This window comes from Erpetoichthys calabaricus, chromosome 5 (assembly GCF_900747795.2).
Source record: "Erpetoichthys calabaricus chromosome 5, fErpCal1.3, whole genome shotgun sequence".
In the NCBI taxonomy this organism is placed as follows: domain Eukaryota; kingdom Metazoa; phylum Chordata; class Cladistia; order Polypteriformes; family Polypteridae; genus Erpetoichthys; species Erpetoichthys calabaricus.
Genome location: NC_041398.2, coordinates 33933657 through 34005745, shown reverse-complemented (window position 1 = coordinate 34005745; position 72089 = coordinate 33933657). Strand labels below are relative to the sequence as shown.

The 72089-nt window shown below is 39.4% G+C and overlaps 1 protein-coding gene and 5 gene segments (V, D, J or C); all 6 read left to right on the top strand.

Annotated features, from left to right (window-relative positions):
* Positions 1-577: 577 nt before the first annotated feature.
* On the top strand, positions 578-1118 carry LOC114651614 (immunoglobulin kappa variable 4-1-like). The segment is given in 2 exon segments: positions 578-652; positions 773-1118. Coding segments are annotated over 2 exon segments (372 nt in total).
* A 2935-nt stretch (positions 1119-4053) lies between these two features.
* On the top strand, positions 4054-4594 carry LOC114652491 (immunoglobulin kappa variable 4-1-like). The segment is given in 2 exon segments: positions 4054-4138; positions 4249-4594. Coding segments are annotated over 2 exon segments (315 nt in total).
* Positions 4595-27777: 23183 nt separating this feature from the next.
* Positions 27778-28551, top strand: LOC127527770 (immunoglobulin kappa variable 6D-21-like). The segment is given in 2 exon segments: positions 27778-27894; positions 28002-28551. Coding segments are annotated over 2 exon segments (357 nt in total).
* A 21252-nt stretch (positions 28552-49803) lies between these two features.
* Positions 49804-50350, top strand: LOC127527774 (Ig kappa chain V-VI region XRPC 24-like). The segment is given in 2 exon segments: positions 49804-49927; positions 50034-50350. Coding segments are annotated over 2 exon segments (351 nt in total).
* A 13679-nt stretch (positions 50351-64029) lies between these two features.
* On the top strand, positions 64030-64524 carry LOC127527990 (immunoglobulin kappa variable 3-11-like). The segment is given in 2 exon segments: positions 64030-64106; positions 64217-64524. Coding segments are annotated over 2 exon segments (357 nt in total).
* Positions 64525-70056: 5532 nt separating this feature from the next.
* The window catches only part of LOC127527742 (uncharacterized), a 13476-nt gene continuing 11443 nt past the window's right edge, over positions 70057-72089 (top strand). The window contains exons 1-2 of one of the 2 annotated variants that reach the window (XR_007934892.1): positions 70057-70289; positions 71171-71484. The gene's annotated coding sequence lies outside the window, so the exon portion shown is untranslated. Of the gene's footprint in view, positions 70290-71170; positions 71485-72089 lie in introns of those variants that run through there. The other variant, XM_051927476.1, reaches the window with a different exon arrangement.

Below are 72089 nucleotides of genomic sequence, written 5' to 3'. Positions count from 1 at the left end.
ATAATGCATTATTTAGACCTTAATTGAGCCTCTCTCCTCTTACAAAAATAAACATTTTTAGGTTGACACAAGTTATTTAATTTTTGTAATTTAATATACTTGAATACATTTTTGGCTGAATAATTCAAAAAAAAAAAAAAAGCCAGACAAGTGCATGGTTGTTGAGAACATACCAGTCCGAGGTGCCCTCTATGTTTTGACCAGCAGATATTATATTGGCACTTTTATTCCCATACATATCTCATTTGTTTTATTGAATCAAATGAATTTTTGAAATAAATGCATTCATAAATTGCATCTTAATGAAACATCGATTCCAGCTTTTAATGTAGCACTGATAGAATAGTTTTCAATATCCAAAACTGAACAAGCAGCAGAAAATGAATGGATGAATGATCTGAGATTCTAGAAGTGTGCACTAGTTGTGTTGCTTCTGCTTTTAAATTTGTTTTATTTTTTTTAAATAATAACCAGATGTTCATGTCTTCTGTGTCTCTTCCCCTTTCTGATTTGCATTCTTTTGACTGCTAGAGATTTAAAGAGCCAAGACCTTGATTGGCTCTCATTTGAGCCTCTCTGTGTCTCTAATACGTACTAGCAATGGCTTTTTGGCTTTTTTTCTTTGAGGCAGTCCTACTGCTATTTCTTAAAGGTAAAACAATAAAAATAAATAAGTACAGTGTGTTGATAGATATGACTCTACATAGCCTGTACAGTAGATATAGTCTTACAGAAGTGACAGATTCATTTTTACTTTGTCTTTCCTATGTAGCATCCTGGGGACAAATTGTGGTGACTCAGACAACCTCAGTTATGACTGCAAAGCCAGGAGAAACGGTCAGGCTGAGCTGTAAAACCAGCAGTGCAATTTTGTATAACAGTAAAAACTACCTGGCCTGGTATCAACAGAAATCAGGGGAAGCTCCAAAACTCCTGATTTACTTAGCAAGCACTCTGCAGTCTGGGATCTCAAGTCGCTTCAGTGGCAGTGGCTCAGGACTTGATTATACGCTGACCATCAGTAACGTGCAGCCTGAAGATGCAGGACATTACTACTGTCAGCAGCATTATGATACTCCTCTCACACAGTGACACAGAGCTGTACAAAAACTTCCTTGACTTGTCTGTGCAGCTGCTATTCATCATTTTGCTGGTGCTCTGCCCCCTGCTCGCTTCACTTGCCAAAACCCAGTGGGCACAATAGAGACAAGCTGCAGAAGAGACAGGTTGAAGCCTTAGACAGAATCAGCGACCAGAGACATTCTGAGGCCCATAAGCTGCCCCCCCGCTGTCAGCGGCATCTCTTTTGACTCCGCTCACCTTCCAGGAGTCTCTCCCCTGTATCGCCGGGACACTGATGCCTGTATTACACACACATCTTAGTTCCTGCTCTCAAACCAGTGGACTTAGTAGTTTTGAGGTCTGTTTATCTCCACATTTATTAAACTTCTAAACTCTTGAGGTCTCTCAATTCTGCATCCAATGCAAAACCACAGAATGTATTTCTTTTGTTATTGGTTTTATGTAAATATAGTAGTTTAATATGGAAGTAGTAGTTTAATATGGGGTGGCACAGTGGGTAGCGCTGCTGCCTCGCAGTTGGGAGACCTGGGGACCTGGGTTCGCTTCCCGGGTCCTCCCTGTGTGGAGTTTGCATGTTGTCTGCGTGGGTTTCCTCCGGGCGCTCCAGTTTCCTCCCACAGTCCAAAGACATGCAGGTTAGGTGGATTGGCGATTCTAAATTGGCCCTAGTGTGTGCTTGGTGTGTGGGTGTGTTTGTGTGTGTCCTGCGGTGGGTTGGCACCCTGCCCGGGATTGGTTCCTGCCTAGTGCCCTGTGTTGGCTGGGATTGGCTCCAGCAGACCCCCATGACCCTGTGTTCGGATTCAGCGGGTTGGAAAATGGATGGATGGATGGATAGTTTAATATGGAAGATTATTAGTCACAAAATTAAACACAACACTGCAAAAATGTATATACAAAAAAATGAGATAAAAAACTTGGGAGTCGTATCGTTTTTATTTCGCAAAAATATCTGCCAATGGAGTAAGCAAAATTTACTTGGCAAAATTTCTTAAAGTAAGTTAAAAAATCATAAATACAAATGTTTTGATAAGTTAATAATTCTTACAATAAGAAAAATGAGATTTAATGTCATGATATAAATACTTTTCACTTACTTAGATTTCATTTTTTGCAGTGAATACAATGTGTTAACTACACTGAAATGCAATACATAACCAAATGGGTCATTTAATTTTGGCATGCTTTTATTGCTTCACATTTTGACACTTATTGGTCATTTGATCACAATTAGTTTTTCAATTTTTACCACCATCAATTTTTACCACCTCATTGTATTCATTAATTCTTTTAATTGGTTCATATTTTCTTTCCTTGTTGCCACTCTTAAGTGGATTAAACTGGTTTGAGAATAGTATGTCATATTATATTTTGCATTATAAATAATTCCTTGTTCATAATTTTGTGTTTATTTGTTATTACTTCTCCTTTTACCATTTTATCTTGTAGCAGCACTAAAAAATGCCTACAACTCCCAGAAGCCTCAGCAGTCTTGCAGTACTGTGACACTGAGTACATTTGGAAGGCGCATGGGTTACTTTCCAGAAGGATAATTATGCAGGCTCTTTAAAATGGAGACAAAAAGATGCCAAGTGCATCACAGTGAATTGTCTGTATTTGTTTGTATCCATCACACACACTATTGGATTACAACCACCGTGAATAACACTTTTTATCTGGATGTATGTTCTGTCCTGTGTCTGCTGTGATTTTGTCTAGGTTTGATGCATCTTCGTCTGGGGAGCTCTCCCAATGATCTCAAACCTCCATATTGCTTTTATCAGGTATTTAACACATCTTTTTTCCGGGGAGTGCTCCCAATCATGCCACATCTTCATGCTACAACTGGAACCTGAAAGGACAAAACTTTGCATTTCATTCAGACGGCTGTTCACAGGGTTTTTTTTAAAAATACATTCCTGTCCACTTATCATTTTGCCTGTTCCAAATACAGGTTCACTAAAAGTACAAAAATGAAGGCTAAAGGTTCATTATTGTAGACTACAGCTCTCATTTTTAGACAAAATCGTTGTAATCGATAAATCTTCAGGATTTGTTTTTCCAACTTTCACACTTACAAATATGCCTATAGCTTCAGAATGTAACAGCCAATTCTTTAACCAGATGGCCAGAAATCCATGTACACTTTTGGAACATTTTCCCCATAGGTTCTTAGGGGAGACACATAGACACCATCCCTCTGTTTTAACACCCATATCATTTGATAATTGAAACGTGGACACTAACATCAACAACAGCAATTTATTTCTTGTATAGCCAAAAATCACACAATGAATGCCTCAGTGGCCTTTAACAGACCCATTTTTGACAGCCCCCCAGCCTTGACTCCCCAAGATGTCAAGAAAAAAACTCACAGAAAAAAAAGAAGAAAAAACTCTTGTAGGGAAAAAATGAAAGAAATCTTGGGAAACACAGAGAGGGACCTCCTTCAAAGTTGGTTGAGCATGCAATGGGCATCAAAAAATGGGGTACATATACTGTAACACACAAAACAGAACACAAGTGATCCTCTTCAAAGAACTATGTGGACAATCTATCATTGCCACCTGAGAAATACCATACAACAGTACAAACTACTACTAAGTGGTGTCACGTTATATACAGTAAAGCGATAAGCAATTAGAAGAAGAATGTTCTTACTTGCTGGCATGTGTAATGAAATGTCACCTTTGGGTATCTCCATGATCTGTGTTTCCATTTTAATATCACTTTGTGTCATCAAAAAGGAGTAAGGCAGGATTCAAACCAGGAATGCAATCTGTTTATTTCAGGCCTGTTTATAGTAGATGATCAAGCTAACATGCACATTTTAGAGAAAACCACACAGAACATGCAAACTGTGCAGCGACAATAATTTGACTATCTTGTCATTTCCTTTGTTTTCTCCCCTTCTCCATTTGCATACATACTTCATTTCTCAAGAGATTTAAAGAGTGAAGTCACTAAGATGGGGTCAGTTAAACCTGCCTGTAAGATTTAGTAGAGATGGATTTCTCACTTCTTTTCTTGGTGATCCTCTTGTTTTTAATTGAAGGTTAGATATATAAAAATAACTTTCCTGTTAAGTGAATTTTACTAAGTAAAACTGCAACTGTGTTTCTGTCTAAGCATTAAATTAATTCTACTTTATTCTCTCTTATCCAGGGTCCACTGGAGACATCATCATGACTCAGTCTCCCTCAAGTCTGTCTGCACGACCAGGAGAAACGGTCAGCATGAATTGTAAAGCCAGCAGCACCCTTACTAGTGGTGGTAGTAACTACCTGGCATGGTATCAGCAGAAAGCAGGAGAAGCTCCAAAACTTCTGATCTACTGGTCAAGCACTCTGCAGTCTGGGGTCTCAAGTCGTTTCAGTGGCAGTGGCTCAGGACTTGATTACACACTGACCATCAGTAATGTGCAGGCATAAGACATCGGACATTACTACTGTCAACAGTATTACAGCTATCCTCTCACACAGTGACACAGAGCCATACAAAAACTTCCTTTATATTTGTGTGCAGCTGTAGGTTTTACTTGTGCTGGGGCTGAGAAGTCAACGTGTTTAGAGTCAACTGAGAAAGAGAGACCAAGTAAAAAAAAGAGATATCCGCATGCAGAAGAGATGAGAGAGACATGTAAAAAAGATGCATTCCAGAAAAGTTTAGAAATACTAAAATGATATGTTGAAATATTTGAATTGTCCAACAGTAGATTATGCAAATGATAATGTTTACAAGTAAGAAATTGACTTGATAGATAGATAGATAGATAGATAGATAGATAGATAGATAGATAGATAGATAGATAGATAGATAGATAGATAGATAGATAGATAGATAGATAGATCTTTATTTGTCCACAGGGGGAAATACATTTTTTTACAGAAGCTCTTTAAATAAATAAATATGAACCCACTCTTTGGTCTCAACACACACCAGAATGACAATAAAGCAAGAAAATTGAAAAGTAAGGAAAATTCTGACTTGGTGTCACAGTCACAGTGAGGTTTTATGCTGATGTATTGCTGTTGGTATAAAGGAGCCACTGTAGTGTTTCTTGAGACATTTCTGTTGATTGATTAGTTGGTGGGAAGTGTGTGTCAGAAAGAGGATGTGCAGCATTATTCAAAATGGCATTTAGTTTTCTTTAATTCTCTCCTTTATTATAGCCTTCAGGGGTCCAGAGTGTATTCTATGAGCCTGCACTTTTAATTAGCTTGTTAATTCGGTGGGCTTCTGTTGAAGAAATTTTACCAGCCCAGCACACCACAGCATAGAAAATTGCACTGGCCATCACAGAGTTATAGAAGATCTGAAGGATGTCATTTGCCACTTTAAAGAAACACAGTCTCTTAAGGACAAAGAGCCTGCTCTGCCCTTTCTCATATAGTTTCTCTGTGTTCCAAGACCAGTCCAACCTATCATTAATGTGGTCCCCCAAGTATCTGTACGAGAGGACCACCACTACATCCACTCCCTTAATAGTGACTTAACATAGAGGCTCTTTGGTGCTGTGAAAATCGACAACCAGTCCTTTGGTTTTGGTGATGTTAAGATGCAGGCAGTTCTGTTTGCACCAAGAAACAAAGTTCTTCACCTGACTCCTATACTCTATCTCATCCCACTTATCAATGCACCCATAATGATCTGAGAATTTCTGCAAGTGACATGACTTGGTGTTATATTTATAGAGCAGATGTGTACAGAGTGAAGAGAAAAAGAGACAGAAGTGTTCCTTGTGGTGTTCCAGTGTTGCTCACTTCTATATCCGAAACACAGTAATTAAGACTCACAAACTGCCTGACAGATAGTTCGTTATCCAGGACACCATAGGCTCGTCCACCAGCATATCTCTGAGTTTACCCCTTAACAGGGATGGCATGTCCATGAGCTCCATTTGGCCTTTCTCAGAAGCTCCACACATTTAGTGTTTTTTTGACTGAGACAACCACCATATTGTATGCTTTGGGTCCTTCCATGTTTTGTGTATTTTTGGAAGACACCCTAATATTGTAATACATTTTAACCTTTCTGTGAGGGATGCTCACAGAGGTTTCAGTATTAAAAAAGTAAAAATATAATAAACAGATATATTTTCTGTTACTGTGTTAAGTAATAATATCTGTCAACATCAGAATTATAAGTGATGTGAAAGGTAAGAGGCACTCTTAAGTCATTCCTGAACTTAAAATAACACCATGGTTCATTAAAACAAGTGTGTTTAATGCAGTAAACTTAACCCTTTGCGGTCGTTAGGCCAGAAAACTGGCCTTAGTAAAAAGTGCGCTATAGGTCGTCAGGCCACCGCTGGTGGCCCTGCAAGTTTCTGACCGATTTGCACAGTCGCCTGGTCGAGAAAAGTGGCCTGTGTTATTCCTACGTGCTTGAAAAAAATAACTGCTGTAATTATTGCCGTTTTTTCAATAATTAATTACGACTAATGTAGCGTGACGTTGAAAATTAAATACGACTGCAAAGGGTTAAACATGTGAAGGAATAATTATTTGGACAAAGCAAACAGAAAACAATGAAAAGCACAACAAATATGTTATTGCATCTCTAGCCTTTGCTGTACTGGTCTTCAACCATTTCAACCAGCTTATGTGGCTATCTCACTTGCCCACCTCTTACATACTTCAGTTCATTGCTAAATGTTCACCTCCATTCTATCTCTTTTTTTTTGTTACTCTTTCCAAAGTCTGGCTCATCATTTTCCCACTAGTCAACTCTGCATTCTCAAGTCTCTGGAAGCAATAAACTTTTGATCTCCTGTCTAAGCCGGGCAATCTTCTTGTTGTGGATGTCTTTAAATTTCTTAAGTGACACTAAGCTAGAGTCCATTCAGTGGCTCCTGGTACCTGCACTTGTAACTGACTTTGTTTGGTAGTGATCAAAATTCAAAGGAATGAAGAGCCATGGACATCCAGGATGAACAGTAACCCATTTATTCCAATACATAAAAGTAGAATGGGGCAGTATTAATGCACAATGCATTCACTGGTCGCTCTCCGTTCCATCTCAAGCATCCACTATGATTTTTTTTATACTATACACTAAATTATTGCAATAATTATATTATTCATCAACCTGGAGTGGGTTGGCACCCTGCCCGGGATTGGTTCCTGCCTTGTGCCCTGTGTTGGCTGGGATTGGCTCCGGCAGACCCCCGTGACCCTGTGTTCGGATTCAGCTGGTTGGAAAATGGATGGATGGATATTATTCATCAATATAAAAAATTATTAATGATTATAATTATTATTCATTTTTTACAATTTTATTATACAGTTATATTATTACACAATAATTCAGTTTATTATTCATTACTTATTCCTTATTTCTACTCCCTTTCTACAATAGTTACTGTCACCTCTATTTTATGTAACAAGAACGGTGAAACCAAACAAACAGAACAAAAGTTTTGTTTTTTTTTTAAATATAAATAACAGAAATATTGTGAACTATTTTCATTCATAAAATACAACATAATATATAAGATATACTATAAAGCTTCCTGTGTTTGATCACAAGAATGCAGTCAGACTTCTTCTTTTTGGGCACATACACCGTCAGCATGGCACTGCCAGATCTAAACACTAGAGATGTAGGTGGAAGCTGCCGTCACACTAACTGATCTTTTCCTGAATAAGGAGTGGCATTGCACATGTACTTTGCCAGCATGCCTATGTCGATCAAACACAGGAAGCTCTGCAGCCTACTTTGACTCTATTCTGTAGGAAGATAAGAAAATAAATATAAGCAAACAATATTTGATGTAGCTTTCATATAAGTAACATATAAATGTTTTTCATATAAAGACCATCAAAAGACATAATCGCAAACGGAACTTTACACAATACCTTGGCGAGCTCTGCAAGCCCTGCTGTTTGGTTGAAGGACATATGTGGAGCAGATTCACTGGCAGGATGAGGCCCGAACTCTTGCTGCATCCAAACGGTGCCATCTTTTGCCTTTACGGCTGGTGCATTTGTGTTGTTCTTGTGTGACTGGACGTTTCTTATGGGGAGGGCTTCTGTTCTCTTTCTCCGATGTAGAACTCTAATCCTCAGACCGGGGGGAGTTTGAACGTGACTGAGAGAATAAAACTGAATAAAAAAAACACTAACCTTTACAAGTACCATAAATTTATACCGGCTGTTACAGACTCAAATCAAATGTATGTTTTTATTCTATAATACTAACAATAAGAGTAGCTCACTACTCAAAACGGTAAATCTAGGAAGAAACCAGAATCGAACCCACAACCTCTTGATTATGGATCATCAGTTCTTACCTCTGCACCAGCCAAGCAGTCGTGTCAGTGTTGTACCCTAACCCGATTTCTTTTTCTTTGGTTATATTCTTGAATAAAAGCACACTTGTTTTGTTATACGTGTACCTTTTGTGAAAGTGTTTATTTGATATTTGGACTTCAGTCTTTGCATATTATACACTTCATGCCATATAATTTTGTTATTAGTACTATAACATGAAAAAAGTTTCTGTTTTAGCTATGTGTTCAACATTTCTTGCCTTGCATTTCCTGTAATCCTACAGTACATTTACCCAGATTGTTGTAGACATGGAACACATATGAAATGCATTTGTTCCAAATAACGATATATTATTTACCCTATACAACTCCAGGCACCTCACACCCAGATAAACAGACTTGAGCTGGGAGAACTTTTTGCCGACTGATCGACACATTTGCAAAACAAAAGACGCTAATGGAGAGCTGCAAAGGAATTTAAGGTGTCCCGGGATTTCAAGTTTTTTGTAGGCTTCAGGGATTCTAGTGTTAATGCACAATGCATACGCTGGCTACTTTCCATTCTGTCTCAAGCACTATGCTTTTTTTTTTTACACTATAGACCAAATTATTACAATAATTGTATTATTCATCAATATAACAAATAATTAATTAATTATTATTCATAGTATTTAATTTAATTATGCAGTTGAATTATCACACAAGAAATCAGTTAATTATCCATTACGTATTCCTTATTTCTACTATCTTTCTGCAACAGTTAATGTCACTGCTGTCCGTTCCTATGAGGGGTGTAACAATGATGACAGGAATGAAAGTTAGTCTCTCTCTAAAAACTTTTAAAACAACAATATATTGACATGATCTCTGGATAAATATTATAGTGTTACAACGGATATCCTCTTTTTACAAAAAAAAATAAACAAATAAATATACTCATATTGCAGAGTTTATAAAATATTAACAAACATAAGTGAGAGCACAAGACACGTCTTACCATCTCAAGCATCCACTATGCTTTGAGAGAAAGCGCGGAACAGCTCAGGAGGTATGCAAGATTCGTCACATTAATGACGGCCCAACTAGGAACTGATTAGGAGGAAATTTGTACACCAAACTTCCATTCACTTAATTACTATTTTGAATTTACAAAATTTTAGTGAAGTTCACGCTCTACAACAAAATAAAATTATAAGACTAATTATATAATTATATAACAGAATTATATAACTGTATATATTATATAACTATATTTTATTTTTCATTGCATTATGACATGCACACTCTCATGTCCTCCACTAATTTTAAGCAGGTATGACTCCCAGAACTCTTTGAACTGAACTGCTCTGTTTGAGGTTCCACACAGCTCCATTCATTGTTTGCTACAACTGAGTGCCCTCTACATGATAGCATGTGTGACCTACTTCTGACGCTTTGTCATTGGTTTCATTACCTCTTTAAACAGAAGGCCAGAAATCCCTGGATCAGCTGTTCTCTAAGTTCTTAGAAGAGCATTGCATGTCTCCACTCAGGTGTCACACTTCCTTCCTCTTCATAATTCCCCTTGTTCTAGTCCTTGACAAGTATCAAGTACACATACAGAAAGTACTACTGTCTGGCTGTGACCACTTTCTGATGTGGTATGATGACATCAGTTGTCCTGGTTTTCAATTCCTGTAATTGTGAGGTTTGTACAGTGGCTTATGAACTGTACCTAGGCAAAAAATTGCAAACATCATATTTTTGACCTGTTGCCTTTAATAATATTAGCTCAGGATATGAAAATGCATTTCAGTGGAAGACTGTTTCATAGTGGAAGGTTTTTGGGTGATCCTAGTCTCACTATGAGACTTTTTATTATGTAAAATGTTTATACACACAAGCTTGGCACATAGATGCAACTGCATTCTTTAACTCCACTTATAGTCTCTGTTGGGGTTGATTACTAATCTGGATAAATACTTCCCCTTGTCTTTGGTATGTATGACCCTAGGCAACAAGACACAGTACCAACACAAGCAGGAGAGAAGGTATGCACTTTTATTCATGTATTGCAGAGTAACTATTTCTAACTTAAGATTCCTAAATGTACCCAAAACAGAAAGAAAGTTAAATCCATCCATCCATCCATTTTCCAACCAGCTGAATCCAAACACAGGAGCCAATCCCAGCCAACCCGCTATATCCTAACTACAGGGTCACGGGGGTCTGCAGGAGCCAATCCCAGCCAACACAGGGCGCAAGGCAGGAAACAAATCTCAGGCAGGGCGCCAGTCCACCACAGGAAAGTTAAATCAAAATAACAAATATAATTCCAATAAAATCAAGATGAAAAGCAGCTCATCTTGAAATATGACTAGATAACCAGATGGCTCCTCGTTTTAGCAAGCTGATCTGTGTCCTGAATTTTCATGGTCCCTGGATGGAAGGAGACCAGTAGTAAGCGGGTCTGTCTCTTAAATTTATCCCAGTCTTGAGCTTTCTCAATGCACTTCTCAGACCATTGTGATGTTGTGGTGTAGGGGCCAACTCAGATGTTTACATTTTCAGGTCTTGTGGCCTTTGAGCAACCCAGGCTAGACATGACTTATGTTCTTGGGCCTTCTACTAACTCAGCATTTCACTCCAGCCCTTGGACTGGGTCTGACGTGTATTTTTTGTCCATGTAGACTTATGGGAGGCCTCTAGTTTAAAGTTCATGCTGTCTTTGATCTGGTGTCTCTGGGTAAAAAATATATAACAAATCTTTTCTATTTCTGGTTCTGATCTGGTATGTGATGAACAGAGCAGGATGTTATGAATAAAAAAGTTATTTTTTTGCCGTCTCTGTTTGTCTGGGTCAAATTTTGCAATCAATTTTTTATCCACTTTTACCGAACTGATTTTCTTTAATTTTTTTAGTAAAAATTTCACTTCAATGAAACTATGCATTTTCAACCCTAATTTCAATTCAGTTAAATTAATTCTTTTATGGGTGCCCAACAATTTTATTTTTAGTCACATAAGAACAACAAAATCTTATTTAAAAAATTCATTTTTTCTTTTTAGTGAATTTTTGAATAAAATCATGTTACCTAAAAATCTTTTTTTATATATATATATTTTTTTCTGACAAATAAAGTTTGTTCTAAATGCATGCTTTATCGTTACAAAGTGTCATAAAAATGAATCATAGACATCAAAGGTTTGGGGCAGCCACCCATATATTATGCCCTGGCTGCAAATGGGTAAATAAGTTGTGTTGTTCACAGGTCAGAGTCCAAAATAGAACTGATTTAGGTATGTCAAAATGACAGCTTTAAAGGCCGAGACCAGAAGTGACGTAATCGGGACCGGAAGTGACGTCATCATGGACGCTGGAACCAGATGAGATTTCCCATGAATGGTCTGCAGATAGATCAAGAGAGAAAGCCAGTGTACCCCCTGGTCTGGCGTGGAACTATCATAATTCAGGCCCTTTAGCTGCCTTCCATGCGCATGTGTGTGACAAAAGATACATGTCTTAATATTATGTGAAAATACCAATGCAAACTATAACAAACAATTGTTTAAAAGACCATACATTTAAGAGAGATAACGATTAAAACTACACATGAAAGAAATTCAAATTCTGACTGGACTAACAATGGTGTCATTCAGTTGACCTTATGTTTTACTTTGGAAAATAATGTTGTAAAACAGCACATAATAGTAATTTCTGATCACATAACATAAGCCATCAAACATAATTATCTGAAAAAGATTCATCCTTGCAGACATCGCTATCAAAGTCTGTTCTGGTGAGAAGTAAATTTAACGCCTGCAGCTTAACAGGATTTAATGACTTGAAAGAAATCAATAAAGAGCTGACTGACCCTTCTACTTTGGCTATTTATATTGATCTCTTATACTCTGCGTTAAGTGATATTTATTACAACATATTTTATGAGCTGGCACCTGTAAGAGTTTTAAATTATCTGCATTACATACATTTTCTTCCTCTCCTTCTAATTTCTTTTTTTTCTCTTACTTCATACATTATGGTAACCATCCAAAATTCTCAGTATATTTTAATGTAAAACCCTTGCATGTTTTCTACTACCCACAACTCACTTCATTAATAATAATCAAGTTCCCATTTTTAGAACAACTTAGTACTTTAATAAACACATGATTATCGTGGTATCAGAGAGTGATGACATGTTGCATGTACAGTCATAATTTTAAAAACTTCAATCATGTCCCTTTTTAACTTCTGTTTTCTCAAAATGAAAGGGGTCAGCTCCTTCACTGTCTCCTCATTTGTCGTACTTCTTAGTCATGGAATCAGCCTAGTCGCTTTCTTCTGGACTTTCTCCAGTGCTGCTATTGTGTCATTTAACTTAAGCATAACCTCCATTGACTTGTACTCAACACATAATGATATACTGTACATTATAACCTAATATTCTGTTAGCATTCTTGATTGCTTTGGAACATTGTCTTTGCAGACAGTGATGAGTCAGCTCTATGTCCACAGATGAAAAAATGAAACTTTCAAAGGAAAGAACACCATATCAGCTGTAAAACATGGTGGAGGCTTGGTTATGTTTAGGGCAGGGGTAGGCAACGTCGGTCCTGGTGAGCTGCAGTATGTGCAGGTTTTTGTTCCAACCCAGTTCCTTAACGAGAACTCAATTATTGCTGATGAAGCACATATTGCTTAAGTGACATTTTAATGCTTCATTTTAGTGGTCTCGCTTGTTAAGGTTCTCCAACATTAATTGCTTATTTCAATCTTAAACTGCTGCATTCAGTGTTTTAATTGCTCCTTATTAGCAATAAGATGTAAAAGACAAAGCAGCCAGCAGTTCTCCAGCTAGCTTTTTTCCAATTACATCTGTGTGTGTTCATCGTGCCACGGTTTGATTTAATAAAACACTTAATAGAAAAATGTGACAGACTGAAAATGATCTGTTTTAGGCTTCATATCATTTGGATGATATCCTTGGAAAGGAAAAAAACCTACGATATAAGAGCCTTACATTGCACAGACTAACAAGCCATAAAATTAAATAAGGTCTGAGATTGGCAATGATTGGTTTCTAATTAAGCAATTGGGTTGAATGAAAACCTGTAGCCACTGCGGCTCACCAGGACCGACATTGCCTACCCCTGGTTTAGGGGATGCTTTGCTGCATCTGGTAGAGGGTGACTTGAGTCTGTGCAGAGAACAACGAAATCTGAAGATTATCCAGATGTTCTGGTGTGAAACAAACTACCCAGTGTCAGAAAGCTCTGTCTCAATTGCAGGTCAGGGATCCTCCAACAGGATAATAACCCAAAACTAACAGCTAATATCACCAAAGAATGGCAAAGAACAAAACATTGGACTGTTGTGAAGTGGTCTTCTATGAGCCCTAACTTGAATTCTGTCAAACATCTATGGAAAGATCTGAAACATGCAGTCTGGAGGAGGCCCCATTTAAACCTAACACAGCTGGAACAGTTTCTTCAGGAAAAGTGGGCCAAACAACCCGTTGACAGGTGCAGAAGTCTCATTGAGAGCTCCAGGAACCACTTATGTTTTAGTGACTGCTTCTAAAGGTTAAGGGACCCATTATTTATGTCCATGACATTTTCATTTGTGTTATTATTTGAAATATTCTGTTGAATCAAAACTCTAAAGCAAAGTCTCATTTTTTGTTAAATTCAGAATAAACAATGATGGGTGCCAATAACCTTTTGTCAGTTTTAAGTTATTTCAGAAACAATTATGGGTTCTTCTTTTTTGTGTGAGGGTTTCAAACAAATTTATCCATGTCTGTCAACCACTTCTCTTTGTGTGTAGTTATGAACCCATATTAGAAGAAATTAAGAAAAGAAAAAAAAAGATTGGATATATGGACAGTTGTAATGTACTGTACAGAAAGCAACATGAAACTGGTGAAAACAATTGCAGTGCCTCAAGATGCACACTTATTGAAAATAAGTCATTGTGTGTACTTTGAGGGCAATGGAAAGAAGTCAAAGACTCAGGACAGTGCAGAAAGTGCAAAAAAAGAAAGCATTAAAATCCTTGTTATAACATTTGGAGGAAAACATAACAGTTGCAGTGTGGTAGAAGATGAGAGGCATAATTACACAACTTAACTTTGATAAGAAAAGGTTTTCTTAGTCAGTGCATTTTTTTTGCTAAAATAAACATTTTTAGCAATGTTTTATCCTCCAAAAATGTTTTAAATTCAATGGACAGGCTTTGTTACTATTTGGTGTAAAAGAGTGGGAAATGTGCCAAAATTTGATGAAGAAAAGTGGCTAAACCTCCAGGAACACAAAGTAAAAACTATGTGATATATAAAAAATAATAAAAAGAAAATATATTAGAGCAGTTATTTCAATTGAATTGAACACAAAACCCCATATATTTCCAACCTAGTAAGGCACAACATGGCTGTAGCCTGATGATCTACAGATGATGTAAGACTACAAGTAAAAAAGTGTATGCTTTCCATTAAACCAAGTAATATAAAAAAGAACAACATTTTATAGAATAATACAGTTCAGAAGAACAGGTTTGGGGTACTTGGAAATCTTAGATGCACATACTATTGCAAGTACTCAACCTGAATAGATGAGAGGTTTAACAAACAAAAAAAGAAAAAAAACTCAGATAAATGTAGAAGATGGCAAAAGGAAAACACTTAAGTGATGAACACAAAGATCTAAATTGGAAAGCAATACAAGATATTTTGGGTGAAAATAATCAAAATCTCTCACTGCCCAAGAGAGAAAGAAACTGAGAATGCTCATCGTGTTATGTGGGATCACCAATGTTCAAGGTGTGCACAGGGAAAAAAGCTAAAAACCTGTTAATAAAGAAAATTAGACTTGAAAAATATGAGTGTGTAGAGGATTCTTGTTTCCCCACAACAACTGAATAAAACCAAAGGTGACAAATAATGATGATTGAAATGATTTGCATGAAATTGTCTTGCTTAGCAACAAAACAATTATGAAACACATGATGTTTCACTTCCTGCAAAATTTGTGCTGTTGACATAAGAAGATGGATGTTTATTTCCAGTTTGGAAGTGTTTTATGCATTCATTTTATAAGCCTCTGTCTGTAGTTTAATGTTTAAATAAAGACTTCTAATGAAACAATATGCTGAACTTATTTCCTGTTTTCAGTAGACATGTTTTGTATTTGTACTGGTTAAAGCCAATTACAAGGACAGTCTTGGTTACTGCAATCCTAAAAATGCATTAGGGACTCAAAGCTTCATGATGTATGCAGCAGGAATCTGACAGTATTATAGCACCCCAGAGTCTGGAACATGCTCCTTGTGTGGCTGAAGCATGACTGAGGATTTGGGACCACCTGCAGAAGTCGGAATAAAAAAAACACATCTTGGTGAGTGGCATTAACAGACACAGCACTTAGAGAGCAATTGGGCCTGTATGGTTACAGACTAGTTTGATATATAACCAGCATCGGATGTGGTCCTAGACCATGGGTCAATGGAGCAGGGAGAAAGTGTAGCATACAGGTTGCCTCTGACCCCAGATGAGTAGAATGAGGTGGAGCTGAGCTGCATGTAGGAAGTGGGCAACAGAGACTAAGACCTTTCATATCTTGTTCCCCATGAATCATTACAATATGTTTTCTGAAAGTCTTAAAGAAAATTTGTATGAAACAAGAAATGAAGGAAAAAACCAGATAAAGCAACAAAACATGATGATAAGAAGTAACCAACTGTTTGATTCTCTGTTTTAGTTAAAATTGGGAAACCCTAACAAAATGTTCTTCTATAAAGTGATAAGAGGAAGAATACCTTTAGCATTTTAGTGTGCCACTAATGGGGTGCATGTCTCCAAAACTATATTTTCATCAGGTGTTGTAAAACTGTTTTATTGGTATGGTTTGCAAGATACATTTTAAGGAGACGTTTATTCATTATTAATCTGAAGAAAAAAACTATGCTGGAAGTTGACCCTAACCCTAATTTCTGCTGGCTATTGAAGCACAATGAATATGGCAATGCAAGTTAGAACTTCACTGTATTCTGTATACGTGACAATAAATGTGAACATATTTTGACTAATGCGGTACTCTGGATGTTGAATGATTTGGGACACTAGGTGGCAGCATTGTAATAGAATCAATTAACTTTGTAAAAAACTGTCAAATTATGAGACCTTCTAACTGAAGAGGAACTTTTAAGCAATGGAAGACAAAATAAAGTTGAAAATGAACTGAGTACTCAAAGTCTAGAATAGGATAGGAAATAGGAGTAGGAAAACAGCACAGTAGAGTAAAAATGAATAACGTTTAATCAAAGGAAAGCAGGCTGGCAGCTTGGGTACATGACACTTCAAAGATTACCTGCAATAAACTGCTACATGACTATGAATTTATCTTGTTGGGTTGTGCAATCTGTTCTCTGTGTGAAAATACATAATCTTCCAATACATCTAAGGAAATCTGCTCATCCATCCATTTTCTAACTGAATTATTCACTTTTTGGGATTATGGGAAGCCAGCAGTGCTAGCAGTAAATTAAGTCAAATTAAGTCAAGTGACTTTATTGTCATACCATCCTTACACAGTATGGCAGCATACAGTGCCGTGACATAATGTTTCCCAGGGCTGCGGGGCAGCATATACATAAAAACAGGACAAGTGTAAGATGGGTAAAGAACTATACTATACTATAATATATAAATAAATCATTAAAAATAAGTAATAGCTAAATTAGTAGATAGTATTAATTTGAAATAGAAAGTAATAAATAATAACAGTAAAACTAATAATAAAAAACAATAGTAGTGACAAGTGAAACATATGTACTAAATTTAAATTTGCTACCAGGAACAAATCTGAGGACAGAGGGGCAGCACAGAGTTCAGAGTCTGGACAGCCAAGGGGTAGAAGTGGTTTAGTACCTGGTAGAACTGGTTTGAATGCTACAGTACCTTCTGCCAGATAGAAGCGGGTCTAAGAGACAGTGCGAGGGGTTGTAGTGGTCCTTCACAATGCTATAAATGTTGTGGATACAATGCTTTACAAAGCTGTAGTCAATGGAGGGTAGAGAGGACCCAATGATCTGTTCTGTATTGTGCACTGTCCGTTGTAGGACCTTACAGTAACAGACACTTTAGTTTACAAACCTGGCAAGTTGGTTAGAAGACTCTTGATGCAGCCTCTGTAGAATGTCTCTTTCATTTTGTCCAAATTAAGACACAAATTGTTGCAATTGCCCCAATCCACCAATAGTTGCATTTCCATTCTGTAAGCTGATTCATTACCATTGTTGATGACACCCACCACCATTGAGACATTTGAAAACTTAATGATGTTGTTAGAGCTGTATGCAGCTGCGCAATCAGGAGTCAGCAAACTGAATGGAAGTAGGCTGAATACCCAGCCCTGGGGGGCACCAGTGCTCAGAGTAATGGTACTGGAGATGAAATTTGTGATACAAACTGTCTGGGGTCTCTCTGTCAGGAGGTTCATGACCCAGTTGCATAGATAAGTGTATCCTAGCAGACTCAGCTTGAGCCTCAGAGGGATGATGGTATTGAAAGGTGAAATGAAGTCAATTAAATGTATCCTAGCATAAGTGTTTCCTTGGTCCAAATAACGCGGGGTCAGATGAAGTGTAGACAATGAAGCATCTTTAGTGGAATGGTTCGGGCATTAGGCAAACTGGAGAGAATCATGTGATATCGGAAGTCTAGCTTTCAAATCGCCCAAAACTAGCCTCCCAAGGCACTCCATGATGACAGGTGTGAGTGCTATAGGGCGATAGACATTGGGGAAAGAGATGTCTTCGGCACAGGCATGATGGTCGTGGTTTTGAAGCTCTTGGGGAGGACTGTTAATCAGCAACAGGCACAAGATGGAAACCAAAGTTGGGCATGGAACCACTTAACACCTAATAAAGAAAAACTCATTACAGACAGATTAATGAAAATTCCAACCATCCAATGTGATTTTTTTTAATAAGAAAATGAGATTAAGTTAGATGGAGAGTGTTCTGAAGCCAGGGGTGATAGCTGTTTTAGGACCAGCCTCTCAAAAGTCTTCATGATGTACAAAGTAAGAGCAACAGGTATGAAGTCCTTGGGATCCCTGGAATGCCCTTTCTTTGGCACTGGGACCACACATCATGTTTTGAACAGAGGGAACCTTCTGCAAATTCAGGGAAAGGGAGAACAGGGGCTGAAGGACCCCATAGAGCTGGATGATACATGTTTTCAGAACCCTGGGGTTGATTCCACCAATCCATCCATCCATCCATCCATCCATCCATCCATCCATCCATCCATCCATCCATCCATCCAAATGTTAACTATGCATACATTTTTCAAGTTCTTAAAATAAGAAAGTGCTTATTTCACCACAATTAAAATACATACACAAACAAATAAAAAAAAACTTGTCATTTAATATTGTTAACAGCATTTATGTCCATTTTCGTGTTGATGTTTGACTCATAAGCCCATTCATAAATCCTAAAGCCCGCCTCTTGAACTAACATGCTGAATTTAAGCCAACATTACAGAGACCACGCAGCTGTTCCATTACAGATTTAGAACAACCAAGCTTAGAAAATAGAGGGATTAATGGACATCAAAATGTGAGTAAAATGCTGAATGAAACAAAATTTTTTGTTCACCTCACTGTCATGCAATGGAGTTGCTAAAATGCCAACACCAAAAAAAGTCTGGTTGAAACTTAACTATAAGCAAATTTCCACTCTACATTTGAATTTTATAAATTACAACTTTTGCACAAGAAATGGCTTACGCGCATTTCTGAGCATAAGCAAGTTTTATACATGAGGCCCCTGGATGGAGTGAATAGTCCTCCCAGGTTTTATTACGACCGACTGTGTTTTCATAAATGTGCCTGGTCTTCTGTTGGCATGTGAAATGTGGATTTCAGCAACAGTTTCATGATCCTGATCTGTCCTTAAATGCTTCTATACTGTTTGAAGAGTTTGAATGTACAGATGTTATGTTTTAGCCAAGGCTTATTAGACAGGTGATGTATATTTTATGTTTAAATGTTGTTTTTATTGACTTTGAATTGTAATTTTTCATGCTTTTATTTAAATGCTGCTAATTTTAGTTATTATTGAGTATTTAAGTATGATGTCTTTAAGTTTACACATTGCTTGTGTTATGTGGATGCAGCCCAAGGAGTCTGGGCCACCCTGATATCACCACTGATGGGTACTCCATCTGCCGTTATAGTGAGAGCAGAGAGAGGAATCCAGCAGTGAATTATTGAGAGCTGTTTTGAATATATTATTGTAAGTACTGTTCTCTTGATTTGTTGGTTTTTATGCTTTTCCTCTTGGATTAAGCATTTTGATTTGTTAATCTTTTGCCTTCTTTTTTTGTCTGTTACCATTTTTTATCTTTTTTTTAACTTGCCATTAAATACTTTCAGTTATTAAGAGTCACAGGTTTTAATGGTTCCTCTGTCTCATAAGGCATTTTGTGCATTTCGAACTTTTAAAGCCAGCTCTCTCATATAGGCCTGTGTAAGCCAAAGCCTGTCTGTGGTAGTTTGGGGCCAGCTGGTCTGGGTCTGCTTATGGAGCATTTTGGAGGCCTCACAACCCTTTTGTCAATTTTGGTTGAATAAATACACACACATTAAGTTTACTCATCCAACATCTTTTCTAGGTTTATGTCTTTAGTGAAATGCTTCAATAAGCATGGTAGGAAATATGTCAGTTGGCATCCCATTCAGGAGTAAACTACACAACAGTTATGACCATTGCCATAATTTTCTTTGAAGTCTTTTTATGTTGTCCTCCCAGTCGGTTCTGCTGCCTTGCTTTTGACTATACATCATTTGTAATTGTATAAAATGCTTTAGATATTGTAAGAGCAAGATAAGTCAATGATAAAGAGTTGGGGTACTAGCCTGTTGACTCCACAGAATTGAAGGTTTGCACCAAAACAAAAACACACAGTAAGTTTTGGAAACATCTTTTCAGAAGTGAGTTTAAAACAGAACTAACAAAGATGGCGGAGCTTCCGGTTTTGAGTAATTTCAGAAGGAAGAGTAGGGTTCAGGCGGACAGACACCAGAAGTGGCATCAGAGGTGTTATAGCCTTCAGTCATCCAGTCTGCAGAGATAGGAAATAGTGACAACCCCTGGAGCTGCAGTAGAATTATAGCCACTGGAGCCCTTCAGCTGTCACCCTATGTGCATGCATGTGACAATGTACAGAAGGAGTGCTATGTTTGAATAAATTAAAATGAATTAAATTGAAATTAACCTCATAGAAATTAAATCAGTGTGCCGATGATGACAAGACATAGGCAGTAGGTGAACTCTAATATGTTAAAGGAAGTTGGCAGCCACTTTGCATAGACAAAGCCTCACAGACTCCACCAGGGGTTGCGTCAGTGTTGAGGCAAGGTTTATACATTTTCAACTAAGCAACACAAAAAATACAAAGTGACAGTGACTGCTCCACTACACCTCTTCAGCACTCTCTTCTGCTATAATCAGAGAATGAGACTCATTTCACATCAAATCCTGTACTATTCTGCATATAAGGTAGTACAAAAATTAATCTGAAGATGAATTTCGACTTTCGAACAGTTGATGGTTGACTGACTGTTATCTGAATATTTTGTATTTATCTCATTAAGATGCATTGCTGAGAAGTGTCCCAAAATTTTGGTCGGGTTTTAATGTGAATATCCCTTTCAGAGAATGTATTTATATGGATTTTGTAATGTCTTAATGAGATGTGAAATTTATTTTTCTTTAGTTTCCAGTTCGTCTGGCACTGATGAAAGGGAAGAGTCGAGAAATGTGTCAACCTGATGGACAACAGTGTGAATATTCCTTGATAGAAGTTTACATCCTGGATACTTTGCCTATATTGACCCTCTGGACTTTGTTACTTACAATATGTAATTAAAGGCTGTTTGCTTGACCTGTCTTTATTTTGAAAAATAGGTTTAAGATTGCACTCAGGTCTCTGGAGTTGTGACGTATGAATATTAGCCACAGCACTAGCATAAAATTAATTGTTTGAAATAACAGCATAGCACTGCTGAATATTGTACTGTTTTTCTGAATTTTACTATTTATATTTGCATTTTACAAGCCTTGATGTAGCACTATTAGTCTGAAGCATTTTACATTAAATGGCATTTATTTATGTCAGCTTGGATTTTTTTTGCTTGAATTAAAGATGTTTAATTCAATATTTAAAAAATATTACTGTATGTTGCTTTAATCCTTCAATAATAATAATAATAATATAATTTTAGGTACTCTTATTTGAAAGAAAGTAATTTAGGATACATCCAGTTACAGGACTGAACACAACAATTGTAAAGAGAATTGTAAAGATGAATACCTCATAAACATTAGATCATAATTTTTTTTAATGAATTAGGGCTTACTATTACACATTGCATTTTTCATTATAAGACACTGCACCACTTGAAGGAATGCCTTGTTGTCTTGAACAGGTAATACTGTGCAATATCCAGAACTGTGAAGCATTTGGACACTCGGCACCCATATAAATCATGGAGAGGATGGTTGATTTTCTGTCTCTTTTGCTGCTATACCTCTCCAATGATACGGCACCTGATCCAACATAAAAGCACCATGTTAGATTACAAATAAATTCCTTTAGTGTGCCTAAAATTGCATGCAGAATCTTAACAAACCAGCACTTTTTAAAGTAGCACCCCCCCATTTAACCTAATAACAACAAACTATTAAACTTTGCGCTGCAAGCAAAAAAATAAAAAATGACTGCCTGTTTACCTAAACCCTTATGTACATACACCGGGAACTGTAATCGCCAACAATTTAATTGAAAACAGAATGCTATATTAACTTACTCAGAAACTTTTTCTGAGGACTGGCAGACAAACCTTGCTGCCAATCAGTGTTTTCCTTTTCTTTTGCCAAGGTACCTACCCTTTCTGTACACTTTTACTTGTCGTCACTCCCCCTGACTGTTATCACATCGCATCTGATTTTGCACACATCACTAACTGTGTGCGTCACCTCATTTAATTCTGTGTGTCACCTTGTTTAATAGTGTGTACCATATTAACTTTGTGTGCATCACCACCTCTTTTGAATGTGCACATCAATTTGTTTAATTATGTGCGGTGTGACAGTTTTAAGGGTCCCCGTGACCCCTTGAACCCTCAGACCAGACGTCAGACACCAGATAAAAGTCCAAAATGAATTTATTTTATAATAATAATAATGTGCACAAAGCACCCTCCACTCCACAATACTCATAAACACAATAAATCAATAATCAATAATCAATCCTCCACTCCCAGACGCGTTGCCACCCTTCCACCCAGCTCAGCTCAACGTCTGGGATTTCCCATAGTCCTTTTATAGTCCTTGACCTGGAAGTGTTTCGCCCTCTCTGTCCACATGACTAGGAACACTTCCAGGTCATATAAAAACTCCAGTTCTTCAACCCGGAAGCACGTCGTTCCTTCCGGTCATGTGTTCATGACGCACTTCCAGGTTATAGGGCATGTAACACTCTGTGAGCCTCCCTACAGCAGCTCCTGGTGGCCCCCATGGTATCCAGCAGGGTTGTTTATAAAAACTACACCATCCATAATGCCCTGCTGGAATTTGGGGACCTTCCATGCTGCTGGGAGGACTCCATCTAGCGGCCTGGAGGTGTGGACCGGAATATTCAGCCGGCCATCCCTCACAGCGGCAAATTTAATTGTGCGAGTCACATCTTTAAATTTTTGTTCACTTGCCCTTCAACCTCCCCAACAAAGACAGCAACCTAAATTGGGAGTCTCATCTAAAATATTTGTTTGCATAGGTAAAACAGTTAAGCAAGAGCCCAGGATGTTTACTACAGAATTACATTCATGATTTACTAACAAATTCTAAAGATATTGTGAACAAATCCTCATGTAAAAGAGAATGTGATTTTTGCCTACTTGAGATAATATAAAAAGTCATATTCCAGCTGAGTTATAGAAGGTGGGCTAGTTTTCATTTAGATGGAGGGTATTACAACTGATTTTTCAAAAGACAATATTTATCTAAATGGTATTACTCTACTACTGCTCTTAAACTGTGAGACAATGGTTTTAATAATAAACCTATTTGACAAATATGCAAATATTTTCTTCAAAATGATTTAAAATGTAGGACATACTCAAAACATGCAATCTAGTGATTCAGGTGGTTGATGAAAGCACTCACAAGTTTGATTTTGTCCTGTACAGAAAAACATATAAATTAAACTGTATTGGCAGGCGACGGTCATAGAATACATATTCTGGAAAATATGGGGGTTGTACCGCACCTTGAACCTGGACACAGACAGGCAGACCACACAAGTGAAAAAACAGCACACTTTTTACTTCTTTTGTTGCCTTCACAGCACAGTGCACAAATCACCAACAATACTGCTCAAACCCTTTTCTCTCTGTTCTTCTTCTCTCTCTCTCTCTTTCTTTGATTTTTCCCTCTCTATCTTTCTCCACTCCTCTCCTATCAAGCATTGACCTCCACCTCCCCACTCTGGCTCTTCTTTTATAGTGTACCCAGAAGTGCTCTAGGTGCTCTCCGATCTTCATCTGGCAGCACTTCCGAGTGTTGTGGAAGTGCTGCAGTCCAGGGCTCCGGAACTGTGCAGGCACCCCTTGGTGGTGGCCACAGGCACCAGCAGAGTTGAGCGTCCAAGCTCCAAGCCAGTGGCCCCAGTGCAATCCGGGGGTATGGGGGGGGGGGGGGGTTCCCTCATGTGTTCCAGGGGATGTATTACCACAAATATGTCCTCTCCTTCTCCTTCCATCACAGGAATGTCCCGGCCAGGCTAGGGCCCCGGTCGTCCACAAAAATATACATATATAGTTGAACCTGGAAGTCAGCAAGTTTTTTTTTTTTCTAAAAAAGATTAAATCTGTGAATAAAAAAAAATCAAAAATGAACCCTTATACAAGACAAAGCACATGAGATTATGTTATATTTGGAGCGTCTGTCACATTTCAACTGGGGTTGTCCTCCCTGGCTGGGGTTCAAATGATTCTTTTATGAATGTTTGGCTAGTTTTTCTGTAAATATGATTGATTTCTGACTTCTCCTTCTGGGTGTGTGTACTGGGACATTGCTACTTTAAGCAACTCCTTCTTTGCCTTTTTTGCTTCTCTATGCCTCGTTTATTAAGCAGAGCATTACCAAAAAATACAGTTTTTTATTTTTAAAGATTCAACATTTGCCTCTGTACTGACTAGCTAGGGTTTGACTGTTTTCCACTTTCTAATGGACATTTTTGAGTCATTATTGGAATTTATTGTTCTAAGGACCCCAAAGTTCATGACACCTGCATCCTAAGAGGAAACTTACAATTACTGAGACAAAACAGTTATGATTGTACAAAGACAGCCCCATGAACATAAACATACAGGTTTAATTTAGGCCTCTGAAATAGACCGATTGGCCTAATATAATATATACTAGCCATGTGCGCCCAACTACGTTGCGCATGTTGAAGTTGTCTGTGAAGGGCTCCCTGTTTCAACGCGGCTGCCAGTCGTGAACTGGGCCCTTCGTCGCACAGCATTATGATTTTTTATAAGGGAAACAAAATTACAAAACAAAACCCTTGGACATTGATTCGATAGGAACGGCCTACTCGGAATCACTGTCCGAATAGTAATTATGTGGTGGTGGAGGAGCATTTCTGCTTCTCTCCATTCACAGTCCGTCTCGTTTTCACAACGCTGTCATTTCCTCTCACAATCTCTTCTCAACCTTTCTCCAATCTCGCAGGTTGCTGTGTGGCAATCCAAAGAGTAAGGAAGAACCAATGCTTCTTTCTTGAACTCCAAACACCGACTGATGGAAAATCATAGAAGTGTGTCCGACTTATATACTCTGACTGCCGACTCCAAGAAGTGGGTGAACATTTGATTTGGACGAAGTGCTGCCAACGACGGTCGATAGAAACACAAAAAACCACAGTCTCGACAAAGAAGCAGGTGTCGACGCCAGATCTAAACACAAAGCACGGTGTCGACGCCAGATCTAAACACAAAGAGTGCTATCGACAGTGTTTGTAAACAAAGGTAACAACCAAGGTGTTGTGTATTCAGCCAGTACAAACAGCACGTAGTCTCCTTTAGTTCAATCCTCTTTAATCACCACACTCCAACCTCATCCAACGATCCTCCCCCTCACTTCCTCTCCTCCTCCATCACTACTGCCCTCTACTGAACACAGCAGGAACACCACATGAATTCGCGGACAAACAAAGATCAAGATCCAAATGAAGATTATATATAAAGATAATAAAACAAATGCAAAATATAAAGATTGTCTTTAAACATTTACACGTAATTCTGTTTTACCGTGTACTCTGCAACACATGCAAAGAACACAATGTCTCAGTCTACAGTGTCAGAGTTTGTCCTCCCGAGAAGGAGATCCTCAACACACACCAGGAACAAAGTAAACAGGGTCATTAATGAAGTCATAGATGGCGGAGGATGAGATTATTCAAGTTTTAACTTAAGCTTTGATGAAATCACATTTTATAGATGCTTATACTTTGAATTGAATCAGTTTTCAGGAAAAGCTGAAAACTGCAGTCTTGCTGCCATATTGATTGTTTAATTTTAATTTTGCCTCTGAGTCTTATATGCTATTCCATTATTATTATTATTATTATTATTATTATTATTACTGCGGTGGGTTGGCTCCCTGCCCGGGATTGGTTCCTGCCTTGTGCCCTGTGTTGGCTGGGATTGGCACCAGCAGACCCCCATGACCCTGTGTTCAGATTCAGCGGGTTGAAAAATGGATGGATGGATTATTATTATTATTATTATTATTGCTTATGCTGTAGCCTGTCATTTCTGCCCCCAATCCTCCCTTACAATGTTTCTGATAAGTCAGCAGCCTATTAAAGAGAATTCTGAAAATCTTTTTTAAAAAGTGTTTAAAAGAACACTTTTCTTTAAAACAGTTACAAGTCACTAAACAAAATAGAATTGTCAGCTTTTATTACTAATTATATCCTGTCACTTAATATCATAGACATTGTTGTAAATCAGTTTTTTAGTGTTTTAAGTGTTTAAATTTTATTGAGAAAAAAAAAAAATATATATATATATATATAATACATATATCTATATATAAGCACTAAGCTTCTCATTAGAAAGTAGCAACTCAATGAGTCAAATTCATGTTGATGTTTGCCAAGAAACTAGATTATAGTGATACTTTCAGTAACAACATTGTGAACATGTATATCATTTTTAGATCCTTATAGATATTAATATCTTTAAATTAGCAATTCCATGTTATATTTCCCATTAAGAGGTTTCTGAAAGTTAAGTATTCTTCCACTGTGATGAAAAATGCAAATGTTCTGAGAAGTGTAAACATTAAAACTCTTTATAAAAAAGAATATAAATTGAATATATTCAAACCATATACTTCAAAACATTCACCAAAATAATCATAGCGAGTGACCTAGTAGCTAAGCTTTCCTATTACCTGTATTCAAACGTATCCAGTGCAGGATTAAATGAAGCAATCATATCATTAACATCCCTAGCATTGCTATTTTCTCATTTCTGATAACCAAGTACTTAACACAGTCAATGAAAAATATTAAGTTTACATTTATATCCACATTATTAGCTGTGCTTCATTAAAACTTTGTTCTAAGTTCTAATTTTTGGATCTAATGAAGAGTATCCACTCCAAGAATATTTGCTTTGCTGTACATTAAGTTTGGACTGAGGCTGAATATCACTTTTAATATGTGTATTAGCTCTGAATTAACCTGTTGTTTCTTCATGAACCCCTCCATTTTTTGTTCTTTTTTTCTTAAGAGTTTTGATTAAATTATTTCCTACATTTTTTACAATAATTCTCTTTTTTGAATTACTTTTTCAACTTTTTACCACCTACTTATATTCATTCATTTTTTCCTTGTCTATAATCTTATCCTGCTCACAACTCAGAAATTGATAAAGTGGGTTTAAGAATTTTTGCATATTACTATTGTGCTATCACTGTTACAGTTTTGTCTTTTTTAATTTATTTTGTCTCCCTTACAAAAGTCCATGCCTTGATAGTGTGGTGTCATCTTTATACAGTATTCATTATATATACGTTTTCTCCCTGACAGTCAGAATTCAGTCCTGCACAGGGTGCCAGACCATTACTGGCCACTGATTTTTTTTATTTCACTTTTTATTAGAGTGTTTGGGCTGAAGTTGAAAAGCACATTCTTAAAGGTGTGTCTGTCTATCCTGCACTCCCTTCGAAACCTTGAATGGCTTTTCCTGTGTGCACATTTTGAACTTATTTTGAACCAATGAAGGGCTATGTTCACAAATTTTATTATGTGACTGAGATAAATTTACATCCAGGACACTCGTTTGCATAGCTGACCCGCTTCACTGCTCTCTCTGCTTGTTTTAAATGACAGTTAACTTCAGTCTCTAGTGATTCACTTACAGAATGGCCTCCCACTGTCTGCTGATGTGTGTTTTGCTGGTCTTTGCTCACTGTAAGAATAACACCCTAACCTTACAAACTGCTTCTATGTAACAGTGTGTTTTTTCCATTACATATTTTTCAAGACACTTTAATAATCAATGAACAATTTCTTTTCAGATTCTAGTGGACAGAATATTCTGACTCAGACACCACAGGTTCAGACTTTCCTAGCAGGACAAAGTGTCTCAATCAAGTGCAAAGCCCAAAGCTCTATAAGCAACAACTACCTGCATTGGTACCTGATGAGACCTGATGAAAGGCCTAAACTTCTGATCTATAATGCAAACAGCCGTGTCTCTGGAATCCCAGCACGTTTCACTGGAAGTGGATCAGGGACCGACTTCACTTTGACCATCAGTGATATCCAGACTGAGGATGCAGGAGTCTATTACTGTCACCAGCCTTGGAATCCTGACACACAGTGATCAACAGTCGAACAAAAACCTCTCTGATTCAGAAGTGCAGGGCATGACACAGGTGCAGAGAGAGGAACTGCAGAAAAAGAGACCGACAGAGAAGTGAGCTCCAGAGTTAAAAGTAGGCCAAGAACTGCAGTGAGAAGTCAATCAGTGGATAATGTCTGTTATTCTGGTTTGTAATTTAGGATGCACTGACTGCATGTCTTTCATTAGAAGTTATGTCAGCCATTCAAGTGGGTTATGATTAAGTTTAGAGGAGCTAATGGCAGAATAAGATTCATGCCATTGACACAAGAAGAAAGATGTTTAGTCCTGTCTGGAAGCATTTACATGCATTAATTCAGCATGAGTCTGCTTGTCCGTTAGTATTTAAATGAAAATCTCTACTTAAAAAAATAAATGCCTGGATTCATTTCATGTCTTGTGTATGAAAATACTGAGCCTTCAGCCATAGGTTGTGGATATTCTACTAGTACAATCTTGTTGATTGCTGCCCTAAAGATGCTTTAGACAAATAAAAGAAACTTGAAGGTGAAGCACACGTGGAACATGCATACCATCAAGATTATCTGTAGGACTCAAGAAACCCAAAAAGGGCAGATGTTAGCTGTAATGTTGTTGGAAAATCCTGCTTTTACAATATCCTAAATACGAATCCTAATATTTAGTTTTTGTTTTATTTCAGTCTGTTTTTATTTGAGAAGTATTTAGATAATGACTCTTAACTTGTGGACTGACAGTTCATGTGACTGAAATAGCAAGCAGGTACAAATGACCTCATTAGATCATTAACAAATCATGAGGTAGTCTTCCAAGACTGTCAAATTTGAGATTAGGTAAAATTCTGGGGTGCAGGCAAAATAGACATAGACAGGAATTCTGGGAAAATAAATATGAAATTGTTACAAGAATGACATTGTTTATTAGAATGTATATGTTTGAGCTCAGATAAAGTGAGCAGTGTGTGTTTGGTTGCACGTAAATTTGAAATGAAGGCTTTGGACTATAAGATTAATAACATGTTTCATGTCTAGCCAAAAGTAATTTAATTAACAAGTCATTGTGAACATATCATCCATCCATCCATTTTCCAACCCGCTGAATCTGAACACAGGGTCACGGGAGCCAATCCCAGCCAACAAGGCAGGAACCAATCCTGGGCAGGGTGCCAACCCACCGCAGGACACACACCCACCACGGCCAATTTAGAATCGCCAATCCACCTAACCTGCATGTCTCCCAACTGCGAGGCAGCAGCACTACCCACTGCGCCACCGTGCTGCCTGTGAACATATCAGTTGTCCGGAATTTTTGACTGATGCAGTATAATGCATGAGGGAGTCAGCGAGACTCTATAAATTGAAAGAATTTTAAAAAAGATTAAAAATAAGCATTAGAAGGAGAGAGAGATTGAAACAACTACCAAAAATGAGACAACTCGGTCAGACTTTGCCACCTACAGACTGCCCTTTCTCTCCCAAGCATCATATCTGGTTTAAGGAAACAAAAACGTCAACAACCAAAGCCACAGCCACCTGAACCAAATCCTGCTCTATGACTCTGATCTGAATCATTCAGGTTGTATGTTTTCATATCAAACCTTTATACCAGGTTTCTTATTCCAAAATCATAATTAATGATTGAAATAGTTTGAGTACTGTTTTGCTGACATTGTCCTGTTGTTTGCTTACATTTAGCAGTGACCGCTGACAGTTAATGATACAGGCTGTGTCCATTTAGGGTATGTACTGTTGGGGTAGTCACTAGCCTTTGGCTCCAGTTAGATTGTGTTTTCCATTCAAAGGTAGCCATTGGGAAACAAAGGCCCCAGACCGGAGTACTGATTCCTGGCTTTTTCAGGGGTATTCTGAAGTGTAGCCCTTGCAAGGGAAGCAATCTGAAGATGGATTGACATGTAAGTGAAAACAGGCAGGGACACCTCATTAGAGGAGCAGCTTCTAGCCCCTGGTAAGTTATTGAAGTTGAGGTAGCTAGCTAGCTGAGGTATTCTTGATTTGTATTTGAGCTTATCTGTACTGAGTAAATGTTTAATAAGCAAATTTTGCAGGATGTACAGTAAGTGTGAATCAAGGCTTAACAGTGTAGGCATTTCCAGGATTAACTTGACTATGACATAAAAAGAACTTCAGAAGTTAGAGTGCCTTTCCTGGTCACTTTTACACCACAAAGCACTAGGCAATGGCCAAACATCATCCCATTTAGGTCATTTTTCTGTAGAAAGAAATGCAGTAATGCACACAGTGATGCATTCTGGTGTATCTTTGTGTGGAAAATCTGGAGCCTGTGATATTTTTAATAAACATACTGCGCTCCTCCACAGTGATATGAATAATTAATTTGACTGGTATGCAAGCAATTACCTCCATTATGCAGCTGTATTAAAGAACATAGATACCATAATGTGAATGAGGCTTTAGGAAGGATTTTTCCTTATTTTACACCTCAAAGAAAGTTCTTAAAATCTCCCTGAAAGTGTTTATTGTGAGATTTACAATTGCAAAATGAGACTTTTGTTTTTATGAATCAAATCTAGGCTGCTTTGCTAGTTTTCACTAGCCTTTGACCCATCTAGCTACAATGCCATTCACAATACACCTTAGACATCTTTATGTGTGAAAAGTCCAGCAATGAGGTAATATCCATGAGATTCTTAAGTCTGATGTTTTGTTCTGCTTTGTTTTTGCTCCCTAATAGAAGTTTTTAGTTCAGAGCATGCCAGGGTTAGCTTTAATTTGGATTGACCTCTTTTTCTAAATTCAGATGGTTTCTGGACATTCATATTTCAATATGTTCCATCATTACTCTTTTGCTTATCTGTTGATATTTTTTCCTGGGGCTCTGGACTCATCTTTTTTGGCTTTCTCTGCACAAACAAAGATCAAGAATGAAAATCCTTGCCTGCACCAAAAATAAGTATACAGAAAGTGGAAAACTGAAAACTAGAGGTCCATAAACCCAGATTACAGCATTTACTGTATTTCTAAACAGGATGACTGAAAATAATTATAATGTGGAAGGAAAAAACTTAAATCATTAAAAATCAGACTACAGGATGGTAGTTAACTTGACACTGCCAGCCTAGATCAGACCATAGGATCTTTTTAAAGTGGCCCACTTCATCAATATCCTAAACATGTTGCATATAGTTAATGATGGTATCCGTCAATAAGGGTGCGCACAAAAAGGCGAGCTTCAAAAGGGCGACCTCAATTTAATTGGACGTTTTAATATTCTTGCTTTCGCCATTTTATACGTTCAATCATTGCCTTTATCTAATAAATTTTCTGTAATAATTTTGTTGCGTTTGCCTTTATTCGCGGCGCCAAATTGAGGTCGCCCTTTTGAAGCTCGCCTTTTTGTGCGCACCCTTATTGAATAGAACCGTTAACGATGACTGTTAGTTTTCTCAAAGACCCCCTTTAAAGTGTGGTTCATGTGTACAGTAGATTGTAACCATATAAGGTTTAGCTGGATTACATTTACACTTGCCATTAAAATCTCCAGTGTCATGCCTGGATTGAAACTGGATGGACTCCCCACACACACATGGTCATTTAGGGTTTAGTAGTTGCTTGTGTTTATCCGTGTAGAACAGAGCATCTCATCTACTAACCTGTGGTTAGAATGGAAAAGGGCTGCATATAATCATCCAAAAAGAAAATATGAATAGAGACTACATTGCCATGAAGAACTTTAGTGTTTTAGTATGCTGCCAGAGATGAGCATAGCAGGGAATGTACCAGCCAGGAACAAGTCACACAACAGTTATGGCCATTGCAATAACTTTCTTTGCAGAGACTTTACAAGACATACACCTGTTCTGCCCCTTTTCTATACTGGGCTTACGTTCTCCTCTCAATTTGTTCTACTGCTTTGCTTTTTACTATAAAACATATGTAATTCCATGAAATGCTGTAGTGTATAAAAGGAGTGCTATGTACAAGTGTACTAAAGTGAATTAAATTGAAATTAATCTAGCACAAAATAATCAGTGTGCCTATGATGTCATGATATAAACAATACCTGAACTCTAATGTGCTAAAGGAGCTTAGTATAGACAGACCCTCATAGATTTCTCCAGAGACCACTTCAGTGCTCTGCCAAGATTTATACATGTTTAACTAAAAAACATAAAATTGACAAAAAGTGACAATGACTGCTCTACTGTACCTAAGCAGCACACTCCTCTGCTTTACTCAGAGAAAGAGAATCATTTCACATCAAATGCTGCACTGTTCTGCATAGAGGGTACGGTGAACATTAGTCTGAAGACGAATCTGACATTCTAACAGATGATGGTTGACTGCCATCTAAATATTTATCAGAAAAGTGCAAGTTATTGGCAGTCTTGTTTGTTAATATATTGTAATTTTTCATTTTTGAGTAACTGAGACAAATAAGGTTTAGATGCCATATTGTCAGAAGGGGACCTTGTTTTTCGATTTCCTGGATAATCCAGTTACTGATTGTGTCAGGGTTGTCTGCAGGATGTAGGTATTTGCTGTCTTGCAAAGAAGTCGCCACTTTGAAGTCTGGCTGGTTGAATATACAAACAATACCAAGTTGTGATAACAGACCTGCTCCTTCCTTGGAGGATGTGTGTATTTACCTGACTTGGAGATTACATGTCTGACACTATTGGCTTCTATTCAGCATATCTGTACTTATTCATGATTGGTAACGATACATTTTGTTAATTTGTGTTTTCATTAATTGTTAAACCCAGGAAATTTAGATGTCCAGAACTGGTAATGGCAGGGACTGAAGGAGATTTAAAGTTCTGGGCAGAAGAAGGCAAGGGAGAACAGGGACAGTCCACAGAGAACGCTGCCAAGACACTCGGACAGAGCACAGGGGCTCGTAGGCAGACGAAGGTACCTGGCTGGCACGATGTGAGGCACAAAGATGGCAACACTTACTTCCAGGGAGGAAGAAACAGCTCCACAAGGAGACACCAGTTGTGAGTCTGGTGAGAGAGGGAAGCCGCATGAAAGGACCAAGTAAACCTGGCAGACAAGAAATGAGGCGTGCCTAGGTCACAGCAACACAAGGGGCACAGAGTGGAAAAAAAGGAACGATGAAGAGACGCTGACAGGGATTCAATGATCTGACAAAACTTCTGTTGGGAAACAAGTGTCCGGTGAACAGAGTGCATCCGTGGACAGCTGAACAATTAAGTGTTGGGGTACCACAGTGTGCAAACTGGACTCTGCACCACTAGAGGTTGTATCTTCCGATTCTTGTTTTTAATGGACTTTTAGAGTGCGGACTGTGTGTTTTCCTTTTAAAAAAAGGAAATTCATTCCTGATATGTTTAGATTTTGTTATGTTTGTTTATTTTTTTAATGTACTTTATATTGTCTTGTGTAATAGAACTTACTGTTGCTTTTTTCTGAAATTACTTTTGTGTTTTTCATTGTGTGTTTTACTCACCGCCCAATTTAAAGAAACCTGTGTGCTATTATTGGTAAATTTCAGGAGTTCCCAGTCTCTTACTAAAACTGGGTGGCGTAGTCAGATATTTTAATGGTGTGTAAGTTAGATTACCTGTAAGTGTGACCAGACCCCTGTCACAATATCATAGATTTAAGTACAACATTGCTATTAAATTAATCTATCAGGCTTGTTTGTTTAACTAATAGCTAAACTATTGCAATATGTCATCCAGATACTTCTTAACATATTGACTACTGGACAATTTACTACCAGGACACTGTAGTATAGGTCTATGTCAGTGGCGTAGCTAGGGGGGGGCAAGGGGGGACATCTGTCCCCAGGCGCAGCATCCAGGGGGCGCCAAATTGATGTTACAAAATTTTAGAATTAAATGTTTTCCAAACGGGGGGTGTGTGAAATCTTCAGTTGTCTCCGGGCGCTGAAAACCCTAGCTACGCCTCTGGTCTATGTGTATATGATAAATGATGAACTCTATCAAAGGATTATATTAAAAAGAAACAATTTTTAAATGTTAATTATTTTCTTCATCAGCAACATAACTAAAAGTCTACATCTGAATGAAAGAACTTGGCCCATGACACCACACAGAGTGCCAACTTAGAAGCAAAGTGCCTCAAATATAATGGATTTCTTTGCACTGTCCATTCTTGTTGCACACAACACATTTGACAACAGAATGTCCATATACTGCTGTCCTGACAGTCTAGACAAGTCGAACACCTAGTAATGAAGAAATTAAACTTTATACTTTTTCAGCAACATAACTATGAACTGTCTATTTATAGCACTATTTTCCACAAGCTGTTGCCACCAAAGAAAAAAAAATTCTCTGGTTATCTATTAGATGGCAGCACTATGGTACGTACCTGAGATGCGGCAGCAAAGCTGGCCAGCAAATGGCTGTATACTGAAGTACGAGTTCTATTTTATGTTGCATTTTGACGAGTCTTGCATCTCGTGTTCAAATTGTTATGAGTTGCCAAGATTTTTCTTCAACTATGTTTCTCTAGTTTGTTCCAGGTTGCTGCAACTTTGGTGTAAAGAAGTGTTTCCAGGATTCAGTCCTAAATGCATTTCTCCTAATTTTCCAATGGTGCCCTCAAGTTCACAATCTGTCATTTAATTTAAAGACAAGCACTGGAACTACTTTATTGATTTTTTTTTTAATTTTGAAGGCCTTGAATATGTCCCCATACAGTCTCTTCTGCTTGAGGGTTTAGGTTTAATTCTCAGAAAATCTCACAATAGGACATGTCCTTAAGTCCTGTACTTGGTCGCTCTCCTCTACACAGCTACAGAATTTTGTAAAATTCTTGGTTGCATGTTTTAATCCAATCTTCAATGTCAGAGTCTGTGAATATAAACCACCTTTACCTAAAAACTACTTCTTTATTTACCTGAAAAATCTAGATATTGATTATTAATCCTGTAATTATATACCAGTATGGTTAAAGTTACCGTGATACATGACATAAAACAGCTGACCATGCAAAAGAATATTTTCATCTGTAAGTACAACAAATTTTGAACTTTCAAAAATAATGGAAGCAATTCAAAATATTATAGCTCAGTAAACACTAAAGAAACTTTAAGACAATCGCATTACTTTTCAGTCATCGCAATTATGTATAGCACTTTCCCACAGGCGTGTCAGCCAAGACAGTCCTACAACATCCAGAGCCTTGAGGAACTCCGGGCGTATCTCATCCACCCCCGGGGTCCTGCCACCAAGGAGTTTTTTGACCACCTCGGTGACCTCAGTTCCAGAGATGGGGGAGCCCACCTCTGAGTCCCCAGGCTCTGCTTCCTCATTGGAAGGCATGTTAATGGGATTGAGGAGGTCTTCGAAGTACTCCCCCCACCGACCCACAATGTCCCGAGTCGAGGTCGTCAGCGCACCTTCCCCACCATATACAGTGTTGACACTGCACTGCTTCCCCTTCCTGAGACGCCGGATGGTGGACCAGAATCTCCTCGAAGCCGTCCGAAAGTCGTTCTCCATGGCCTCCCCAAACTCCTCCCACGCCCGAGTTTTTGCCTCAGTAACCACCAAAGCCGCATTCCGCTTGGCCTGCCGGTACCTATCAGCTGCCTCCAGGGTCCTGTAGGACTCCTTCTTCAGCTTGACGGCATCCTTCACCGCCGGTGTCCACCAATGGGTTCGGGGATTACCACCACGACAGGCACCGACCACCTTACGGCCACAGCTCCGGTCAGCTGCCTCAACAATAGAGGCACGGAACATGGCCCATTCGGACTCAATGTCCCCCACCTCCCTCGGGATGTGGTCGAAGTTCTGCCGGAGGTGGGAGTTGAAGCTACTTCTGAAAGGGGGCTCTGCCAGACGTTCCCAGCAGACCCTCACAACACGTTTGGGCCTACCACGCCTGACCAGCATCCTCCCCCACCATCGAAGCCAACTCACCACCAGGTGGTGATCAGTTGACAGCTCCGCCCCTCTCTTCACCCGAGTGTCCAAGACATATGGCCGCAAGTCCGACGACACGACCACAAAGTCGATCATCGAACTGAGGCCTAGGGTCTGGTGCCAAGTGCACATATGAACACCCCTATGCTTGACGATGGTGTTCGTTATGGACAATCCGTGACGAGCACAGAAGTCCAATAACAAAACACCGCTTGGGTTCAGATCGGGGGGGCCATTCTTCCCAATCACGCCCTTCCAGGTCTCACTGTCATTGCCCACGTGAGCATTGAAGTCTCCCAGCAGAATGAGGGAGTCCCCAGAAGGTATGCCCTCTAGCACCCACTCCAGGGACTCCAAAAAGCGTGGGTACTCCGAACTGCTGTTCGGTGCATATGCACAAACAACAGTTAGGACCCGTCCCCCCACCCGAAGGCGAAGGGAGGCTACCCTCTCGTCCACCGGGGTAAACCCCAATGTACAGGCTCCAAGTTGGGGGGCAATAAGTATACCCACACCCGCTCGGGCCTCTCACCGGGGGCAACTCCAGAGTAGTACAGAGTCCAGCCCCTCTCAAGGAGATTGGTTCCAGAGTCCAAGCTGTGCGTCGAGATGAGTCCGACTTTATCTAGCCGGAACCTCTCAACTTCGCGCACTAGCTCAGGCTCCTTCCCCTTCAGAGAGGTGACATTCCACATCCCAAGAGCCAGCTTCTGTAGCCGAGGATCGGACCGCCAAGGTCCCCGCCTTCGGCCACCACCCAACTCACACTGCACCCGACCTCCTTGGCCCCTCCCATAGGGGTAACATCGCATGGACATCAGGGACAGTGCCTCTGGATTGGCAGACCGGGGTGGTGGTCCCCCTCTTTAAGAAGGGGGATCGGAGGGTGTGTTCCAACTACAGAGGGATCACACTCCTCAGCCTCCATGGAAAAGTCTATTCAGGGGTCCTGGAGAGGAGGGTCCGTCGGATAGTCGAGCCTCGGATTCAGGAGGAACTGTGTGGTTTTCGTCCTGGTCGCGGAACAGTGGACCAGCTCTATACCCTTAGCAGGGTCCTGGAGGGTGCATGGGAGTTTGCCCAACCAGTCTACATGTGTTTTGTGGACTTGGAAAAGGCATTCAACCGTGTCCCTCAGAGAATCCTGTGGGGGGTACTCCGAGAGTATGGGGTACCGGCCCCCCTGATAAGGGCTGTTCGGTCCCTGTACGATCGGTGTCAGACCTTGGTCCGCATTGCTGGCAGTAAGTCAAACCCGTTTCCAGTGAGAGCTGGACTCCGCCAGGGCTGCCCTTTGTCACTGATTCTGTTCATAACTTTTATGGACAGAATTTCTAGGCGCAGCCAGGGCGTTGAGGGGGTCCGGTTTGGTGGGCTCAGTATTGGGTCACTGCTTTTTGCAGATGATGTTGTCCTGTTTGCTTCATCAGGCCGTGATCTTCAGCTCTCTCTGGATCAGTTCGCAGCCGAGTGTGAAGCGGCTGGGATGAGAATCAGCACCTCCAAATCCGAGACCATGGTCCTCAGCCGGAAAAGGGTGGAGTGCCCTCTCAGGGTTGGTAGGGAGATCCTGCCCCAAGTGGAGGAGTTCAAGTATGTCGGGGTCTTGTTCACGAGTGAGGGAAGAATGGAGCGTGAGATCGACAGGCGGATCGGTGCGGCATCCACAGTAATGCGGGCGCTGCATCGGTCTGTCGTTGTGAAAAAGGAGCTGAGCCGCAAGGCGAAGCTCTCAATTTACCAGTCAATCTATGTTCCTACCCTCACCTATGGTCATGAGCTATGGGTAGTGACCGAAAGAACGAGATCGCGAATACAAGCGGCTGAAATGAGTTTCCTCCGCAGGGTGTCTGGGCTCTCCCTTAAAGACAGGGTGAGAAGCTCAGTCATCCGGGAGGGGCTCAGAGTAGAGCCGCTGCTCCTCCGCATCGAGAGGAGTCAGATGAGGTGGCTCGGGCATCTGATCAGGATGCCTCCTGGATGCCTCCCTGGTGGGGTGTTCCGGGCACGTCTAACTGGGTGGAGGCCCCGGGGAAGACCCAGGACACGCTGGAGGGACTATGTCTCTCGACTGGCCTGGGAACGCCTTGGGATTCTCCCGGAAGAGCTAGAAGAAGTGGCCGGGGAGAGGGAAGTTTGGGCATCTCTGCTCAAGCTGCTGCCCCCGCGACCCGACCTCGGATAAGCGGAAGACGATGGATGGATGGACTTTCCAACAGCAAATGGATTATTAACATATATAAAATTTTAGTTCCTCATAAAATCTACCACAGAGGTTTTGTGGGAAAGAAGATATGCTCTCACAAACAGAAGGCAAATGATTTTATCTGAAAGCATTTTTTCACAAATTTAAAATAAAAGATAACAGATAAGGGTGGCAAGGTGGCACAGTGGTAGTGCTGCTGCCTCGCAGTAAGGAGACCTTGGTTCACTTCCTGGGTCCTCCCTGCGTGGAGTTTGCATGTTCTCCCCGTGTCTGTGTGGGTTTCCTCCCACAGTCCAAAGACATGCAGGTTAGGTGCATTGGTGATCCTTAATTGTCCCTAGTCTGTGCTTGGTGTGTGCATGTGTGCCAATCCTGCCTGGGATTGGCTCCAGCAGACTCCCGTGACCCTGTGTTAGGCTATAGTGGGTTGGAGAATGACTGACTGACTGATAACAGATAAGGAAACAAAATGTGACCACAAGTGACACTTTTTTTCTTTCTTTATTTCTTTTAGTTAAAATTGTCAAACCCTAAAAATAAACTCCTGTGAATTGATATGAGGAAGAATGGGAATGCTGTGAAGGTAAAGACTAAAAGACTTTTGAGTGTGTTATATTTAAAAGAAAAAAGATTAGAAATAAACCATTTAGTACAAAAAATTAGTCTGCCAACCACTTCTCTGTAATAATATTTACACCAGGTGTTCTTCAACAACCGTCATTTTAGTGAATGGTGGTCATTTAGTGTCTTGAGGCAGAAAACTGTTCTGGCATTTGGCCAAGAATAGAGTGCAGAGTCTGAAACTACCATTATGTGTGACCAGGAAGAACTACCACCATGTAAGTGAGAATTTCATTGTATTCTTTAAACTTTTATATATATATATCTGGCCGTTTATACAAAAAGCCACTCTCGATGTTGTATGCTTGGTGACAATATTATGCAAGAAACTTTCAAGTACAGCAGTGACAATGTAAATGGGGAGAAATTGCTGACCAATGCAAAGTATACTAAAGCTGGGCAGAGTAAAAAGATGAAGGAAGGGAAGTTAGATTTAGAAGGTAGGGTCAGGAAAATGGACATGGAATGGAAGAAAAGAGTGCAGTAGAGTAAAAAAGACAGAAATTGTAGGGAGGGGAAGTAAGCTTGTAGCTGAAATACAAGTCGCTTAGAAGGTCACCTGCCATAAACAGCTAGCTGAATATTATTTATCATTTTGGTTATGTGACGTGTGAAAATCAGTAATACTGGAAAACACAACTGAAAAGTTTTATTTCGTGAAAATGTTTGGCGATAGACATCTTCAAGATGAATTAAAACATACAGTAATTTCAGAATGAGTACATTGCATAAAAATTCGGAGAAACACAAAATACATTTTTACTGAATTTAGAGTGTCAAATCACTTAATGTTGCTGAAACATTGCCTTAATTTAACAGGGCTAAAATGGATTGGAAAAGGAATTCATTATCACCTTTGGCGGATTTGAAGCTGAAGACATATTAGATTTCTCCTGCCTGCATCATAGAAATGACAAAGATACAGTGGAGCTACAGCAGGGTTCCTTTAGGTATCATGGGTGAAATTACAAGAAGCTCTGACTTAGTTCAGATTTCAGCCCTTGAGGAAGTTTAGTGAAGCCACAAACCCATGAATGTCAAGGGGAATTGCTGAGGTGTTTTCTGCTGTTTAGCAACATAATGATACGAGTGAAAAGAGAAACATATAGCATCAAGCATGTCTTCTACTTACTATGCTTATTAGATCAGTAAACACTGGCAAAGACTACCTCTCCAAATGGTCAATGTAAAGAGATAGGCAACTATGTTTGCTTGTTTTTTTTTCTTCTTTTTTTATTTTATTGTATTTATTTGAGCACCAAACACTATGACATAACATGACTCATTTGAACAAATTATTAAAATACACTTCATGAACAAAATCTGCATTCAACCTCCCCAACAATGAGAGCAATATAAATTGAGAGTCTCATCTAAAATAGTTGTTTGTATAGGTGAACACGTTAAGCACAAGCCCAGGGTGTTTACAGATTTACAAAAATTTCCCAAAATGATTTAAAATGTGGGGCATACTAAAAACAAGCAGCCTGGTTGAGGATATCACTCACAAGACCGCTGCACCGTAGCAGACTTCTCAGTGCATCTCTCTGTGTTTTGTACCTGTTTTTTTTCTTCTTAAATCGTGTAAAATCATTTTCTTTTGTTTTCTTTTAATAGTTTGTATTTATTTCAATAAGATGCTGTATAACATTTGCAAAAGTTTTTTTTTACTTTTGATCATTATTGCCTTTGTAATCCAACAGGACCTTACGCTCTACCCACGCAGGAAATCCCAGGGGCCTCATGTATAAACAGTGAGCATGCACAAAAATGTTGCGTACTCCCGTTTCCACGCTCAAATCTCGATGTATAAAATCTAAATCTTGGTATAAAGCCACGCACATTTTCACGGTAGCTCAAACCCTGGCGTACGCAAGTTCTCTGCTCGGTTTTGCAAACTGGCGGAACCCAGCGTCAAAGCAGTGCTTTTGTTCCAGCGCAGGTTCCCTTTCTTTATTAGATCCACATCCCTGACGCAGCTTTATCATACACGCTGAAATTAACCGCATATTGTTTGTTAGTTTAAGGCATCTGATTGTAATTAATCTATAACAATATAATGGTCCACGGAATAGCCAGACTATTCCAAATACAATAGCTGCTTTAGCGTTGTTACTCTCACTGCACCTTCTTCTTCTTCTTTCAGCTGCTCCCGTTAGGTGTTGCCACAGCGGATCATCTTTTTCCATATTACTCTCACTGCACCAGTCAGAGTATTTATATTATTGTATCTGAGTGTGGAATCACAGCTTTACAGCTGCTGATCAGTAAGAGAATTATCGGTATACAAAATCAAGCACACGCTGCCTCAGCAATGCTGCCTACTTGAACTGCTCTCATACGGCAAACACTTCAGAGACTTTCCTGTACTGACCCTGCGGTTCAGAAACAGAGTAATCCCAAGAGCTCTAAACGCACTTAATCAGTCCTTCAAGTGCTCCTTATAGAACTGTTTGTACTTATAAGTACAATTACCTCACTGTAAACTTGTGATACGGTTATAATATTGAACAACCTGAGCCACTTTATAAAGCGCATATTTACATATGATGACAATATTATTTTTAAGATGAAATGCAGCAAAATATGTTTATTATATTATATACAGTGGTGTGAAAAACTATTTGCCCCCTTCCTGATTTCTTATTCTTTTGCATGTTTGTCACACAAAATGTTTCTGATCATCAAACACATTTAACTATTAGTCAAATATAACACAAGTAAACACAAAATGCAGTTTTTAAATGATGGTTTTTATTATTTAGGGAGAAAAAAAATCCAAACCTACATGGCCCTGTGTGAAAAAGTAATTGCCCCCTTGTTAAAAAATAACCTAACTGTGGTGTATCACACCGGAGTTCAATTTCCGTAGCCACCCCCAGGCCTGATTACTGCCACACCTGTTTCAATCAAGAAATCACTTAAATAGGAGCTGCCTGACACAGAGAAGTAGACCAAAAGCACCTCAAAAGCTAGACATCATGCCAAGATCCAAAGAAATTCAGGAACAAATGAGAACAGAAGTAATTGAGATCTATCAGTCTGGTAAAGGTTATAAAGCCATTTCTAAAGCTTTGGGACTCCAGCGAACCACAGTGAGAGCCATTATCCACAAATGGCAAAAACATGGAACAGTGGTGAACCTTCCCAGGAGTGGCCGGCCGACCAAAATTACCCCAAGAGCGCAGAGACGACTCATCCGAGAGGTCACAAAAGACCCCAGGACAACGTCTAAAGAACTGCAGGCCTCACTTGCCTCAATTAAGGTCAGTGTTCACGACTCCACCATAAGAAAGAGACTGGGCAAAAACGGCCTGCATGGCAGATTTCCAAGACGCAAACCACTGTTAAGCAAAAAGAACATTAGGGCTCGTCTCAATTTTGCTAAGAAACATCTCAATGATTGCCAAGACTTTTGGGAAAATACCTTGTGGACTGATGAGACAAAAGTTGAACTTTTTGGAAGGCAAATGTCCCGTTACATCTGGCGTAAAAGGAACACAGCATTTCAGAAAAAGAACATCATACCAACAGTAAAATATGGTGGTGGTAGTGTGATGGTCTGGGGTTGTTTTGCTGCTTCAGGACCTGGAAGGCTTGCTGTGATAGATGGAACCATGAATTCTACTGTCTACCAAAAAATCCTGAAGGAGAATGTCCGGCCATCTGTTCGTCAACTCAAGCTGAAGTGATCTTGGGTGCTGCAACAGGACAATGACCCAAAACACACCAGCAAATCCACTTCTGAATGGCTGAAGAAAAACAAAATGAAGACTTTGGAGTGGCCTAGTCAAAGTCCTGACCTGAATCCAATTGAGATGCTATGGCATGACCTTAAAAAGGCGGTTCATGCTAGAAAACCCTCAAATAAAGCTGAATTACAACAATTTTGCAAAGATGAGTGGGCCAAAATTCCTCCAGAGCGCTGTAAAAGACTCATTGCAAGTTATCGCAAATGCTTGATTGCAATTATTGCTGCTAAGGGTGGCCCAACCAGTTATTAGGTTCAGGGGGCAATTACTTTTTCACACAGGGCCATGTAGGTTTGGATTTTTTTTTCTCCCTAAATAATAAAAACCACCATTTACAAACTGCATTTTGTGTTTACTTGTGTTATATTTGACTAATGGTTAAATGTGTTTGATGATCAGAAACATTTTGTGTGACAAACATGCAAAAGAATAAGAAATCAGGAAGGGGGCAAATAGTTTTTCACACCACTGTAGATAAAAATTTAACTTCATTTAAATAAGTCTATATTGTTAATAATTAAACATGCGAGGACACGGTGCCGCAGCGCTAGCGTTCACAGATTGTTCCTGCCTCGCGCTGTATTCTTGAAGGGGCTAGCGCGAAACTGGAAGGATAGATGGATAGAATAATTAAACATGTACTACACAGATATTTCACATGTTCCTTAAAAGTTTTGAAGAATTGGCATTCTCAGTTTACAGATGACTTAACGTCTATTACAGAGCTGATTGTGTGGCAATTGGGTATTTGGAGAGAGAAAGAGAAGGAAGGACAGGGATCGAAGGTCGCGCACGGCGCAGCAAGCATCTTGCGGAGGTGGCAGGAACAATCTCTGGACAGGGCATTGGCTCATCACTATCACTGCGCCACCATGTTCCCATGTTTAATACATGCTTTAATTCCTATCATCATGAAAATGATATCGAGTATATATCTCAGTATTTTAATTATTCAGAGAGCTGTAATATCACAAATGTAATGGATTCTGTGTCCTGTCGGAGGCAGAGGAAGCCCATTTAAGAAGCACATAGCGATTCACACACATAGAGCACATAGAAGAACAAATACAAAACAAAGCATTTAACGTGCTACTTTAGTTACGATGGGATTTGAGAAACTAGTAAATTAAACGATTTTAAGATGAAGTTTATGAAGTTCTACTTTAATGACAAAATAAACCATGTGATTAAACTGGAAATTTTGAGATTAAAGTTGACATTTCGAGCTTTTTTCCCACTGTCTCCCTATTTTTTTTTCTTTTCTCTGTACCCTAATAAGCTTTCATATGACACTCAGAAGGTGGGTTATGACTCACCTTTTCACGGTGACTTTGATATCTGACAACTTGTGAACTTGAGCTTTTGAGTTTCTCCGACACTCTATGTCACTCGATCAACTTCCTTTTGTTGTTTATACCATCACGAGAGCCTACGAAAAAACTTATAGATCCATCCCACCTTAAATCCGTTCGCACCTCTCCTTCAGCGTCTTTTGTCCTGTAAATGTGCTGATTAAGACAAGCAGCAAGCAGCCTGCTATTCCATACCCCACTGCTGCAAAACGTGCACAGAAATTTCTCCCAGCTCATGCCTTTGATTGATTATCTGGTAGTGAAGTGCTGGAGTTTTAGAGTGGAAATAATAGATCGTTATTTGGAACACATGCATTTCATGTGTGTTCCGTTTCTACAATAATCTGTGTAAACACATTGTTAAAACAGAAACTTTTTCATATTTTAGTAGTAAATGACAAAATGTTGGCATAAACTATGTAATGTGTGAAGCCTGAAGTCCAAAGATCAAATAAACACTTTCACAAAAGGTCCAAGGACAGTACAACAGCTTCTGTGGTGTAGCGGTAAGATTTGCTGACTTGTAATCAAGAGTCCCTGGTTCAATCCTGACTGCCTCCTATATTTGCCATTTTCAGTAGTGAGCTGCTCTTATCTATACATATTAATAAAAGGCAAAGCCCTCACTGACTCACTGACTGACTGACTGATTGACTCACTGACTCACTCATCACTAATTCTCGAACTTCCCGTGTAGGTGGAAGGCTGAAATTTGGCAGGCTCATTCCTTACAGCTTACTTACAAAAGTTAGGCAGGTTTCATTTCGAAATTCTACACGTAATGGTCATAACTGGAACATATTTTTTGTCCATATACTGTAATGGAGGAGGCGGAGTCACGTATCGCGTCATCACGCCTCCTACGTAATCACGTGAACTAAAAACAAGGAAGAGATTTACAGCACGAGTCAAACGCGGGAACGAAGGTAAATGACGTTAATTTTTGACTGTCTTTTAATACTGTGTAAGCATACATATTAACACATGTGCAATTAAACGTGTGCATTTACGGGGTGATTTCTCAGGCTTAAAAGCTCGCCTTTTACTAAAAAGGTAAATGCAAAACTATTTTCAATCATTCTATGATCTGCTTCTCACAACTGAAGGCACCGTGGCTGATGGTAAATGACGTTAATTTTTGAGTGTCTTTTAATACTGTGTAAGCATACATATTAACACGTGCAATTAAACGTGCGCATTTACGGGGTGATTTCTCAGGCTTAAAAGCTCGCCTTTTACTAAAAAGGTAAATGCAAAACTATTTTCAATCATTCTATGATCTGCTTCTCACAACTGAAGGCACCATGGCTGATGTTACGTCACTTGCTGTCCAATCATAAGCGTTACCTGTTAGGTAACCGGACACTCACTTCACTCCCTTTTGGGAATCGAACCTCTGAGGTTTTCTTTTGTTCTTAATTAAAATTTAAAAGCAATACTTCACCGCTGCTAAGCCCCTCTAGCGCTGACGTCCGAGGTTCGATTACCGTAAGCAAGTGCAGTGAGTGTGTAATTACATTCACGGCATTCGTAGTCTGATTCACAATCTGATTGTATGGGTGGTTACTTCCAGGTAACGCTTATACTTGGCCACCAAGTCAGGTCGAAGTGATCACTCGAGTAGAGGCAGCTTCACAAAAAAACTGATCCTTAACAAACTGTTATTAGTATATTTTCCCTCAATTTAAAAACGTTTTATTTTCTTCTTAATAAAATCCGAACACAGGGTCACGGGGGTCTGCTGGAGCCAATCCCAGCCAACACAGGGCACAAGGCAGGAAACAATCCTGGGCAGGGTGCCAACCCACCGCAGATATATATATATATATATATATATATATATATATATATATGTAGATATGTAAATTTGTATATGTATATATATATATATATATATATATATATATATATATATATATATATATGTATATGTGGATGTGTATATGTATATATATGTATATGTAGATATGTGTATATGTAGATATGTATATATATGTATATATGTTTATGTATATATATGTTTACATAACCTCTTTAACACACTACTTCTCCGCTGCGAAGCGTGGGTATTTTGCTAGTTGTTAATATTATACAGTACACACATACATTTGGTTTGCCTCTGTAACAGACGGAGTACAGTAATCCCTCCTCCATCGCGGGGGTTGCGTTCCAGAGCCACCCGCGAAATAAGAAAATCCGCGAAGTAGAAACCATATGTTTATATGGTTATTTTTATATTGTCATGCTTGGGTCACAGATTTGCGCAGAAACACAGGAGGTTGTAGAGAGACAGGAACGTTATTCAAACACTGCAAACAAACATTTGTCTCTTTTTCAAAAGTTTAAACTGTGCTCCATGACAAGACAGAGATGACAGTTCTGTCTCACAATTAAAAGAATGCAAACATATCTTCCTCTTCAACGGAGTGCGTGTCAGAGAGAGAAAAGCAAACAAATCAATAGGGCTGTTTTAAGTATGCGAAGCACCGCCGGTACAAAGCTGTTGAAGGCGGCAGCTCACACCCCCTCCGTCAGGAGCAGGGAGAGAAAGAGAGTCAAAAATCAATACGTGCCCTTTGAGCTTTTAAGTATGCAAAGCACCGTGCAGCATGTCCTTCAGGAAGCAGCTGCACACAGAAGGTAGCAAAGTCCATATAGTCTAGGTGTGCGAACAGCCTCCCTGCTCACACCCCCCTACGTCAGCGCAAGAGAGAGAGAGAGAGAGAGAGAAAGTAAGTTGGGTAGCTTCTCAGCCATCTGCCAATAGCGTCCCTTGTATGAAATCAACTGGGCAAACCAACTGAGGAAGCATGTACCAGAAATTAAAAGACCCATTGTCCGCAGAAACCCGCGAAGCAGCGAAAAATCCGCGATATATATTTAAATATGCTTACATATAAAATCTGCGATGGAGTGAAGCCGCGAAAGGTGAAGCGCAATAGGGTGAGGGATCACTGTACATTTATAGGACTTGTAAAAGTTACCTTTTTTTTCACGTTTATTCTCTCAGTCACAATCACAATACGTACTAAAGCCCTAGGGATCTGACGCTGTTAGTTTTTAATTTGAAACTGGCAGTAACTGTAGATGTGAGTGGTGTTTCGAGGCAATGGAACTGGACATTCTCTGATCTGGAGGGATAAAAGCTGACCCAGAAACGTTGGTGAATCTGCCTTCTTCATATCTCAGCGTCACTTGATTTTTTTTTTATTCAGTTTTATTGAGTGTTCCTGCTCACACTGAATTGGTATGCGCCTTATGGTCTATGATGTAAAAAAAAAAACAAAAAAAAACAGAGACATAGGTATATATGATATTTGGAATTATTCATTTTATGACCTGTATAGTACATTTTGGAAAACATTGTGGCACAGATGCAACATTATTCATATTATTCATATCCATTCGTATAACACCACATTTTTTTCCCCGACCTTGCCAGTCCCCACATGTTGCTGTTTCTTTTGTACTCCAGGACATGCAGAGGCAACAATAGTACAGAGTGGTCAGTTCAGCGCTATATGCAATCATCACATTCAAATGTTAACAGTTCACACATATGCAAGGATCGTTCTTCCTACATTTATGACGTGTGTACCTGTTGCAATGCGCAAAACAGGTTTGGAAAGGTTTGTACACTGCCAGCATGACACTACCACAGTTAAACACTAGCGTGGAGAATTGCACGATACTGAAGTGACTTTAGCTGCAGGTGGAAGTTCCTGTCCCACTTTATGGTGCCAAGCAGAGTTTTGTTGTAGTGCCGCAGTTTATTAACCTGTGACAGCTTTATGACCACAGTCTCTGAAAGTCTTTCTCCAGTGGAACAACTGGGATCTTTTCCCAAATAAGGTGTAGCATTGCACATTCACAAGCAAATCTGTTGTTTTTCACACCTTCTGAATGGGTGTCTTAGTAGTCTGTGTATGGTAGTCTGATAGCGGTCACGGGACATCATATCTTTGATTGCCGGTACAACAAATAGTTCTGATCAGTCATCATGCACAGCACCAACTGTGGTCATCTCTGCTCTTGTGAAAAGAATGGAGATAAATGCCATCAACTCAGAGAGGGAGAGGCAAGTTTGTTGTACCATGTGAACATCACTGACAAAATAAAACTGAATAATAAAAAAACAAGCGCTAACTTTTACAAGTAACCAAAATTTACACCGGGTGTTACAGACTCAAATCAAATGTATGTTTTTATTATATTATAGTAACAATAATAGCAGCTCACTACTCAAAATGAGGAGCACCCAGACTCAAATGATAAATTTTGGTTGTAAGGCAGTAGTTCTTTCCTCTGCATCACCAAAGCAGACATGTCAACTTTCTGTTGATTGACAGTGGAGCTTAGGTTTTTAACTCCTTGACAGCAATATGTAAATTGAATGTTTTTTTTCTTCGGTTATATTTTTGAATGAAAGTGCACGTGTTTATTTGACATTTGGACTAAAGTCTTCACACATTATACACTTCACATCATTATTCCTATAACATGGAAAGAGTTTCTGTTTTAGATATGTGTTCAGCATTTCTTGCCTAGTATTTCCTGTAAATTCTACATTTACCCAGATTGTGGTAGACACAGAACACACATGAAATGTATGTACTCCAAATAACAGTATATTATTTACCTTATACAACTCCAGGCACCGCACAATAAACAGACTTGAGCTGGGAGAACTTCAGCTGCATGGGATAGTCAAGTCAAATGTAGCCATCCCAAGAATGAATATGTTTGTGAGTGTCACCGGCAATACACCAGGGTTGTTCCTGCCTTATCACCAATGTCACTGTGATGAGTTCCACCCCTCCATGACCTCAATGAGAAGCCCCCATGCACCAATTAACTGAACTCAGCTCAACTGAACTCCAGGTAGTGCTGTAGTGAGTACTGCTGTCTTACAGCACCAAAATACTGGGTTCAAATATCAGGTTGAATTACTGTCTTTAAGCCATTTGGCCTTCTTCCTGTGATTTTGTAAGTTTCCATTTACATATATATGTTAGGGTAATGGATGAGCCAAATGTAGCCATCATGACAATAAATATGTTCGTGTGTGTCACCTGCCTTATCATCAATGTCATTGTGATGAATTCCTCCTGCTCCATGACCTTTGTTTCATTAATGAATGGATAGTCTTCTAGTGATGAATATTAAATTAAATTAAAAAAATGTTGTCAGTGTGCCACAATGGTCTAACAGCTGTATGGTTTTATGATAATTATTAATCTATCTATTATAAATTAAGGGAATAACAGTGCATGTACCAGAAACAAAATAAAACACAACAGAATATAATATAATGGTGATCATAAAAGGATCACAAAACACATCCAAATATAACATATCTTTCTCCATTTCTATAACAAAATCAGCTCTTGTCCTCCACAGCAGCATCACGAGTAAGCCAGAATTCAGTCCTACACAGGGTGCCAGTCCATTACTTTTAGTTTTTTTAGTTTCATTTTTTTATTAGTGTTTGGAGTGCAGGTGGAAAGAATGTTCTTAAAGGTTTGTCCTGAACTCCCTTCAAAGCCCTCAATGGCCTTTCCTGTGCACACACTTTGAACTTCTTTTGACCCAATGAAGGTCTACGATCACAATTTTTATTATGTGACTGAAATAGATTTGCATCCAGGACACTCGTTTGCATAGCTGACCCGCGTCACTGCTCTCTCTGCTTGTTTTAAATGACAACTGACTTCAGTCTCTAGTGATTCACTAACACAATGGCTTCCCACTTTTTGCTGATGTGTCTTGCGCTGGTCTTTGCTCACCGTAAGAATAACATTCTAACCTTACAAATGCTTGTGTGTAACAATGTTTTTTGCCATGATATATTTTTAACAGCCTATTTAGTAATTGATCAACAATTTCTTTTCAGATTCTAGTGGACAGAATATTCTGACTCAGACTCCAAAGTTTCATTCTGTTCTATTAGGACAAAGTGTCTCCATCAAGTGCAAAGCTCAAAGCTCCATAAGCTACCTGCATTGGTACCTGCAGAGAGCTGGTGAAAAGCCTAAACTTCTGATCTATGAAACAAGCAACCGTGCCTCTGGGATCCCAGCACGTTTCACTGGGAGTGGATCAGGGACCGACTACACTTTGACCATCAGTGATATCCAGACTGAGGATGTAGGTGTCTATTACTGTCACCAACCTTGGGTACCTGACACACAGTGATAAACAGTCGAACAAAAACCTCTCTGATTCAGAAAGCAACAGCATGGCCTCACACACAGGTGACAAGAGGGAAGCTGACAAAATCAGCAGAGCACGGCAGAAAAAGAGACCAAGATAGAAGTGAGCCTGAGACTCGTGAGTCGCCAGTGAGAAAAACATTCTTTGGCTGTTATTACAGGTGCCAGATAAGAGCAGCCAACCCACTCAAATGCTGGCACTGTATGTATTTCCCAGACCCCCAGATCACAGAGGAGAGGTGCTACAATGCTGTGCATCCTCTTGCTCTCTCACTTGTGGAACACAGCCAGAATTTCACATGTCCGATTGGAGGTTGCTCAACCATCCCATGAATGTCTGTGGCAATGTGATTGCATATGCACAAGATTAATTACCATAATCCATATATGGTTATTAAACAGTGGCAGTCGGGCTTTCACGTATGCACATTTACAACATGATTGTGATTTCTAAAGTTAATGGTTCTAAAGTTAAATGCATAGAAGTATGTATAGACCAGGTTTTGTAAATCAGATTTTTTTTTTTTGATGTATGTATTGTTCCTTTGTTTTTTTTTTTTTTGGGGGGGGGGGGGGGCATACACACATTTTCATTCTCTTTTCAACACAAACTTTTATAGATGAGATCACACAGCTTTGTGCCTCTTTAAAACAGGGGCATCATTCTGCTGGCATGACATTTCACTAGTTATATGGTCTGCTAGACCTCGGAGCAATGCAGTTGTGGAAACTGTCTGCAGGACAATAATAACATCACTTCACCAGTTTAGAAGCATTGCTTCCAAATATCCCAAACCTAATCCCACCATACCAATCATACCAATCATTTACATCACCTTCAAACTTCAATTAATACCCCCATCAACTCCTCCATGCCCTTTCAACCTCCAGCAATAACTTTTCCATTTGCGTACAATCCATAATCTCATCAGATCACTCCATATATATATATATATATATATATATATATATATATATATATATATATATACAGTGGAACTGTCCTGCTCCACTGACAGACTGAGGAGATCGTTCCTCCCCCAAACTATGCGACTCTTCAATTCCACCCAGGGGGGTAAACGTTAACATTTAACATTATACAAAGTTATTGTCTGTTTTTCACCTGCATTATTATCATTCTTTAATTTAATATTATTTATTGTATCAGTATACTGCTGCTGAAGAATGTGAATTTCCCATTAGGATTAATAAAGTATCTATCTATCTATCTATCTATCTATCTATCTATCTATCTATCTATCTATCTATCTATCTATCTATCTATCTATCTATCTATCTATCTATCTATCTATCTATCTAACCTCGGTTTGCGAGTAACTTGGTTTACGAGTGTTTTGCAAGACGAGCAAAAATTTTTAATAAATTTTCACTTGATAAACGAGCGAGGTCTTGCAGTACGAGTAGTTTGTCTGCTGAGCGTCATGTGATCACAAATGAGCTGATGGTTCTTCTCTCTCTCTCACTGCGGGATTGTGGGCAATCGTCTCCTATTCTCTGTCTGAGTCGGCGTGCCTCACTCATATAGTCAACATCTGTATGAGCGTATACTGTTTACTACAGCATTAGCATTGTGACTGTGTGCGCGCATGTGTGTGTGTGTGTGCTCGCGTGCACGCGCGTGTGTACTGTGACGTGCGAGTCCCCGTCTTGCACCCTAAAACACGAAGCTGAGTCTCAGTACTTTAGCAACACAAGCTTTATTCAGCTTGAAACAGCAACAGCGTGGTTATTTATACACAGACACAGCAGTCAGGCAGGGCCCTGCACATTTATAATGTTCCTTGTTCCTTGTATCACCCATTGACGGCAGGTGCTTATAGCATGTCCGCGAAAAGAAAAAAAAAAAAGCGAAGAACCCTTGCATTAAATAAAAAGGCTCCTTCCTTGGCGTTCGTTTATAAAACAGCGGAAAAGCTGTGTTAAGGCTGCTTCACAAAAAAATAGATCCTTAATATAGATATAGATATATATAAATATATATATATATATATATATATATATATATATGTATGTCTATATATATATATATATATGTAAGCTTATAAGTACTGCCTTACTTCTCTTTAAGAAAGGAAGATGTAATGATACTTGATTTAAACGATTCCATGTCTTGGTGGGTTTGCGTAGCTTATTGTCAATATCTTTACACCTCTTTTTAAGACTTATTGACTGAAACGGGCTTTCACAAAAAAAAGTTAGGGCTTTGCTACAGGATATACCCTCCACAAGTTAAAGAAGTAAAAATAAAAGTATATATTTCTGTTTTATTTAAACCTTTTAAGTTCATATGCATAGCCCCATTTGGATGTTTTAGTTTTTTTTTTTCTTTCTTCAGTAATATTTAATCTCCTTAAAGAAAAAGAACAAATGCATTTTACTTTTTTTGTATCTCTTTAGTAATATTTTAGTGTAAAAGTATAACCAGTATTTAAACCTTTTATGTTACTTTATAAAGTTATTTTACACAATGTTGAAAAATTAATAAGAAAGCTACATATTTTGGCAGCTGCTGCTTTAATTTTCAATGAAATGAAAAAAGCTCTACAAGAGAAAACCTCAATGAAGAAGAAACAGTTTGCACTATCTAAAAAGGAGAAACCCTCATTTATAAAGGTTTGCTGCAGATGACTTAACTGAAAATAAATTAATAGTTCCTATATGTATAATACATATTTATCTATTTGACTTATGCCTTTATTCCAGCAACTTGCAACATCAGAGGTACAATTTGTTACATTACTTTTGTTTTTTGCAGCACAGGCAGGTGAAGTGACTTCCTCAGGGTCACACAGTGGTGTCAGTACCAGGATTTGAACGGACAAGCTCCGGGTTTGCTGAAATATTACTGAAGAAAGAAAAAAAACGAAAACGGGCAAATAGGGCTATGCATACAAATGTCCATCCATCCATTATCCAACCCGCTATATCCTAAATACAGGAGCCAATCCCTGCCAACACAGGGCACAAGGCAGGAAACAAACCCCGGGCAAGGTGCCAGCCCACCGCAGGGCGCACACACCCACACACCACGGACAATTTAAAATCGCCAATGCACCTAACCTGCATGTCTTTGGACTGTGGGAGGAAACCGGAGTACCCGGAGGAAACCCAAACAGACACGGGGAGAACATTCAAACTCCACGCAGGGAAGCGAACCCGGGTCTCCTAACTGGCACCTTTCACTGCTCCACCATGCCGCCCGCATACAAACTTAAAAGGTTTAAATAAAACAGAAATATATACCTTTATTTTTACTTCCTTAACTTGTGGAGGGTGTATCCTGTAGCAAAGCCCTAAGTTTTTTCATGAAAGCCCCTTTCAGTCAATAAGCCTTAAAAACAGGTGTAAAGCTAAACTTGCAGCACCGTTATTCAATTACACTTGCCTAACGCCTCTCCTAAGGGGACATACTGTGTGATCTGGGCATCCGTCAAAGCACCAATCACAGGCCCGATTAGAAAGCGGGAAGCTGTGATTTGTCGTCTCCCTCCCATGTAACAATCACAGCCCGTGTTACAACGCACTATGTATGTATTTATATATGTATATATGAAGAGGATGGATGGATGGATGGATGTATATGTGTGTGTTTATGTATGTGTGTATATGTATGTGTATATATATGTTGATATGTGTATATATGTATATATATGTATATATATGTTGTGGCAGGTGGCCGGGTGCGGCCCTCAATCAGCCGCCTATATAACGAGCCGCCGCCCTACAATCAAGGCTGGAGTCGGCTGAGGAGGTGGACGAGGTCAGAGGAGGCGGCAAGGAGAGGCCCTGAGTGTGTGGATAGTGAAGAGACGGCTTGGAGGAGAAGCCAGGACTTTGGGAGACTGTTGGGGTTTGTTGGTGGCGGTGCACTTAGTGACTTATGTACAGTAATAGTGTAAATAAACGTGTGGTGATGGACTGCAACGTGTCTGCCTGTCTGTGTCCGGGCTGTACCTTTCTACAATGTGGATGTGTATATGTATATACTGTATATATATATATATGTATATACAGTATGTATATATATGTATATGTAGATATGTGTATATATGTATATATGTATATGTATATACAGTGGTGTGAAAAACTATTTGCCCCCTTCCTGATTTCTTATTCTTTTGCATGTTTGTCACACAAAATGTTTCTGATCATCAAACACATTTAACCATTAGTCAAATATAACACAAGTAAACACAAAATGCAGTTTGTAAATGGTGGTTTTTATTATTTAGGGAGAAAAAAAAATCCAAACCTACATGGCCCTGTGTGAAAAAGTAATTGCCCCCTGAACCTAATAACTGGTTGGGCCACCCTTAGCAGCAATAACTGCAATCAAGCGTTTGCGATAACTTGCAATGAGTCTTTTACAGCGCTCTGGAGGAATTTTGGCCCACTCATCTTTGCAAAATTGTTGTAATTCAGCTTTATTTGAGGGTTTTCTAGCATGAACCGCCTTTTTAAGGTCATGCCATAGCATCTCAATTGGATTCAGGTCAGGACTTTGACTAGGCCACTCCAAAGTCTTCATTTTGTTTTTCTTCAGCCATTCAGAGGTGGATTTGCTGGTGTGTTTTGGGTCATTGTCCTGTTGCAGCACCCAGGATCGCTTCAGCTTGAGTTGACGAACAGATGGCCGGACATTCTCCTTCAGGATTTTTTTGGTAGACAGTAGAATTCATGGTTCCATCTATCACAGCAAGCCTTCCAGGTCCTGAAGCAGCAAAACAACCCCAGACCATCACACTACCACCACCATATTTTACTGTTGGTATGATGTTCTTTTTCTGAAATGCTGTGTTCCTTTTACGCCAGATGTAACGGGACATTTGCCTTCCAAAAAGTTCAACTTTTGACTCATCAGTCCACAAGGTATTTTCCCAAAAGTCTTGGCAATCATTGAGATGTTTCTTAGCAAAATTGAGACGAGCCCTAATGTTCTTTTTGCTTAACAGTGGTTTGCGTCTTGGAAATCTGCCATGCAGGCCGTTTTTGCCCAGTCTCTTTCTTATGGTGGAGTCGTGAACACTGACCTTAATTGAGGCAAGTGAGGCCTGCAGTTCTTTAGATGTTGTCCTGGGGTCTTTTGTGACCTCTCGGATGAGTCGTCTCTGCGCTCTTGGGGTAATTTTGGTCGGCCGGCCACTCCTGGGAAGGTTCACCACTGTTCCATGTTTTTGCCATTTGTGGATAATGGCTCTCACTGTGGTTCGCTGGAGTCCCAAAGCTTTAGAAATGGTTTTATAACCTTTACCAGACTGATAGATCTCAATTACTTCTGTTCTCATTTGTTCCTGAATTTCTTTGGATCTTGGCATGATGTCTAGCTTTTGAGGTGCTTTTGGTCTACTTCTCTGTGTCAGGCAGCTCCTATTTAAGTGATTTCTTGATTGAAACAGGTGTGGCAGTAATCAGGCCTGGGGGTGGCTACGGAAATTGAACTCAGGTGTGATACACCACAGTTAGGTTATTTTTTAAAAGGGGGGCAATTACTTTTTCACACAGGGCCATGTAGGTTTGGATTTTTTTTCTCCCTAAATAATAAACACCATCATTTAAAAACTGCATTTTGTGTTTACTTGTGTTATATTTGACTAATGGTTAAATGTGTTTGATGATCAGAAACATTTTGTGTGACAAACATGCAAAAGAATAAGAAATCAGGAAGGGGGCAAATAGTTTTTCACACCACTGTATATGTTTACATAACCTCTTTAACACACTTCTTCTCCGCTGCGAAGCGCGGGTATTTTGCTATATATATATATGTCAATGTATGTATGTATATGTATGTCTATATTTATATATATATATGTGCATATGTATATATGTGTGTATATATATGTACATATGTATTTATATATGTAGATGTGTAAATTTGTATATGTATATATATGTATATGTGGATGTGTATATGTATGTATATGTGTATATGTAGATATGTACTGTATATATATGTATATGTATATATACTGTATGTTTACATAACCTCTTTAACACACTACTTCTCCGCTGCGAAGCGCGGGTATTTTGCTAGTAGTAAATATTAAACACATTTACTGACTACTGTATATTGTTTATAAGTGAGAAACAGTCAACATCTGTCAAGTAGTTTGACATAAAACATTGTGCTTTTATTATTTTCAAAATGCAAAAACACTGCAGGTGTACCAGACCCATGAATACCAGAAGAGTAACAAAAACACGAACACCACACAGGGTTAAGTTAAATAAATAATTTTGGGAAGTGTGACACAATTGTCTAACAGCTGTATGGTTTTACGATAATTATTAATTGATCTACTTTACATGAAGGGAGCAACAGAACATTTACTGAAAATAAAATAAAACACAACAGAGTATAATATAGTGGTGATCACAAAAACATGACATTACACATCCAAATATAACGTGTCTTTCTCCATTCCTATAACATAACCAGCTATTATCTCCACAGCAGCTCAGGTGCAAGTCAGAATTCAGTCCTGCTCAGGACTGGTAATTGATTTTTTCATTTTTTTTCATTTTTTTATTAGAGTGTTTGAGGTGAAGGTGGAAAACATGTTCTAAGAGGTGTACCTATCTATCCTTCACTTCCTTCAAAACCCTGAATGGTATTTTCTGTGCACACAACTATAACATATTGTATTATCGTAGTATTTCCCTCTACTTACCCTTTACCTGTTTTCGCAAGGGTAAATGTTCTCGTCAGGTTCGTTATCGGGTTGGTCTACTGTTGCACTTTAAAATGAACACACACACACATAGATAAACACACACACACAGACCCTAACCACAACAGTGCCCTATGAATGACACACACACGCTGATTAACCCTTTGCACTTTATACCACACATCAGCCTGTCACTCAGCACTTCAAGAGACTTACTTATTATCGGCACGGACAACATATGATGTTTTAAATAGACCTCAGACCTAAATGTTACTTTTGGTCTGCAAGAAAATATTAAAACATACAAAGACTCAGTATCCTTGACTATAGGCCATTTATCAGCCAAGAATACCTTCTTTTCATACTGTCCCTTAACTATCGAGTGGCGCCTAACTCTCAGCCTTATAAACCTCGCAGCACAGAAATAATGGCAAAAATCTGGCTACCCCAGGTGCTCAAAGAAATCTAACTTATTAATTCAATCACTCTAGACATTAAAACAAAGCATAGAAAGTTAAAAGCAGCATGGTATTTATTACAAGAATAATAAGAGAATAATAATAATACCACTGGAACAAAGAATAGAAAATAAGTACTGATAGGAAAGTCTGAATATATATAGTCTTTAGGAAAAGCTTACGAAAAAGTTGAAATGACAAGGATGAATGTCCCAGGGAGGCGTTTGATTTAGCAATGGATGTTCATGATGCCTTTCTGATGACCAATGTCGTCTTCGTCTGTTCCTCTTCTTCTTCTCCTCCTCCCTCCTGCTCTTTCTTCTTCTTCTTCCTCCTCCTGTTTTCCTTCCTCTCCCAGACCAAGGCATATTTATTATGAAATATCATGCCTTGGTTACACAACACATGAACCTGATTGGCTGGCTGTCAATGTGATTGATAAATTTTGCTCAAACTCTTTCCCAGATAATAAAGTTCTTTGATATTGCCTGTTTCCCTTCCCCATGCCATAAATCCCAGATGTCCATCCATAAAGTAATCAATAGCCTGGGGTGTCAGCAGAGCATCCTTTCCCGGGTTGTAAAATAATTGAGCCCCAGAATGTCTTCCTTTCAATGTAGGAAACAGCTGTTTGAAAGTGAGGTGTGACAAAACCTGCTTTGATCTGTCTTCGTTCATCTGTTGTCTTGTCTCGAACAAAATATAATGGAAACCAAAATGTACAGATTTTATACACCATAACACTCCACCCCTATTTTGGTCAGACAAACTAAAGATGAACTGTGAGTCCTTCAAACCCTTGGCTGTCCGGGTTGGTAGTGTGTTCCCATGCCCTTCCAGTCGCCTCCTACTGCCCAAGTACTCAGTCCCTCAAGCAGATTTGGCTCACCAAGGACATTTGAAGTACTTCACAGCTCCTACAATTAGCAGAAAAGAAAAAATTATCAGCAGATGCAGTTCTTATGCTAGGATCCCATCAGATATACTGCAAAATTTGCCATTGTCACTTCATAATGATTCCATAAGCATTCTGAATCCTTGGCTAGTTGACTCTAGTAACTCCTGTTGTGTTCTGTTATTTCTGCAGCTCTTGTCTTTATTTCTTCAAAAGACTGAGATGCTGTATGCAAAATGGAAGCTGGATTGCCTAAATCCTAAACACCTATTCCAAGTTCAAGTGGTGTGTCAATTCTAAATTACTGTCTGCCACATTACTGTGTTTCACCTAAACAATGGTAACTATTTACTCCACCCCTGGACCCCTAAACACAAGTCCATCTATCTAAGACAACAATTCTATACAAACAACAGAAATGTTTTTATAATGTCTTTGCATCTGATAACTAAATATCTGGTCCTAGGAAGGAACACATTTCCTCAAACGAGGCCTTCATCTCAACTATCAAATAAACCAAATTAATTTCCCCTGCTCAATTTATTCAATCAGTAGAGAGATCCGACTGCCACCAATTCTGGCCAGAATAAATTGGGACATCCTGTATGGGGCATCAAGTGTCTTTCCATCCAACAGATCACCACTGGAAGCTGCACCCAACAGGCGGACACCCTCTCCTGTTCCATCCTTGAGCACTAAAAATATTTTTGGCTTGTACCTCTACTTTTTGTTCATATGAAATGCCTCCTTCAATTTCTTAGTGTCCTTCCCTGATGTGGTCACTTTCCATTCAAAAACTAAAATGTAACTATTACATACTGCATTGTACATTATATTACATTTCTATGGTTTCATATAAATTCTACAGTTCTGAACTCTAGTTTATACAATGTAGGTTACCAGTTTGTCAAAAGGCCCAAAAACTTCTCTAAATTTTGTTGTTCTATTTTGTTCTAGATGTCTTTACCTTATTGTTTTTTTTTTTAACACACATTATTAGACCCAATTCACTCACTAAATAATTTCATAACAAAACATCAAATCTAACATTCTACTTTAGAATTTGAAGCTGAAATGTATCTGATTAATTTAGCTTTAATGTCCAATTCCTCATGTTATATTCCCGAGTTTTATGGTTTCCTCGGAGACATGCATTTCCCCCAATTTCTAACTATGGTAGCCATAAAAGGCACACCAGGTGTGAGGTGTTTTGTGATGTGATGATTTGCTCCGCTGTAGTTAGTGTGGGACTAGCCTGGTGGAATCACAGAACTCAGTGCCATTTGCCACCCCTTCAAATGTAGCAAAGGTTATAGTGCACCCAGAGCACAAATCTTTGGAGGACCACCAAAGGAATGTTAACTGCCTTTTTGCTAGAGCATCACTTCCACAGTCACAGATACTGTTGTGCAACTCCCTGCAATGCAGCTTCTTGCCTCTAAGCGACTATGATTATAGTCCTTAGGGCATCCAGCATTCCATTTATCCCCCTTTTTGTACTCACTTAGCACATTACACGCCTCTTTACTGCTTTTCCACCACTAGCCTTACACTCATGCCCCTTTACACCTTTCCATCACCCACAAAGCACAGAGTATGTCTACGGCCCCCAACTAATGGGCCTCAAAAAGGTGGAGGAAAATAGCCTGTTTCAAAGTGACCATTAAAACACAAGATATTATATTGACATTTAACGCACCCCAGAAAAGACATCGCTGTAAGTCACCTAGTTCAGCATAGTGGGCTATACATGTTAATATACAGGCTACAAAAATGAAAACAAATGCTAAATAAGGCATAATCTATCTATCTAGGCCTTTTGGACAAATTGATTCCCTCATAGTCTTTTTTTTTATTGTCTTGTTCACTGTCCTCCCTTTGGGCCCTATGAAATCCCTAAAAATTTGTCCTAAACTATCCTGTCTTGCCCTTAGAAACCAGCTTCCTTCAGCATGCAGTACATCCCATGTTATGTGCTTATGGAAAAGAACACTTAGCTTTTGTCTCTCAGTGTCCACTTGTCTTGTCCTCTGTCCCGTGCTTGACAATGATGGTGATGATGATGCAGTCCCACGGCCTCTTTCAGCAGGATTCTGATGCTTGCTTCAGGTCCTAGTATAAAAACTTTGTCGCACACAAATTCAATCCAAAATAAACAGTTCATTCCAGTTCGAATAAAGTTTATAGAAATGGATGCAATAAAGTATTTTCTGGCTTTCAGTCAAATCAAATCTTATGTCCTTTTTTCTAGCAGTCATTGTTTCTCATTTTCTGCATGTTGTTCTTCCTAGACTATTAATCCAGACCTTGTTATCAGGTGTAATTATTAATAGTGCTGCAACTTGCCATACCTTGTCCACCTAGCCAGAGTGATTGAAATAATATGCATTTCTAAATTAGAGAGAAAGTGCTGACATATTTATTAAAAATACCTGCCTTCTGTCCATGCTCCACAATGACTCCTAGAGCTCTTTAACTACCAGACAGGCTTAACAAATATGTGACACCTATCTTTTTTCCTGCTTTGGTGCTCATGTAACAAAGACTCTAAAAACTACCCAGCTGTTAGTGTGAATCACAACAGGCCTCTCAGTATGTCCTTAATATCAAAGCAACAGCTTTCAACTATTCCACTAGCTAGGTTTTCCACCCCTTTGTTCTACATGCTGAGTTCCAAAAACTGGATGGTAAGCCACTGCCTTTCATTTACTTATTCCCCAATATGAATGTGCTGCTTGAAACACCAATAAGTTTTTCATTCCAACTAACTGCTAAAATGGCCATTCCAAATTCACTTTTAATTCAAATACTTTCAAAAGCTTTCATATACAAACACGTGCTCTGCTTTCATCTCCTCTGTTTCTTTCTTTAATTCACTTAGTTTTCAGTCACATTATTCAACTCATGCCCTGCAGTCTACATATGGCTATACAAATCCACCAGTTTCTCCACATTCAATGTCTAAATCAAATCTTATCTTAGCACTGGTTACTTTTACAAAAAGTTATGAATTAAGTATTGGTATAACATTTTTAAACCTCAGAATTATACAGAGAATGCAGTGCAGTAGAGAATAAATGGAAGAAAACATTCTTACTCTTTTCCTTTTCTTTCAGTCCTCTGTTTTCACTTGCAATTTGGCATAGGCTGTTTTTATACTGCCACATGCCATTTTTCATACCAATTATTGCATTTAAACAAATGCACACCATATTGTCACTTACACTTTCCTTCATTACTACATACAAGTAACCCTCACATTATAGCAGCTTTACTTGTAAACTGACGTCTCCAATATACATACAGTATTGTTTTCTCTGCAGCAATAATCAACACAGGGACTTTGAAAGGAGTGCTCCCAATAACCAGTTTCATTTCTACAGCTGTTTCTCAGGGTCAAAAGACCCCGAAATCAAAGCACACACTTTAACACTGAGCGGTCGCTGTTTAATCCGTACGGCATTCTCCTTATACATCGCTAAGTGTACTGCTAGCTGCTCGCGACTTTTTAGCCAGGTATTTCTTATCTCTCTTGCCTCCTCATCTAACTGCTTTATAACAATTATTAACCATACACAATCTGTCTGACCAGCAGACAAGTGTAGGTTTTCTATTTTAGCCGCCTTTGCCTCCACTTTATGCAGAGACGCCTTATCTGTGTCTTTGACTAGCGCAACTGCTGCGGCTGACTCCGCCCTCCTCGAGGAAAGCACAACAGCCTCCGATTCGACTCTCTCTATCGCTACTGCTACGGTTAACGTTGTCGTTAAAGTTTCTGTTGCAACTACTGCTGCCTCCGTTTTTAGCGGAGAAAACACAGCTGTAACAGCTGATTCTACCATACACCTAAAAAACTTTAGAAATGCTGTTGATGCACGCTGACATGTACCGGCTGTATGCCAGCATGCGATTACAGCATATATGCCACCTGTGGACGATCCATCCCTGTCTTTGGAAAATGAAGGCAAACACACAAAAATGCAACACATGATTACTCCGTTAACGCTACTCGCAGCGCCAAAATGTATTATCGTAGTATTTCCCTCTACTTACCCTTTACCTGTTTTCGCAAGGGTAAATGTTCTCGTCAGGTTCGTTATCGGGTTGGTCTACTGTTGCACTTTAAAATGAACACACACACACATAGATAAACACACACACACAGACCCTAACCACAACAGTGCCCTATGAATGACACACACACGCTGATTAACCCTTTGCACTTTATACCACACATCAGCCTGTCACTCAGCACTTCAAGAGACTTACTTATTATCGGCACGGACAACATATGATGTTTTAAATAGACCTCAGACCTAAATGTTACTTTTGGTCTGCAAGAAAATATTAAAACATACAAAGACTCAGTATCCTTGACTATAGGCCATTTATCAGCCAAGAATACCTTCTTTTCATACTGTCCCTTAACTATCGAGTGGCGCCTAACTCTCAGCCTTATAAACCTCGCAGCACAGAAATAATGGCAAAAATCTGGCTACCCCAGGTGCTCAAAGAAATCTAACTTATTAATTCAATCACTCTAGACATTAAAACAAAGCATAGAAAGTTAAAAGCAGCATGGTATTTATTACAAGAATAATAAGAGAATAATAATAATACCACTGGAACAAAGAATAGAAAATAAGTACTGATAGGAAAGTCTGAATATATATAGTCTTTAGGAAAAGCTTACGAAAAAGTTGAAATGACAAGGATGAATGTCCCAGGGAGGCGTTTGATTTAGCAATGGATGTTCATGATGCCTTTCTGATGACCAATGTCGTCTTCGTCTGTTCCTCTTCTTCTTCTCCTCCTCCCTCCTGCTCTTTCTTCTTCTTCCTCCTCCTGTTTTCCTTCCTCTCCCAGACCAAGGCATATTTATTATGAAATATCATGCCTTGGTTACACAACACATGAACCTGATTGGCTGGCTGTCAATGTGATTGATAAATTTTGCTCAAACTCTTTCCCAGATAATAAAGTTCTTTGATATTGCCTGTTTCCCTTCCCCATGCCATAAATCCCAGATGTCCATCCATAAAGTAATCAATAGCCTGGGGTGTCAGCAGAGCATCCTTTCCCGGGTTGTAAAATAATTGAGCCCCAGAATGTCTTCCTTTCAATGTAGGAAACAGCTGTTTGAAAGTGAGGTGTGACAAAACCTGCTTTGATCTGTCTTCGTTCATCTGTTGTCTTGTCTCGAACAAAATATAATGGAAACCAAAATGTACAGATTTTATACACCATAACACATATCTTTCTCCATTTCTATAACATAATCAGCTCTTGTCCCCCACAGCAGCATCATCGGTAAGTCAGAATTCAGTCCTGCACAGGGTGCCAGTCCATTACTTTTGTTTTTTTTAATTAAATTTTATTTTTATTTCATTTTTTTATTGGAGTGTTTGGAGTGGAAGTGGAAAGCATGTTCTTAAAGGTTTGTCCTGCACTCCCTTCAAAGCCCTCAATGGCCTTTCCTGTGCACACACTTTGAACTTCTTTTGACCCAATGAAGGTCTACGTTCACAATTTTTATTATGTGACTGAGATAAATTTGCATCCAGGACACTCATTTGCATAGCGAACCCGCTTCACTGCTCTCTCTGCTTCTTTTAAATGACAGTTGACTTCTCTTGAGTCTCTAGTGATTCACTTACAAAATGGCCTCCCACTTTCTGCTGATGTGTGTTGCACTGGTCTTTGCTCACCGTAAGAATAACACTCTAACCTTACAAACTGCTTCTGTGTATAACAATGTGTTTTTGCAATGATATATTTTTTGGAGCCACTTTAGTAATTGATCAACAATTTCTTTTCAGATTCCAGTGGACAGAATATTCTGACTCAGACTCCAAAGGTTCAGACTGTTCTATTAGGACAAAGTGTCTCCATCAAGTGCAAAACAGAAAGTTCTGTAAGAAACAACTACCTGTACTGGTACCTGCAGAGACCTGCTGAAAGGCCTAAACTTCTGATCTATGATGCAAACAACCGTGCCTCTGGGATCCCAGCACGTTTCACTGGGAGTGGATCAGGGACCGACTACATTTTGACCATCAGTGATATCCAGACTGAGGATGTAGGTGTCTATTACTGTCACCAACCTTGGAAACCTGACACACAGTGATAAACAGTCGAACAAAAACCTCTGATTCAGAAAGCAACAGCATGGCCACATACACAGGTGACAAGAGGGAAGCTGACAAAATCAGCAGAGCACGGAAGAAAAGGAGCCTGAGAATCTTTAGAAGACTAAGAACACAAGTGAGAAGCGATCAGTGGGTGACAGCTGTTACCTCGTTTTGTAGTTTAACACTCATTGACTGCACAACTTTTATTAGACATTATTCTAACCATTTTACAAGCACAGCTATTGTTACAGCTTAGAAAAAAATTTAAAAAATAAAAAGGCACTGAGATTCAATGTTTGAGATCAAAGCATCTAGACCATTAAATTGATCAGAGCTTGACTTTACATTCTTTACCTGATTTGATGGCCTGTGTTTCATAAGTAACATCCATCCATCCATTTTCCAACCCGCTGAATCCGAACACAGAGTCACGGGGGTCTGCTGGAGCCAATCCCAGCCAACACAGGGCAGGAACCAAACCCGGGCAGGGTGCCAACCCACCACAGGACACACACAAACACACCAAGCACACACTATGGCCAATTTAGAATCGCCAATCCACCTAACCTGCATGTCTTTGGACTGTGGGAGGAAACCGGAGCACCCGGAGGAAACCCACGCAGACACGGGGAGAACATGCAAACTCCACTCAGGTAGGACCCGGGAAGTGAACCCAGGTCCCCAGGTCACCCAACTGCGAGGCAGCAGCGCTACCCACTGCTCCACCGTGCCGCCCATAAGTAACATCAAAGGGAATTATTTGTATTAATATATCTTGTGGAATTTCTGCAGATAAATAACATCTGGTGTTCAACTCAGTTAGTTTCAGATTTGGTGGCTAGGCAGATCACAGCACAACGTACTTGTAAATGTAATTCAAAGCACGAGAGCAAATTCTCTCATTTGATCCTTAGACGCACTTTCAACCCTACCTTGTCTAATGGGGTCATCATCTTGCTAGAATTCTTTGCTTATCAGATGACCAAGTGATGGCCATGATTGACTGCATTTTGTCAGCCCCACTGTTCATAATTTTCTGGCCATTTAGAGGTTCATTTACTTGAATCAGATGACCTGAAGTGTACCAGGCAATCCCTCCATAAATTCTAGAATCTTCAGTGTTGGCCTTCAGGGATCATAAATGCAAATCACACCACCAGTTCATAGCCTGAAGCTTCTAGATCTGCATGAGAACCATTTAGCATTCAGATAGGCAAGATTTGTCCACCTGTGTGCAATAGTTTCACATTTTTCACTTATGTTGTGTACCCATTTGCTTATCTGATCTTAGGCATAGTCACATCAGTTATGAATTTTGAAATGCCACTCCATATATTACCTCATTGTTATAGTGCATCTTATATCACCAGAGCTCACCCTCTGTATCTTCTTCACACCAAACCATTGTTTCCAGTCATAAGACCTTGGTTTTTTCAGGTGTTTTTTTATCTGATAATCATAGACATTTGCTGTCTCAATTGAAGATTCCACACAAAAGTTGTGTTTTTACACATTTTCAAAGCCTTTGGTGAGGTTAAATTTAGGGTCATGTTGAGACAGGCATCATGCACTAGGCAGGATCCAATCATGTATGATATGTAGGTCCATCACAGGCTATGTTGATCAGTGGAATTGTAGGCATAAAAACTTTTGTGGACCATACCAGAATTTTTCTTTGTGTGTGTAGACCTTTATCTTCCCTGTTTTTGCTAATGACAAGCATATCATGCAAGTTCATGTGCTCTTTCAGTCGCAATAACAAAGGGGGCAGTGCCCGGTATGTTTCATTTGGCATCAGATCATTTTTGTACCCTCTGGCATCTTCATCATCTGACAAAATACAACAATGTAGATTTAAATGTTCAATAAACCACACCACACACTGCATTCTGTTGGCTATGAACTGCCTAAATTGTAACAGCAACACTGCAAGGTTAGGATTGAAAGACTTTGAGATGAAAATGGACAAGCCACAATAACAAAGAAAGAAAATGCAGACTACACTGCCTGATTGAAACCTGACACTGAGGGGATATGTAGTACCAGTGCTGAACCGTTGTTTGAAAAATGATTTTCTACACACCTGTTCTTTCCTCACTGGGGTTCAGATTTATAAAATCTGCATATGCACAAAAAAAGGGCCTTGAAATGGGCACAACACAACTATCCACAAAATGAAAACTTGATGGGAGAACATGCACATATTTACAGCAATTCTGACCCATGCATACACAACATTTTGGAGAAACTGAAAATGACAACATCCTTGATTAAGTAGGGAAATGCAGCCAAACCAGCTAAATTACAGTTCGTCTGTTGTGAGAAGCAGCCCGGACACAGACAGACAGACATCGTATCTTGCACCCAACACACGTTTATTTACAATATTTACAAGTTAACGTTGCACAAACACAGTGCTCCCAGCACCAATCCCCCAAAGTACAGGCCTTTCTCTCCAGTGCCTGCCTTCTTCAGGCCGCCTCCACTCCTCTCCAACACGACTCTTGTCCACTTCCGCCCGACTCCAGTCACTGTCTGAAGGGAGGCGGCCCCTTTTATGCCCACCCAGATGGGCTCCAGGTGCTTCCCGACACTCCAACGCTGACACACCCCTGTGTGGCAGAAGTACTGGCTGCGCACCCGGAAGGACTCTGGGTGTCCCCATTCTTCTTCCCCCCAGCACTTCCGGGTGTGGCGGAAGTGCTGAGGTCCAGGGCTCTCCAGGCACCGGGGCGCCCCCTGGCAGTGACCACGGGCCCCTACAGGGTTGGGCTTCCCCAACGCAACCAGGGCAGTCGCCCCCTCATGGTCTGGAGGAGGCGCAAGCCTTCCTCCGGTCCTCTCGGGCATCCCGGCTGGGTACCACCCCCAGCGGCCTGCCATACTGCATAATAATTCAAATCACTGAGCCATTATTATAATGTGCAACGATGCGACAAACATACATGTCAAAAGTGATCAATGTGATGTATAAACTCTATTTTAGTCCCCTTTTAAGGAGGCCAATTATGCATATTTGCACTTATGAACCTTTTAATTGTTTGCTTTAGTTTTGGCTACCTGTTGTCACTTTTCGGGGACAGGTCAGGAATGTCTCACCCAAGGTTCTGTCCATTGTGCCTGCTATGCTGGAAGTCATTAAAGAGCCTCTGAGATGCTACATTTAGTTTTCATACAGTATGGATGCACATACATAAACCGTAAGATGCTTCTGCCAACATAAACAGGCAATTAGTAGCAGTGTCCGGTTTTCCTAATGTAATTGTAGCACAGTACTGCTCTTATATTATATATAGGGCACCTAGCAGGAATGAAGCTACTTTTGTTAACTGTAAGCAGTCACACTCCAGTAACACATATGCCAAGATGAGACTGAAAGGTCTTGGCTTGCTGGCCTGAGTCAACAAATGATTCATTTATTTTAAGGCAAAGTAGCTTTGGCAGACCTGATGGTGCTTTATGTGATGGCAGGCTTCTTTGCAAATTAACTGACTGAACCCTCCATTTTTTGTATGGCCTGTATTATTCATTGTAAGAGCAATCGTGTCATTACATGTGCCAGGTGACAGCAGAAACTCGCTCAGATGCTGACACCATATACTTTTCCCAGGCCCCTAGATCACAGAGGAGAGGTGCTACAGTGCTGTGCATCCTCTTGTTCTCTCAGTTGTGGAGCATAGCAACATTTCGAGGTGTCAGGTTGGAGGCTGCTCAGCCAGTCAATGAACGTCTGTGTCATCGTGATTGCATATGAATGAGACTGATTAGCGTAATCCATATGTGGGTGTTTCAGGGTGGCAATTGGGGGGTTCGCGTATGCACATTTACAACATGATTGTGATTTATAAAGGTAAATCACATAGAAATGTGTCTTTTGCTGTATGTATTTTCCTTTTTTTTTTTGTTTTCTTGGCATATGCATATTTTCTTGCTTGATTCAAACCTTTATAAATGAGGCCCCATGATTCTGTGCTTCTTTAAAATAGGAGTGTCATATTCCTGGCTTGTTATCTACAAAGTGCCTTAAAATCTAGTGACTTTAGCAACCTGGACACAATTCCATTCTTTTGATATGCCACAGACATCTCTATGTATGAAAATTCATGAGGAGCCATGAGTTTGCCTGCAATACTGATACTCGTAAAACCGAGTGTAATAACTTCTGGACTTCTTTTATACATTATCTAAATACTTTACATTACATTATACATACTAAAGCATGAACACCTAATATTTTTTTTCTCTTGACATCCATTTATATAACAGATTTGTACCAACTAGCCAATACAGTGGCTGACACATGCCAGAAGAGAAATTTATTTAGTTAATTTTTGTTTAGTGGGGCTCACTAAGTGAGGACTTATAGAGCAGGATGAGACTCACAGGTAATATACTACAAAAAACTTTACAGTTATTACTGTAATTATATAATTCACAAACATAAAGATACAGATTAGTTAAAACACACAGTAAAACAAATTAGTTTACAATATCTAACTACAGTATACAAGAGAAAAAAAAATGATGGAGTACTGGCGGCACATTTCTGTATGAACTGAAATTGACTTGATAAATGGGAACAAAACCGCACATGGACAGTTCATGAGATCTCAACATATTTTTCCAGCTTATGTAACAAAACATCCAACCATCCATCCATTTTCCAACCTGCTGAACACAGGGGTCTGCTGGAGCCAATCCCAGCCAACACAGGGTGCAAGGCACGAAACCAATCCTGGGCAGGGCGCCAACCCACCTCAGGACACACACCTACACACCAAGCACACACTAGGGCCAATTTAGAATCACCAGTCCACTTAACCTGCATGTCTTTGGACTGTGGGAGGAAACCCACACAGACACGGGGAGAACATGCAAACTCCACGCAGGGAGGACCCGGGAAGAGAACCCAGGTCTCCTTACTGAGAGGCAGCAGCGCTACCACTGCACCACCATGCTGCCCTGTAACAAAACATCCATCCATCCATCCATTCTCTTCTGCTTATCTGAAGTCGGGTCGCGGGGGCAGCAGCTTGAGCAGAGATGCCCAGACTTCCCTCTCCCCGGCCACTTCTTCTAGCTCTTCTGGGGGAATCCCAAAGCATTCCCAGGCCAGCCGAGAGACATAGTCCCTCCAGCATGTCCTGGGTCTTCTCCTGGGCCTCCTCCCAGTTAGACGTGCCCAGAACACCTCACCAGGGAGGCGTCCAGGAGGCATCCTGATCAGATGCCTGAGCCACCTCATCTGACTCCTCTGTAACAAAACAGCAGCACTTAAATCTAACAGCATAATTACACATACTATATATATAAATATCACAAGTTATAATTTTTATACATTTAAAATATATATATTTTTAATTATGGGATATTAGAATGAAAGACCTTGCATTAAATTATAAAGCACAATATTTAAACGGAATTTAGTTATCTCTATTTTAGTACATTTGAAAATACTGCAACTAATATGGTATCACCAAAGTTTATATTCACACCCATGAAGCTCACAGAAATGTCATCAGTTATACTTTAGCTAACAACTTTGTTCTAGAGGCTGGTGATGCAGAAACAGACTGATTCCTGTTTTCAGATCACTGCTGTCTTTTCTTGCTCCACCTTCTCTTCTTATTTGCACAAAGACGTTGATTTGAATTTTTCACTAAGACATATAAGACCAACTAGTGAATACCCTATGAATCAGAAACTGCTGGAACAACCATGGATCAACTGGTCTCAGCACTCCTTCTCTTCTCCTTTCCACGTGAGTAATAAACTTCTTATATTTTCTCTAGTTATTGGATATATTACCTCAATCATTCCAGGTGTATGTTTAAGATGTTGTCTCATTCATTCATTTTCCACCACTTATCCGAAGCCTTGTTGTGGAGGCAACATTCTTAGCAGTGAGGCCAGTATATCCCTTTCCCCAGCCACACTTGCCACCTCATACTGTGGGATCCCAGGGTATCCCAGGCCATCTGGCAGATATAATCCTCCAGGAGAGTCCTGGGTCTTGTCTGGGGTCCCCCACAAGCTGGTCATGCCTGTAAAACCTCTACATGGAGGTATCTGGGAGGCATCTGTATCAAATACTTGAACCACCTCAATTGGCTCCTCTTGTGAGAGCCAGCAGTTCTACTCCAAGCCTCTCCCGGATGTCTGTGCTTTTCACCCTATTTCTAAGAGGGCCTGGCCATCTTGCACTCTGCATCCCATCTCATTCTTTTGGTCATTGCCCAAAGCTCAGAGGTTGTCTTTTCCTTAAAAATATTTTAGAATGAGCAGTGTCATTGTCAGTGTTTGAACCTCAAAGCTCTGAGAGAGTATCACTGGTCACTGCCTGGTTGGGGTTTGCATTTTTCTTGTTGTTTCCATTTAGCGTTTGATGGGGTACTCCAGTTATTCCTTTGCATCCTAAAGCTGGGCAAGTCAGCTTGATTGGAAAAGTTTGAATTGACCAGGTGAGAGTGCACCCCATGATACACTGGTGTTACATCCAGAATTGGGATAGGCTTCAGTATATTGCAACTCTAAAACTGGTTAAAGCCAATTTAGAAAATCAATCAATTTTATTTTCTTTAAAATGCATGGGACTAAACACGAAACTTTAATTTGGCATATATTTTTTGTGTTGATTTTCAGTCTGCACTGGGCTAATCAGCTTAACTCAATCTCCCTCACATCTTTCACCCAAACTCGGAGAAACCGTTACTATCAACTGCAGAGCAGACAGCTCTCTTTACAGTTCTGGTTATAAAGTGGATGTGCTGCATTGGCACCGACTCAGACCAGGGTATCCCCCACAAAAGGTGATCCATGACGCTGTATACAGACTCTCTGAGACCCCTGTTCACTTCAATGCTACTGCATCATTGGGGACTAACTTCAAATTGATTATCAATGGATTTAAAGCAGAAGACACAGGTGTTTACTACTGCCAACAGAATCTCGACTTACCTCTCCACAGTGATAGAAAGTCTCACAAAAACTTCAGCGTTAAAAACAGCTGCATTATGAGTCGCTGCTGTCAGGCTCAGTGAGGGCTATTCAGGAGTGTACAAGTGTGACTATTTTACAATATTTTTAGGTGCATATTAACTCAGTGCAATACAGGCATTTTGTAATAAAAACATAACTGTTATTTAGAACATTAAGCATTCATATTTCACTTATAAATTCAGATTAAAAATTCCACCACAAAAACAGATATTGTGTATTATTGAAATATTGGCTAAGTGCACTTGATTATTTTATGCTACGTTTGTCCCTCTTGCCCTCAGTGTCATTAGCTCAATATTCAGGAGCCAAGCACTCATTATTTTTGATCAACACTTGCTACTCTTTTGTCTAGTTCCTTACTATCTAGTTTTTCTGTTTGCTCGCACACTATTTTCCTTATAAATAACAAGAAATTTATATGCACCAAGTGCTTAAATCTAGACTGCTAACTTTTTAGCATAGCATAGCATACATTATTTGTATGAAAATGTGCTATATAAATAAGTGTTGTTGTTGTTGTTGTTGTTGTAGTGCCCTCATGTCTCTGTAGACACCAGGAGGT